Source organism: Coregonus lavaretus (assembly GCF_964263955.1).
Source record: "Coregonus lavaretus genome assembly, chromosome: 5".
Lineage (NCBI taxonomy): Eukaryota > Metazoa > Chordata > Actinopteri > Salmoniformes > Salmonidae > Coregonus > Coregonus lavaretus.
The window spans coordinates 20,270,625-20,342,713 of NC_139992.1; the positions used below are offsets into that span (position 1 = coordinate 20,270,625).

The 72,089-nt window shown below is 44.1% G+C and overlaps 1 pseudogene across 1 annotated transcript; it reads left to right on the forward strand.

Moving 5' to 3' along the window:
• Window positions 1–6,914: 6,914 nt before the first annotated feature.
• Window positions 6,915–44,713, forward strand: LOC311129104 (5-hydroxytryptamine receptor 2A-like; annotated as a pseudogene). Its single transcript has 3 exons — window positions 6,915–7,392; window positions 39,503–39,705; window positions 43,834–44,713. The product of its transcript is annotated as a 5-hydroxytryptamine receptor 2A-like (transcript).
• Window positions 44,714–72,089: the final 27,376 nt, after the last annotated feature.

Below are 72,089 nucleotides of genomic sequence, written 5' to 3' on the forward strand. Positions count from 1 at the left end.
CGCCTGTAGCGTAGCAGCCACTGAACTGCTCCCAGACTTACTTATTGCTGTTCACTGGACCTTATGATCACTCAGCTATACAGCTGATGCCTGTTGGACTGTTCCTTTATACGGTACCCCATCCTGTTGATCTGCCTCAGCTCAAACTTTCATCGCCATTACCAGCTGTTGTCTTAGCTCTCTCGAATAACACCTGTGACTGCTTTATGCCTATCTCCCATGTCAATATGCCTTGCCTATTGCTGTTTCGGTTGGTTCTAACTGTACTTTTTCAATGTAGAGACCCCAGTCCTGCTCAACCTGTCTCAGATAGATCCTTTGTCCCACCCCCCACACACGCGGAGACCGGCTCAATAGGTGCCTTCAGTGATGCTATCTCTTTAATCTTTACCCAATGCTTAGGTTTACCTCCACTGTACTCATATCCTTCCATATCCTTGTCTGTACATAGTCCCTAAATCTGCCTCTAAATCTGCCTTTTTTCTCTGTACCCAACACACTAGAAGACCAGTTCTTAAAGCCTTTAGCCGTATCCTTATTCTACTCCTCCTCTGTTCCTCTGGTGATGTAGAGCTTAACCCAGGCCCTGTAGTCCCCAGTATCACTCCTGCTCCCCAGGCGCTATCATTTGTTGACTTCTGTAATCGCAAAAGCCTTGGTTTCTTGCATGTTAACATCAGAAGCCTCCTCCCTAAATTTGAGTTATTCACTGCGTTAGCACACTCAGCCAACCCTGATGTTCTAGCAGTGTCTGAATCCTGGCTTAGGAAGGCCACCAAAGATTCTGAAATGTCCATTCCCGACTACAACATTTTCCATCTAGATAGAACTGCCAAAGGGGGCGGAGTTGCAATCTACTGTAGAGATAGCCTGCAGAGCTCTATCATACTATCCAGGTCTGTGCCCAAACATTTTGAGCTTCTACTTCTAAAAATCCACCTTTCCAGAAATAAGTCTCTCACTGTTGCCACTTGCTACAGACCCCTCTCAGCCCCCAGCTGTGCCCTGAACACCATATGTGAATTGATGCCATACAACACTCCTTCCGTGGCCTCCAACTGCTCTTAAACGTTAGTAAAACTAAATGCATGCTCTTCAATCGAATGCTGCTTGCACCCGCCTGCCCGACTAGAATCACTACTCTTGGCGGGTCTGACTTAGAATATGTGGACAACTACAAATACCTAGGTGTCTGGTTAGACTGTAAACTCTCTTTACAGACTCAAATTAAGCATCTCCAATCCAAAGTTAAATCTAGAATTGGCTTCCTACTTCGCAACAAAGCCTCCTTCACTCATGCTGCTAAACATGCCCTTGTAAAACGGCCTATCCTACCGATCCTTGACTTCGGCGATGTCATTTACAAAATAGCTTCCAACACTCTACTCAGCGAATTGGATTTAGCCTATCACAGTGCCATCCGTTTTGTCACCAAAGCCCCATATACTACCCACCATTGTGACCTGTACGCTCTTGTTGTCTGGCCCTCACTACATATTCGTCGCCAAACTCCAGGTCATCTATAATTCCCTTCTAGGCAAATCCCCGCCTTATCTTAGCTCATTGGTCACCATAGCAACACCCACCCGTAGTATGTGTTCCAGCAGGTATATCTCACTGGTCATCCCCAAAGCCAACACCTCCTTTGGTCACCATTCCTTCCAGTTCTCTGCTGCAAATGACTGGAACAAACTGCAAAAATCTCTGAAGCTGGAGACACATCTCCCTCACTATCTTTTTATTTTGCTCATTTGCACCCTAGTATCTCTATTTGCACATCATCTTCTGCACATCTATCACTCCAGTGTTAATACTAAATTATAATTGTAATTATTTTGCACTATGGCCTATTTATTGCCTTACATCCATAACTTACTACATTTGCACACACTGTATATAGATGTTCTATTGTGTTATTGACTGTACGTTTTGTTTATTCCATATGTAACTCTGTGTTGTTGTTGTTTTTCCCGCACTGCTTTGCTTTATCTTGGCCAGGTCGCAGTTGTAAATGAGAACTTGTTCTCAACTGGCTTACCTGGTTAAATAAAGGTGAAGAAAATATATACAAAAATATTATGATAGACTTCTGTTATGATAGACTTCTATTATGATAGACTTCTGTTATGATAGACTTCTGTTATGATAGACTTCTGTTGTGATAGACTTCTGTTGTGATAGACTTCTATTATGATAGACTTCTGTTATGATAGATTTATGTTGGCAAAGACCAGCAGCTGTGTATGAGTTGTATGATTTATGCTCTCCCTGCAGAAATATTCAATAGTCTTGTTATGTTAACAGTGCTTTGAGTGTGTGTCTGACGGTCTGAGTGGTAATATAGTGAATTTGTCTGTGACTGCATCGTTTTAGCACTACAGTATGTGTTTGTGTGTATGGGGATGTCTATGTTCATGTATGTCCGTGGTCATTCGTTCTATTGGTTTGGTTGCCAGAGACACGACCCAGTCGTTCGTTCTAAATGTTCCATTGCCATACTGGCTGGCAACATTCTTATCCCTTGCTTGCTAGCTAGCCAACTACAGCTAACTTACAGTCACGTCAAACAGTGCAGACAGAATAACAACAGTAGCTACGTTTGTTTAAGATGTTTTCTAGTGACATTTATTTGGATACATCCATAACAATGAGCTAATGAGGCACGATTTCGCCTGGCCTAGAAAATGTGCTCTCTCGTTAGGACACTGTTGTTCAGGGGAGCTAGCCAACAACACAGCTAACACAATCACTTCAAAATGAAGCTGGAAAGACTGCAAACTAGCTGCGCTTCGTTTCGTTTTAAATTTTTTCAATTGACAATTCTTTGTATATATCCAAAAAAATGATGCCAACTGATTCATGATTTCGACTGGCTGAGAAACGCTGCCGGTCTCTCTCTTTCGTCCCGACTCCCGACCACTACATGTTCATTACTATGGGACAGTTGGAGATCGAATTTGAATATTGAAACAATGTTGCACATGTCGGAGATACAGACATTAAGGTTTATACAAATCTCCGCTATTGAAAACTAAATGTTAGTCTAAAAGAAATGTGAGATAATGTCTAGATGCTTTTTAGAGTGGAGATCAAGTTTATCACTTCCCTGCCTGGGCTGATGAGACAGTGGATTGAGCAGTCAGATGGAACAGAGTATATAGGCATTTTGACGTCATAGATTTAGCCGGTGGTAATTTGTGGAATAGACACCGGCTGGAATGCACTTTTAACCAATCAGCATTCAGGATTAGACCCACCCGTTGTACAAAACAATACAACATTTTATTTATTCACTACTCCACTAATGAGTGAGAGAATGAATCTCCAGTACAGTGAGGGGATAAGACATATCACACTCTTGGCATTCTCTCAACCAGCTTCATGAGGAAGTCACCTGGAATGCATTTCAATTAACAGGTGTGCCTTCTTAAAAGTTAATTTGTGGAATTTATTTCCTTCTTAATGCGTTTGAGCCAATCAGTTGTGTTGTGACAAGGTAGGGGGGGTATACAGAAGATAGCCCTATTTGGTAAAAGACCAAGTCCATATTATGGCAAGAACAGCTCAAATAAGCAAAGAGAAACGACAGTCCATCATTACTTTAAGACATGAAGGTCAGTCAATACGGAACATTTCAAGAACTTTGAAAGTTTCTTCAAGAGCAGTTGCAAAAACCCTCAAGCGCTATAATGAAACAGGCTCTCATGAGGACCGCCACAGATTGGAAGACCCAGAGTTACCTCTGCTGCAGAGGATAAGTTCATTAGAGTTAACTGCACCTCAGAAATTGCAGCCAAATAAATGCTTCACTTACAGACACATCTCAACATGAACTGTTCAGAAGGGACTGTCTGAATCAGGCCTTCATGGTCGAATTGCTGCAAAGAAACCACTACTAAAGGACACCAATAAGAAGAAGAGACCTGCTTGGGCCAAGAAACACGAGCAATGGACATTAGACTGGTGGAAATTTGTCCTTCGGTCTAGTGCTCAGACTGGTCCTTCGGTGTGTAAAGCGGGGAGGGGGGGGGTTACTGTGCTCAGACTGGTCCTTCGGTGTGTACAGCGGGGGGGTTTATTGTGCTCAACTGGTCCTTCGGTGTGCAGCGGGGGGGTTTATTGTGCTCAGACTCGTCTTTCAGTGTGTACAGTCATAGTCAAAAGTTTTAAGAATGACACAAATATTAATTTTCACAAAGTCTGCTGCCTCAGTTTTTATGATGGCAATTTGCATGTACTCCAGAATGTTATGAAGAGTGATCAGATGAATTGCAATTAATTGCAAAGTCCCTCTTTGCCATGAAAATGAACTTAATCCCCAAAAAACATTTCCACTGCATTTCAGCCCTGCCACAAAAGGACCAGCTGACATCATGTCAGTGATTCTCTCGTTAACACAGGTGAAAGTGTTGACGAGGACAAGGCTGGAGATCACTCTGTCATGCTGATTGAGTTAGAATAACAGACTGGAAGCTTTAAAAGGAGGGTGGTGCTTGAAATCATTGTTCCTCCTCTGTTAACCATGGTTACCTGCAAGGAAACACGTGCCGTCATCATTGCTTTCCACAAAAAGGGCTTCACAGGCAAGGATATTGCTGCTAGTAAGATTGCACCTAAATCAACCATTTATCGGATCATCAAGAACTTCAAGGAGAGAGGTTCAATTGTTGTGAAGAAGGCTTCAGTGTGTTGATTCAGCTGCGGGATCGGGGCACCACCAGTGCAGAGCTTGCTCAGGAATGGCAGCAGGCAGGTGTGAGTGCATCTGCACGCACAGTGAGGCAAAGACTTTTGGAGGATGGCCTGGAGTCAAGAAGGGCAGCGAGGAAGCCACTTCTCTCCAGGAAAAACATCAGGGACAGACTGATATTCTGCAAAAGTTACAGGGATTGGACTGCTGAGGACTGGGGTAAAGTCATTTTCTCTGATGAATCCCCTTTCCGATTGTTTGGGGCATCCGGAAAAAAGCTTGTCCGGAGAAGACAAGGTGAGCGCTACCATCAGTCCTGTGTCATGCCAACAGTAAAGCATCCTGAGACCATTCATGTGTGGGGTTGCTTCTCAGCCAAGGGAGTGGGCTCACTCACAATTTTGCCTAAGAACACAGCCATGAATAAAGAATGGTACCAACACATCCTCCGAGAGCAACTTCTCCCAACCATCCAAGAACAGTTTGGTGACGAACATAAGGCAAAAGTGATAATTAAGTGGCTCTGGGAACAAAACATCGGAATTTTGGGTCCATGGCCAGAAAACTCCCCAGACTTGAATCCCATTGAGAACTTGTGGTCAATCCTCAAGAGGCGGGTGGACAAACAAAAACCCACAAATCCTAACAAACTCCAAGCATTGATTATGCAAGAATGGGCTGCCATAAGTCAGGATGTGGCCCAGAAGTTAATTGACAGCATGCCAGGGCGGATTGCAGAGGTCTTGAAAAAGAAGGGTCAACACTGCAAATATTGACTCTTTGCATAAACTTAATGTAATTGTCAATAAAAGCCTTTGACACTTATGGAATGCTTGTAATTATACTTCAGTATACCATAGTAACATCTGAAAATATCTAAAAACACTGAAGCAGCAAACTTTGTAAAGACCAATACTTGTGTCATTCTCTAAAGTTCTGACCACGACTGTAGAACAGGGGGGGGTTATTACGCTCAGACTGGTCCTTCAGTGTGTACAGCAGGGGGGTTTATTGTGCTCAGGCAGCACTCAGAAGGACCCCTGTTTGCACACTATGCTCCCTGGATTCAGCTTATTTATCACTGCAAAGCAGAACAACTTCTAAAGCTACTGTGTGTACACCGAAGACCTACACTGAACTGGACTGTGTCGAGAGAGAGAGAGAGAGAGAGAGTGTGTGCAAATTGAGTGAAAGAGGGGAGGGGAGGGGCAGCGAAAGAGGGGAGGGGCAGTGACAGAGGGAGTGAGAGAGAGGCTGTGAAACAGGGAAGGAGAGAAAGGTGCATGGAGAGGGGAACAGAACAGAGAAAGTGTGTGAGAGAGCGAGAGAGAGAGAGAGTGTGAGGCACGGAGAGCTTATGTGAGTGTGTGTGAGAAAGCAGAAACAGCACACAGTGGAATGCTGCTCTGTAACTGACGGCTGAGGTGGGGACTTCCTAATAATCAGGGGACCTGGAGAACCTTTCACTTGTCAAATAGGAAAGAAAACAATGTAGGAATAAGGAAGAAAAAATGAAAAATTGAAGAAAAGTAGAGGAATGTTTTTAGGACTGTAATTCCCAAACCAGGATTTTCCATCCATCACATCTGGCAAAACTCGCCTCCCTCCCAGCTTAGAGGACGGACCTGGCTGGAAGTGTGTGTGTGTATGTGTGTGAATGTGTGTGTGTGACAGTGAGAAAGATAGAGAGAGTGTGTGTGATACCTGTCGTCACTCATCATGCTTCTGATCCATCTACATAGCACTCACACACACAGCTCTACACCCTAGCAGGAGCAGCAAAGACACCTGAGGATTCTCTGACACACACACATCTCATCGTTAAGACGACGTCAGGATTAAACCAAGCAATCGGTGCCATCTGACAGTGTGGATACCTTTCTCACCAAACTGACACGCTGGAGTTGAGCACATTCTAATGATTCTACTTTCCTTATTTCAAATGGATTCAACCTCTGATCAAAAGGTGATAATGTGGACCTGAGAAAAGGTTTGAATGTGAGAATAGAGTTTAGGGTAATTGCTCTCTGGTTTGGAATACTTGCAACAGACCGAAAGTCATAGACCTCTCTATTGTTCTGTGGCGTTTTTTGACACGTTGCTCTGAGCACGATGATGGAGACCATGTGGAGACTCTTAAGGACCAGATGTATCCCTTTTGCTCCTCTCTTGTAAGAGACCTGTAGGAGTAAGTGTGTTGTTGTAAGGAACGTGCTGGAGGTGTATGGGAACTGACATAATGAACCTGCATGGGAACGTATCGGAGTTGATCTCTTCTGCCGTCAAAGCTGTAACGCTTCCACCCTTTGACCCTGAACCTTGGCCTCCCGGGTCAGAAGGACTTCTGGGAAATGGAGGCAGGAATTTTTCAAATGGGTGTAGCAGGAATGTAGGTGCCGATGTGAATTACTTTCCGTCAGGCAATTGGACTCATGGCGGTGTGGGTTACGGTGAGGAAGGGAGGATCCTGGCATCATCGCGGTGTGCAACGGGGATGATGGCGGTAGACAAGAACTGGGCAGCATTGCTGATCCTGGCGGTCATTGCCATTACGGTGACGGGTAACATCCTGGTCATCATGGCTGTGTCTCTGGAGAAGAAGCTCCAGAACGCCACCAACTATTTCCTGATGTCGCTGGCCGTCGCCGACATGCTTCTGGGCATCCTGGTCATGCCCGTCTCCATGGTGACCATTCTCTATGGTGAGTGAGTTCCAGCTCAAGTTCAAAAAAACGTAATTGTCCCATCATTTGGTTAACAATGGAAATGTGTCTTTGGCTTGCAGACATACAGGCTCAGACACAGCATGCAGACATGCAGAAAACACAAAACAGAGCATGATATCATAATAAATACAAATTCTATAAACAAGACTGTGTTTTGTATATTTATGCTGGGGATGACACATTCATTGTTGTGTTGTACAGAATTACTTGGTAGTTTTACATTATTATTAAAATTGTTTGAATGATTAAGTCATGCATGGAAACTCCAGCTGTTTGGTTTCATGTGTGACTGGACAAGAGCCAGGAAAATATTTGGAGTATTTGAACTGTAATAATTAAATGCATATTTTTTCCATTGTATTGCTATTTTGGTTAGATTTAAATGTTGCCTATATACAGTACATACACTGCTCAAAAAAATAAAGGGAACACTTAAACAACACAATGTAACTCCAAGTCAATCACACTTCTGTGAAATCAAACTGTCCACTTAGGAAGCAACACTGATTGACAATACATTTCACATGCTGTTGTGCAAATGGAATAGACAACAGGTGGAAATTATAGGCAATTAGCAAGACACCCCCAATAAAGGACTGGTTTTGCAGGTGGTGACCACAGACCACTTCTCAGTTCCTATGCTTCCTGGCTGATGTTTTGGTCACTTTTGAATGCTGGCGGTGCTTTCACTCTAGTGGTAGCATGAGACGGAGTCTACAACCCACACAAGTGGCTCAGGTAGTGCAGCTCATCCAGGATGGCACATCAATGCGAGCTGTGGCAAGAAGGTTTGCTGTGTCTGTCAGCGTAGTGTCCAGAGCATGGAGGCGCTACCAGGAGACAGGCCAGTACATCAGGAGACGTGGAGGAGGCCGTAGGAGGGCAACAACCCAGCAGCAAGACTGCTACCTCCGCCTTTGTGCAAGGAGGAGCAGGAGGAGCACTGCCAGAGCCCTGCAAAATGACCTCCAGCAGGCCACAAATGTGCATGTGTCTGCTCAAATGGTCAGAAACAGACTCCATGAGGGTGGTATGAGGCCCCAACGTCCACAGGTGGGGGTTGTGCTTACAGCCCAACACTGCGCAGTTTGTTTGGCATTTGCCAGAGAACACCAAGATTGGCAAATTCGCCACTGGCGCCCTGTGCTCTTCACAGATGAAAGCAGGTTCACACTGAGCACATGTGACAGACGTGACAGAGTCTGGAGACGCCGTGGAGAACGTTCTGCTGCCTGCAACATCCTCCAGCATGACCGGTTTGGCGGTGGGTCTGTCATGGTGTGGGGTGGCATTTCTTTGGGGGGCCGCACAGCCCTCCATGTGCTCGCCAGAGGTAGCCTGACTGCCATTAGGTACCGAGATGAGATCCTCAGACCCCTTGTGAGACCATATGCTGGTGCGGTTGGCCCTGGGTTCCTCCTAATGCAAGACAATGCTAGACCTCATGTGGCTGGAGTGTGTCAGCAGTTCCTGCAAGAGGAAGGCATTTATGCTATGGACTGGCCTGCCCGTTCCCCAGACCTGAATCCAATTGAGCACATCTGGGACATCATGTCTCGCTCCATCCACCAACGCCACGTTGCACCACAGACTGTCCAGGAGTTGGCGGATGCTTTAGTCCAGCTCTGGGAGGAGATCCCTCAGGAGACCATCCGCCACCTCATCAGGAGCATGCCCAGGCGTTGTAGGGAGGTCATACAGGCACGTGGAGGCCACACACACTACTGAGCCTCATTTTGACTTGTTTTAAGGACATTACATCAAAGTTGGATCAGCCTGTAGTGTGGTTTTCCACTTTAATTTTGAGGGTGACTCCAAATCCAGACCTCCATGGGTTGATACATTTGATTTCCATTGATAATTTTTGTGTGATTTTGTTGTCAGCACATTCAACTATGTAAAGAAAAAAGTATTTAATAAGATTATTTCATTCATTCAGATCTAGGATGTGTTATTTGAGTGTTCCCTTAATTTTTTTGAGCAGTGTATTATACAGATTGATCATGGTTTACTCATATAAAGTATTTTTGGGAATACCATTGAACCGTACCAATTACTGGAATTGTTATTGACTATGGGCTATATTGAGAGCATCCCTTCGAGAGAGAGATCTTTATTCTGAAGCTGCATAGACACATACAGTCATACTATGAAAGCTGTCAGATGTGTGCCTATATGGCTTTAGATTTTGATTTATGGCCCGCCCCCATCTGGTCTAGTACCCACAATGCTTTGTGCTAGTAATACATTCACGAATTTCAGGCATGTCACCATCCTTTTTGTAACCTGAAGTTGTAGTAAAATGTTATAAATGTCGACAGATAATTTGTTTGTTCGACATGGTGGGACATTTTTGTGTCGTTAAAAGTAATTATCGAGAAATGGCAGTGGAAACTCCTTTATGCGCAAATATTTACATAATAACCATCATATTGAAATAAACTGTCACACGATGACATGGTGTGTGTTCCTCCTACTATGTGTTCCTCCCACTACGACTCGGGAAACCATGCAGTTTATTAGGCTACAGATGAAATAAGTTATGATGAACTTCACAGTGTGGTGAAAGTGCATGGTTTGAGCTTAATGCTTCTTTCCAATAAATATTGAGGGTCTTATTCTGGTGACATGATGATCGATGCTTGACTACCATTTTGACAAATAAAAACATTCTCGCTCTTATCCATAATCTTATCTTGTAGACTAGCCTACCCACAGAGACTACCTGCACTGTATCTGCGAGCTGTTGGCTAGCGCGCACGTGCCAAGACCAGAGTAGGCACAGTTGCTATTTAAAGCAACCGTTTTTGTGAAAAAACTATCCGTAGAGTTGAAAATGCGATGGAAACACATTGAACATTAGATTTATATGCAGTACATGAAAACTTAAGCGAAAAAGTACATGTCATCATGCACTGATGTTTATCTGCAACAAGTCAGTTTGGTGGAAACACCACTGGTTGGAAAATGCGTATTGTCTTTATGCAGATTTTTGAATATTCGGATGAAAATATGTCGCCAATTGGATAGAAACCTATCTACAGCTCTAGTTTCTTGGTTTTGCTTAGATCATGAGATGGAGAACATACAGCCGTCTTATGACAACTGCTAAACTAGGGGACGATGTGTTTCATACAATCCCCTTAAATCCTCAGACACTCACTATTTAGACTGTCTTTATGAGAGAAGAAGATTGCCCCCTTGAACTAATCCCCTGGGTTTTGGACTAGAGACATGTAAAGAGAGAGAGAGAGAGAGAGAGAGAGAGAGAGAGAGAGAGAGAGAGAGAGAGAGAGAGAGAGAGAGAGAGAGAGAGAGAGAGAGAGAGAGAGAGAGAGAGAGAGAGAGAGAGAGAGAGAGATAGAGATAGAGACAGAGGGAGCACGACAGAAAGAGAAGGAGAGAAAGAGACAGATACAGTAGGCAGAGAGAGAGGGGAGAGAGAGCGACACACAGACAGAGACAAAGAGAGAGAGCGAACGAGGGGGGGTGGACTGTGTGGAGGGGTTGTGCGGTTAGGGTCAGAAACGTGGTTTGTGCTCAGCTGTTTAGCCAGACGGGTAGATTTCATGTCAATCCAGCAGCAGAAAAACAAGTCAGCCGGCATGAGAATGAGCCTCAGCAGCTTCCTCTCAGACACGACCACACACAGAACAAAACAAAGCCATGTCATTATCTGCTGTCAGAGAACCACATGTGCGATAGCAGGGCAACAGGTCATTCACAGACGGAGAGAGACAAGAGGAGGAAAATAAACAAGTGGTTTCGAGAGGCAAAAGACAAGAGATGGGAATGACAGAGTTCCTGATGCTTCAATCAAGGGAGGGACTGGGAGAGAAACATCAGAGAGAGAGGCAGAGAGAAGAGAGGGAAGAGACATGGTGAAGAGAGGGACGAAACCTCGTTTATTTTTTTTTTTTATTTTTTTTTTTTTAGTCATTTAGCAGACGCTCTTATCCAGAGCGACTTACAGGAGCAATTAGGGTTAAGTGCCTTGCTCAAGGGCACATCGACAGATTTTTCACCTAGTTGGCTCGGGGATTAGAACCAGCGACCTTTCGGTTACTGGCACAACGCTCTTACCCACTAAGCTACCTGCCGCCCTGCAAAAATACCTGGCGCCAACAAGCGTCCTGTGTCCTGATCTTTTATACATTCAGATTGTGCCCAAAGTTTAAGAAGTGCATCTACACATGGTATGAAAATGTATCTCTTATCTGTCCACTGTGTCCGCATTGTGACCAGATTTCCTGGTCGCCCCCTGTATGCAAATTATTTGACCGATATTCTTTCAAAATAATGTTTATTTTATTGAATTCACATATTGATGCCATAAGTCAATGGTGCCACCTGTCAATGATTTAGAGAGGGGATAATTATGGTTTAAATGGTTTCACTGTCCAGATCGGTCAGCACAATGCGTGCCTGACTACCTGCTGAGGTGGGCAGGAAGATCTGATCACAATCAGATCACAATGTGTCTTTTGATTGTCTACACCGGTCTAAAAATGTGGGCACAATCAGAATGTGGACAAGATCAGGACAAAGGATGCATGTTAGAACCAGGTTTAAATGGGGCTAGAGAGAAGAGTGGCACGAGACAGGGGGGCAGTTTGAAAAAAAGATTTAGAAAACGGACAGATACTTTTGATTACGTGATTTTATGTGAAGTTAATGTGATAACGTGCCACATGTGATAACAGGAATCTACACATGACATTTAAGCACGTGGAAACATGATCTCATGTGAAATAAATGTGACAACATGGGGATGCACATTTTTTATATGTGATTCCATGGAACTACACGTGACAAAATGTTTGTACATGTGAAGACCCAGGTGTCAAAATGTAATTTAGAATATTTTACCTTAAAAGGCATAATTGACATTAATTCAATTTAAACAGTCATGGTCCCCTGAAGTTTTTGTCTTGTTCCCGGTTGGTTCCAGGAATGTCCCAAAGATCATTTTTATAATGTTCTTTGAACGTTGTGTCATGGTCCCTTGGAGGTTTTTGTCTAGTTGCAATGAAAATACAGTAAGTCTACAACAAGTTCTGTATTTTTACAGTTAAATTGAGGTGTTAATGTTAAAGGACAGTATGGTTAGTTAGTGTTGTTCCCTAGGGTAAAAAAAAAGTCAAAAGGTACACTTCACAGGTACACATACACTATATATACAAAAGTATTTGGACACTCATTCAAATTAGTGGATTCCACTATTTCAGCCATACCCGTTGCTGACAGGTGTATAAAATCGAGCACACAGCCATGTAATCTCCATAGACAAACATTGGCAGTAGAATGGCCTTTCTGAAGAGCTCAGAGTCTTTCAATGTGGAAGCATCACAGGATGCCACCTTTCCTATAAGTCAGTTCGTCAAATGTTTGCCCTGCTAGAGCTGCCCCGGTCAACTGTAAGTGCTGTTATTGTGAAGTGGAAAGGTCTAGGAGCAACAACGGCTCAGCCGTGAAGTGGTAGGCCACACAAGCTCATAGAACGGGACTGCCGAGTGCTGAAGCGTGCAGCGCGTAGCGTGTAAAAATCATCTGTCCTCAGTTGCAACACTCACTACCGAGTTCTAAACTGCCTCTGGAAGCAACGTCAGCACAATAACTGTTCCTCTGGATTTTCATGAAATGGGTTTCCATGGCCGAGTAGCTGCACACAAGCCTAAGAACACCATGCGCAATACCAAGCGTTGGCTGGAGTTGTGTAAATCTTGCCGCTATTGAACTCTGGAGCAGTGGAAACGCGTTCTCTGGAGTGATGAATCATACTTCACCATCTGGCAGTCCGACAGAGGTCCGTACAGAAATGGTTTTTTCGAGATTGGTGTGGAAGAACTTGACTGGCCCGCAAAGAACCCTGACCTCAACCCCATCGAACACCTTTGGGATGAATTGGAACACTGACTGCGAGCCAGGCCTAATCGCCTAGCATCAGTGTCCGACCTCACTAATGCTCTTGTGGCTGAATGGAAACAAGTCCCCGCAGCAATGTTCCAACATCTAGTGGAAAGCCTTCCCAGAAGAGTGGAGGCTGTTATAGCAGCAAAGGGGGGACTAACTCCATATGAATGCCCATGATTTTGGAATGAGATGTTCGACGAGTAGGTGTCCACATACTTTTGGTCATGTAGTGTATGAACTCACATGGTACAGTTCGGTACCTTGAAGGTATAATGGGACATTTTTCTGCCCAATATTTGTAATATAAGGTACGATCATCACAGCGCTTTGATGGGTGGGGGCAATGTACTCGTGGGATATTTGTGCCAACCGTATGTATATTTGTGCCAACCATCAGTGAAAGTGTTTGATGGTTATGCAAATGAAAGTTCAGCTCCTCCTTTGACACTGTCTGTTCTGCAAACTTTGTAAGAGCATGTGTCTCTAATGAGTTGCACTGTAAAGAGGTTATTGTGCATTTTCCAGTAACTCAATGGCAACTTGTTACCAGAAGTTAGTGTGAATTTGTAATTTCTTAACTGAAAACCATTTGTCAGTAAGTTATTGGAAAATTCACAATAACTTACTGACAAAATGTTAACAGTAACCTACAGGCAACTTGCTGTCACAAGCAATACATGCCAGTAACCTACTGTGCCTTCACTGACTCTTCTGTTGATAACATGCAACATTACTTGCTGATTGGCAGCATACTGTAGCAGCGGCAGCCTATCAGAATATTGCAGGTGTTGCTTATTGGAGGCATCACTTTCAGTTAGCTCTTTTTGGTCATTAGAGGGAATGTCATCCTAGTTAATGTGCTCTGTTGTACTCTGTTCATAAACATGAAGCTTGAAAGTAGTGCTCATGAGCCAAAAGCGGTCCCTGAAAATTGCGTACTATGTCACATTTGTGCAGATTTGTGCACCACGTCATTGCTCTTGCTCTGCTGTGGGTGCAAGATGTGCCGCTTGCTAACTGTCACTCATATGGCGAGGGGCTGAAGCTCAAAGGTTGAACTCGACTGGCACTGGCCCACGTAGGGGGAAAACAGTTGCTTTCAAACTAGGGATTTCGTGGCTAATTGAGGTAGGACAGTAATTCTGCTCATAGATTATGCATGTATGAACTACACATTTACACATCCAGCCCAAAGTGGGAGGTTTAAAAAATACTTATTAGTCGCTAAAAGTTCAGGAGCATGTCTTTAAAGCCTGACATAGGTGCATGTGATACCAAAGAGCCATACAATATTTCATTTATAGGAAGTCAGCATGTCATTGTACTCACTTCCCTGCTACACCATCAGGTCAGAGAGTGTGACAGATTAGCCACAGTAAATTACTGTGAATTGTACAATAACCCTCTTGCAGCTAGTTGAAAGTAAGTTAATGAAAATTAAACATGAACTTTCTGTGAGCCAGCTGGAATTAAGCTACTGAAAAATGCACAGTAAGCTCATAAAGGTGACGCACGTGATACTCACAAGACTTACACAGATTGCAGCACTGACCGTGACAAAAGAGGTGCTCAATTACTTCAACATTACAATAAACCCCTTAAACTGGTGCTACATTTCCACTGACGGTTGGCACAAATACAACATATTTTCGATCATTCTCCCAAATATGCTAATGAGTCCCCGCCAATACATTGCTCCCACCTACATTTGAAATTGCAGTAATGATTGTAACTTAAATTGAATATACTGTGTAGAAAAACATTCCATTATACTACATTATCCTCACAGTCACATGTACCCTAAAAGATACCGACCAGTAAGATGTGAGTTCCTATGTGTACCTCTGAAGGTACCTTATGTGCACCTTTGACCTTTTTGTAAACCAGGGAGCAATATTGTACCCTAACCGTACTCTTATTTTTGAGAGTATGTGAACATACAGTGCCTTGCAAAAGTATTCATCCGCCTTGGCGTTTTTCCTATTTTGTTGCATTACAACCTGTAATTTTAATTTATTTTAATTTGGATTTCATGTAATGGACACACACAAAATAGTCAAAATTGGTGAAGTGAAATGAAAACAATAACTTGTTTCAAAAAATTCTAAAAAATACATAACGGAAAAGCGGTGGGTGCATATGTATTCACCCCTTTGCTATGAAGCCCCTAAATAAGATCTGGTGCAACCAATTACCTTCAGAAGTCACATAATTAGTTAAATAAAGTCCACCTGTGTGCAATCTAAGTGTCACATGATCTGTCACATGATCTCACCTGTTCTGAAAGGCCCCAGAGTCTGCAACACCACTAAGCAAGGGGCACCACCAACCAAGCGGCCCCATGAAGACCAAGGAGCTCTCCAAACAGGTCAGGGACAAAGTTGTGGAGAAGTACAGATCAGGGTTGGGTTATAAAACAATATCCGAAACTTTGAACATCCCACGGAGCACCATTAAATCCATTATTTAAAAATTGAAAGAATATGACACCACAACAAACCTGCCAAGAGAGGACTGCCCACCAAAACTCATGGACCAGGCAAGGAGGGCATTAATCAGAGAGGCAACAAAGAGACCAAATATAACCCTGAAGGAGCTGCAAAGCTCCACAGCGGAGATTGGAGTATCTGTCCATAGGACCCCTTTAAGCCATACACTCCACAGAGATGGGCTTTACAGAAGAGTGGCCAGAAAAAAGCCATTGCTTAAAGAAAAAAATAAGCAAACACATTTGGTGTTTGCCAAAAGGCATGTGGTAGACTCCCCAAACATATGGAAGAAGGTACTCTGGTCAAGGAAAACACTATGTCTGGCGCAAACCCAACACCTCTCATCACCCCGAGAACACCATCCCCACAGTGAAGCATGGTGGTGGCAGCATCATGCTGTGGGGATGTTTTTCATCGGCAGGGACTGGGAAACTGGTCAGAATTGAAGGAATGATGGATGGCGCTAAATACAGGGAAATTCTTGAGGGAAGCCTGTTTCAGTCTTCCAGAGATTTGAAACTGGGACAGAGGTTCACCTTCCAGCAGGACAATGACCCTAAGCATACTGCTAAAACAACACTTGAGTGGTTTAAGGGGAAACATTTAAATGTTTTGGAATGGCCTAGTCAAAGCCCAGACCTCAATCCAATTGAGAATCTGTTGTATGACTTAAAGAATGCTGTACAACAGCGGAACCCATCCAACTTGAAGGAGCTGGAGCAGTTTTGCCTTGAAGAATGAGCAAAAATCCCAGTGGCTAGATGTGCCAAGCTTATACAGACATACAGTTGAAGTCGGAAGTTTACATACACCTTAGCCAAATACATTTATACTCAGTTTTTCACAATTCCTGACATTTAATCCTAGTAAAAATTCCCTGTCTTAGGTCAGTTAGGATCACCACTTTATTTTAAGAATGTGACATTTTTCGAATAATAGTAGAGAATTATTTATTTCAGCTTTTATTTCTTTCATCACATTCCCAGTGGGTCAGAAGTTTACATACACTCAATTAGTAGTATTGACTTCCACAAGCTTCCCACAATAAGTTGGGTGAATTTTGGCCCATTCCTCCTGACAGAGCTGGTGTAACTGAGTCAGGTTTGTAGGCCTCCTTGCTCGCACACGCTTTTTCAGTTCTGCCCACACATTTTTCTATAGCATTGAGGTCAGGGCTTTGTGATGGCCACTCCAATACCTTGACTTTGTTGTCCTTAAGCCCTTTTGCCACAACTTTGGAAGTATGTTTGGGGTCATTGTCCATTTGGAAGACACATTTGCGACCAAGCTTTAACTTCCTGACTGATGTGTTGAGATGTTGCCAATATATCCACATAATTTTCCTTCCTCATGATGTCATCTATTTTGTGCAGTGCACCAGTCCCTCCTGCAGCAAAGCACCCCCACAGCATGATGCTGCCACCCCCGTGCTTCACGGTTGGGATGGTGTTCTTCACCTTGCAAGCGTCTCCCTTTCTCCTTCAAACATAACGATGGTCATTATGGCCAAACAGTTCAATTTTTGTTTAATCAGACCAGAGGACATTTCTCCAAAAAGTACGATCTTTGTCCCCATGTGCAGTTGCAAACCGTAGTCTGGCTTTTTTATGGCGGTTTTGGAGCAGTGGCTTCTTCCTTGCTGAGCGGCCTTTCAGGTTATGTCGATATAGGACTAGTTTTTACTGTGGATATAGATACTTTTGTACCTGTTTCCTCCAGCATCTTCACAAGGTCCTTTGCTGTTGTTCTGGGATTGATTTGCACTTTTCGGACCAAAGTACGTTCATCTCTAGGAGACAGAACGCGTCTCCTTCCTGAGCGGTATGACGGCTGCGTGGTCCCATGGTGTTTATACTTGCGTACTATTGTTTGTACAGATGAACGTGGTACCTTCAGTCGTTTGGAAATTGCTCCCAAGGATGAACCAGACTTGTGGAGGTCTACAAATTATTTTCTGAGGTCTTGGCTGATTTCTTTTGATTTTCCCATGATGTCAAGCAAAGAGGCACTGAGTTTGAAGGTAGGCCTTGAAATACATCCACAGGTACACCTCCAATTGACTCAAATGATGTCATTTAGCCTATCAGAAGCTTCTAAAGCCATGACATCATTTTCTGGAATTTTCCAAGCTGTTTAAAGGTACAGTCAACTTAGTGCATGTCAACTTCTGACCCACTGGAATTGTGATACAGTGAATTATAAGTGAAATAATCTGTCTGTAAACAATTGTTGGAAAAAATACTTGTGTCATGCACATAGTAGATGTCCTAACCGACTTGCCAAAACTATAGTTTGTTAAAAATAAATGTGTTGAGTGGTTGAAAAACGAGTTTTAATGATTCCAACCTAAGTGTATGTAAACTTCCGACTTCAACTATTTTAATACAGATCTCAGTAATAAACTACTTTTTAAAACTATTTGAATACAGATCTGAGAAACCAACTACTTTCTTTTTAAACATTTGAATACAAAATCTCAGGAAGTGACTACTTTTCTGAAACTATTGGATTGGAATGCTTTCAACTAATGGCAGGGCTGTATCTGGAACTGCATGTTGACTATAGAAATAGAATGAATAAAGCACACACAATCTTCTATACTATTCCAATCTATCTGACAGACATCTACACAATACATTTCTATCTGAACATTCTGCAAATGCACAGCAAAGTGTTAATATTTGAATAAGGCTTAACACTAAGCAGTGTGTTAATTTAACACTGTTCCGGTGTCTATATAGGTCCACAGACTCAACACTGAAAGTGTTGAGTCTGTGGACCTATATAGACACCGGAACAGTGTTAAATTAACACACTGCTTAGTGTTAAGCCTTATTCAAATATTTCCCAGAGAGCCTTGCCTTTTCGAGTAAATTGTAGAGTTACCACCCATGACTGTATTTGTTAGTTAGAGACATGGTTGTTTCATTCATCAATTGTTGGTCCTATTGAGTTCACCAAGTGAGCTCCTAAGCTAATATATTATCAACAAACCAAAATAAAAATATATATACAGTAACAGTCAATATGTTGGACACACCTACTCATTCAAGGGTTTTTCTTTATTTTTTTACTATTTTCTACATTGTAGAATAATAGTGAAGACATCAAAACTATGAAATAACACATATGGAATCATATAGTAACCAAGAAAGTGTTAAACAAATCAAAACATATTTTATATTTGAGATTCTTCAAATAGCCACCCTTTGCCTTTATGACAGCTTTGCACACTCTTTGCATTCTCTCAACCAGCTTCACCTGGAATGCATTTCCAACAGTCTTGAAGGAGTTCCCACATATGCTGAGCACATGTTGGCTGCTTTTCCTTCACTCTGCCGTCCGACTCATCCCAAACCATCTCAATTGGGTTGAGGTCGGGGGAATGTGGAGGCCAGGTCATCTGATGCAGCACTCCATCACTCTCCTTCTTGGTAAAATAGCCCTTACAAAGCCTAGAGGTGTGTTGGGTCATTGTCCTGTTGAAAAACAAATGATAATCCCACTAAGCCCAAACCAGATGGGATGGCGTTTCACTGCAGAATGCTGTGGTAGCCATGCTGGTTAAGTGTGTCTTGAATTCTAAATAAATCACAGACAGTGTCACCAGCAGAGCACCCCCACACCATAACACCTCCTCCATGCTTTACGGTGGGAACTACACATGTCTGGTTAGTATGCAGGCCATGGAAGAACTGGGACATTTTCAGCTTTCAGGAATTGTGTACAGATCCTTGCAACATGGGGTCGTGCATTATCATGCTGAAACATAAGGTGATGGCGGCGGATGAATGGCACGACAATGGGCCTCAGGATCTCATCACAGTATCTCTGTGCATTAAAATTGCCATCGATAAAATGTACACTTTATATGTTGCGTTTATATTTTTGTTCAGTGGATATAATCAGAGTTAGCTACATGCACTGAACTGTCGATGAAGATCATAAAATAGATTGTCTGATACAAGGTGTGGGAAGAGATGGTTTGATTTTTCACCCCATCAGACCTCATGTTCATCATTTAAATAAAATGAAATCCACGTGGGTACAGTAACTTAATTTGCATCTGAGTTATGCCCACACATCTCAAGTTTGGATTCAGACCATAGAAAATATATTTTTTTCATAGGATCTCATAAGAAATACTAGAGTATATGGTTTTATTATAGTATCTCATACAGGCAGTATGAGGTTGAGTTATTGGATAGACAGCAGACGTGTTCCCATGGCGCCAGACGTCTGAGGGTCAAATGGACCGTCACTCATCAGACAGGTGAGAGACGAGAGAACCCAACCAACTAGAGAGGACAACGTGAGGTATGAGTTACTGTACCTCTATGCTCTAACTCTCCCTCCCCACTCACTGTCTCCGGTCTCTCGCCTGGGTGTATTCATTATCGAAAAAGTTTACAGTTTAAGAACCAAACAGAAGCCAATAGAGCAAAACCAGCGTTTCCAGTTGGAGAAATTTAGGTACAGTGCATTCGGAAAGTATTCAGACCCGTCACTTTTTTTTTTACGTTACAGCCTTATTCTAAAATGGATTAAATTAATTTTTTCTTCATCAATCTACACACAATACCCCGTAATTAAAAAGCCAAAACAGGTTTAGACATTTTTTTTTTATAGATATTTTTTTTAACAACATAAATACTTTATTTACATAATTATTCAGACCCTTTGCTATGATACTCGAAATTGAGTTCAGGTTTATCCTATTTCCATTGATCATCCTTGAGATGTTTCTACAACTTGATTGGCGTCCACCTGTGGTAAATTCAATTGATTGGACATGATTTGGAAAGGCACACACCTGTCTATATAAGGTCCCACAGTTGACAGTGCATGTCAGAGCAAAAACCAAGCCATGAGGTCGAAGGAATTGTCCGTTGAGCGCCGAGACAGGATTGTGTCGAGGCACAGATCTGGGGAGGGGTACAAAAACATTTCTGCAGCATTGAAAGTCTCCAAGAACACAGTGGCCTCCATCATTTCTTAAATGGAAGAAGTTTGGAACCACCAAGACTCTTCCTAGAGCTGGCCGCCCGGCCAAACTGAGCAATCAGGGGAGAAGGGCCTTGGTCAGGGAGGTGACCAAGAACCCAATGGTCACTCTGACAAAGCTCCTCTGTGGAGATGGGAGAACCTTCCAGAAGGACAACCTGCAGCACTCCACCAATCAGGCCTTTATGGTAGAGTGGTGTCATGACTCTCCCTGGGTGCCGGTCTTGACACCTTAATACTGCCATAATTTAGAGATAGCTTCTCCTATCTCTGGCCCTCTAGTATTGTGAAAGGAATGTCCTTTGTTTCAGAGACTTTTGCCGCCAAAAACTTCATCATCCAACAATGAACATTGGGACAATATATTTCAACATCCAAACGTTGGGAATGATGAGAAATGGAATATGGAAAATTAATGTATATTTTGATGAATTGTAAAAATGCGTTATAACGAAAACATTGTAACTTGAAGAGCTTTTACACTGTGTATATCAGGTTTCCATCCTTTACGTTGTGTAGAAAATATCAAGGAGGAAGACAATGTTTTCGTGAAGACAGGAATGTGATTTTAGCTTTCTAACAAAATCATAGTGATAATAATACTTTTGCCTCGTAACTAGCCACGCCCGAGGGAGCTCAGAGAGCGTGTCAGTATGACGGAAACGCCCCTCTCTACCAGAGTGCATAAAAGACTGAGATAAGAATGATCAGATCAGACGGACCTCAAGCTGCAGCTGTTGTCCATATTGGAGCCCCCGTGCGAGGAGTCTAAGATAGAACTAGGCCTTACTGTTGAATTCAGTCTATAGGAATTGTGTAGCAAGATACATTGTACACCAACAGCGCTGTAGGCAGGATTGTTGTTGAGAGTGGTGTGTGTGTGGTCCCTTTTCATCCAGATACTAGTCAATTAAAGACATTTGAGAAGATATAGTTATTGGCCGAAGCAAAGCATTGTCTCTCTGTCTATCACGCTTCAGTAGCGTTAGTAAGACCAACGGCAAAAACATGTATTTTATGTTTTTGTGTGTTCCGGTAAAACATTGCTAGCAAAATAATCACTGAAAGGGTTAACGTGAGACGTAATTTATAAACCCCTTCCCTTGTTAAAGGGGACCCTATGTAAAAAAAAATTAAAAACGTGTGCGTGGAAATTAGATTCCCTGTAGGGTAGCTTTGCACTAGATGCTAAGCTAACAAAGGGAGAGCAGCCATTTTTATTTATCCCTTCGTTCCAATGGAAGTTCCGCCCCTTGGGACTCCCGTTTGATTTCAGCTTTCTACGATCAGCGATCTCTGGTAGTGAAGCGACCTCGCCAGTAATTATTTTTGAAACAATTAATGTGAGGGCACACTCTTAACCCACTGTTACAGCGGGTTACACTGTATGATATCAATCCAATCTCAACTGGTTGGATATCATTGTCTCATTCGATTTAACAGCGAAGGCGAATTGCCAAACAAACCTTTTTCAGGGTTGGTCATTTGGATAAGGTCAAAATGTATTTCTTCAAACCAATGAGACATTTTAAACTTTCTCCACATTAACCTAGATACAGCAACACTTTTCGGGTTAATTAAAGTTTAATTCCCAGATAGCCTATACAGGTATGATTGATCATGATCATTGATTAATCCATTCAATTTCCTTTTGCAAAGCTTATTGAGCCAACTCCAACAGCACTGGTCCAGTATTGACGGAAGTCCCGCCTTCACAGGAATCCCACGTTGTTCCAGCCCTTAGGAAAAAGTACCCCGGTGGTGAATCTATACTCACATTTGAACTACTGGTTACACTTAGGATATCCAGCAAATCTCAAATGATTGGATATCATTGTCTCATTCAATTTAATAAGTTAAATTGCCGAACATACCTTTTCAGGTTGAGCATCTGGCAAACACTTATGACGAAGAACGAGCACAAACTCTCAAACAAATCCGTTTTCTACAAGAACAACTCAATTTAGCCAAAAGTAAATACGACGAGGTCCACGCAAAACTAGATGAATCTGACGAACTAGCTAAAAACAAGGGCGACTAACTTGATGCCCTGCAAGCAGTTTTAAATGACACCACTCAAAGTAATAATTTTTTATTCCAAAAGCTGCAGACCTAAGAAGATCAGTTAATGAACACCTTGACCAAATTGGATGACAAAACAGCGGAACTCATTGAAGTCGCTGACCGAATGAACGATGAGAGAACCCAGGTGAGGAAGTTGGAAAACTTGACCTCTAAGCAAGCGGAGGACATCTCATCACTGAATCTCTCGCTCCGTACTCGAGACCTCTCCCTGAAAACCATGACAGATAAGTATGAGGCCGAACGGAGCAACTGCGACACTCACGCGTCTAAAATAAATACCCTCAGCTCCCAAGTGGACTTTGTGATGCAGCAGAACACCACCCTTAGGTACCATCTGGAGGAACTCCAAAACAGCCATGCGCTACAGTGTGACTACCCAACCGAGCAACCAAGCTCGCAACCGGAGCCTGGGGAATGAAGGAGTGTAGACGACAGACTCTCTTAGGGGTCCCTCAGTCTTTTCATCTTGGTCATTCGGCCCAGAGTAAAATGGCGCCTCTTCGCCAACAACATTTCAATTTGGCTCTTCCTCTTGGCTCTTCGGTCAAAAACTCCCCACGGAAGGAAGCAGACGCTCCTTCGCACTTGGCGCAGAACGCCTTGACAAAATCGTCAAAAACCTCTGCATCTTTGACCCTGTTCCAGGTAAGCCAAACGACACTGAGACGTTCTTAGCAGACATAGAGGACGCCTTAGATGGCTACCCGAACGCTACGAATACTGACAGGCTTTACCTGTTGAAGCGAACGTCCAACAGACACCTGACATGGTTCATCCGTCTACAACAGCAACACGTGCAAAACGACTACGCTAAACTTGCCACAGCTTTGAAAATATAATTCAGTGGTTCTGCGACTCGCAAACACGACAACTCGCTGGCTAACACTGTCAAAAAAGCTCGGAATGAACACCCACAAGCCTACTATCATAGGCTTCGTTCAGCTTACTTTGGCATGCTCACTGAAACAGAAATGGAAGAGCTATTACCATTCAAACAAATGTTTCTGTCAAACATGTATCCCAACTTCATTAACCACTTGGGCCCTACTGCCCACATTGGTTTGCCAATCTCTGCACTCCGAGAGCTTGCGAGCACAACTTTTGATGCATCCAAAGTGGGCCGGGCTAAGAGCCCGGACATCTCGGTTTTCAAGATTGGGGTGGTGCAATCACTCCAGTTGGAGGTTGTGGCATCAGGGACAGGAGCGGAAAAATATGACACACCAGGTATGCGGCTACCACGTACATACCACACTGATGACCACCGCAGTAACGATAGCTACAAAGAACGTCCCCAACCAAACAGGACCCGCAGAGGTCGATCTGGCTGCCATGTTCCTGCATCTAACCCTCACAAATGGTCAGGGAACAAGGGTAACAAGCGTAACAAAGGGTTTGATGATGACCAAAACGTAACCCAAAGCTCTCTAGAAGCACTGATAAGAGATGTACTTCAGCAAAAAAAAAAATTGAGAAAGAGGGAAAAGATAAGTCACCATGACTAGGCGTGAAATTGACGGAGAATGTGTCCCCCAAAATTAACACCATTTGCCAGGTCGGAAACGTTCACCTTAACCCCGCCCTCACTCAAATCCCAGTCCAGGACCCGCTCGATCTAGACACAAGCCATGGGCTTTGTCTAGAGACCATGATATAGAAGTCCGATAGAGGACCCACTGGGTCACGAAGTACAGCAATCTGTCTTAAAAATCGACAACAGATAACTCACCACTCCGTTCTGCCAACCCACTCCACTTTGTTGGCGATATGACAAGAAAAAACTACTCAAACAGGCCATACCTCAAAGCAGTCTTAGAGGACTGTTTGACCTGTGAGGCACTGATAGATTTGGGTTCAATTATTTCCCTTATATCTCAGACTTTGCTGGATTAACTCAAAAGGGCAGTGGACCCAGCGAAACATTGGTTAAAAACAGAACGATGCGACACTAAACTTTTAGGTTTCACTCAGGCTACCTCGCCCCTTACCAAGCGTATCCTACTTAAACTGAACTTCGAAAGCGTGTCACTTGTCCACCCTGTGTACGTGACTAGCATTGACACTGAGCAGATGCTGATTGGAATGGATTTAATAGACCGTTTGGTACCACTGATGGATTGGAAATCCAACCAAATCTGGTCACAAATCGCAATAACTCCACTGACACCACCAACTTCATCGAAGGCTACATGCAATACGTTATGCGACGACGACGGTTCGGTGTCATCAACTGACATACCCCCAGTGAACTTGGTAATGAGTCAGCAACTTGTGGCAGATGACAGGGTGATTAGTTCAACTCGGAAACTAACCGAACATAAGGTTTTCCTATGTAGCTTGGGTGAATCACCAGCCGATACATACCGCCCTCCACTGATAGGCGGCGTGTGCCTAAAAAGCACAATGGTTGAGGATGCCATACTGGCAACCTGGTCCGAAAAATCTGCAATCAGATTCCGAAAACGTTCAGATTCCCACTGGGAACGACTCCCCAGACGACACTCACCGCTTTAGGAGTATGTGCGCTATCGATCCGCATTGGAAACAAGGTAGTATTTCACTTCTTACTGGTTGTAGCGAACCTCCCGCATACAGTCTATGTGGGAGCGGACATTTTGGTGAGATTGGGTGTTAAACTCGATACATTTACATTTAAGTCATTTAGCAGACGCTCTTATCCAGAGCGACTTACAAATTGGATACCATACACCAAGTTCTTTGTTCTTTGGCGCAGCCAGCTCAACATGCCTTGTCTTTTGACCCTGTGCGAATGGCATCCGGGCAGACTATTCCAGAAGCTTGCAACATGATAACTGAGTCCGCCGTGGTGATACCGGTAAGAACCACAGAGGTTTCTATTGGACTGAACCTGGCGCCCGGCTACCAGATGGAAGGCACCACTGCGTTCTTCCAACCCTTGCCGCAATTATTCGAATTGGGGCTAACTATCAGTGGTAACCCACTGTTGGAGCTAAATGCCAGATCCACTTACCTCTTGGTGCAGAATCTGACTCAAGCGGATATCTCCATTGATTGATTTCTCATTCCATGATTTTGAACTTGTTGTTCCCGTGATTGGGCCTCTTCCTTCCTCCCTAGACCTATGTGGTGAGGAAGGGACGCTTTTTATTTGTCTGTCAAAGGCAATCGCAATAACTCCCGTATTGCCACTGGACGACACATCAACGTTCAGGCTGGATGTTGATTCTGACAACGACCTGTTGATATACTCCATCGTCACGGAGGATGATACCGCATCTTCTTCTGCACGTGAAGTACACACTGATGACATAACAGCTAATGATTCCCCCACCATTGACAAGCCGTCACCACCTGATGAAGACCTGTACAATGCTGCTGAACCATATCCGGGTTTCCGTGGTCAGGTACTATAGCTACTGACGGAGGCAGACGCACTTGTCAGTAACACTGAAAGACATCAGTTGCGGGACTTATTTAACAAACACAGAGAGATTTGGTCGAAAGACTCGCTGGATTGCAGGGTTACGGGTATTCATGTGGTGCGAATTCCTATGCCACCCAGAGCAGCTCCTACATTTGTGAGACAATACAAAATTCCGCTTGCAGCGTACTCGGCGGTACAAGAGATTATCGACTCCCTATTAGCTAAACAGATAATCAGGGAATGTAACAGTACGTACAGCGCTCCCGTGTGGCCTGTTTTGAAACCAACGGGTAAATGGCATCTTACCATTGACTATAGACAACTCAACAAGCTGGTTCCGTTGTCTTGTTGGCCTATGACACAGCTCGACCAAGAGTTGCCAAAGGTGACAAACGCAAAATACTTCTCCACTGTCGACGTGGCGAATGGTTTCTGGACCATGACAGTCGACCCTTGCGACCAACACAGGTTGGCTTTCTCTTTCTCGAACAAGCTCTTCACGTTCAATCGTTTCCTGTTCGGGTATTCGAACTCCCCCGCAGAGTTCAACATCTTCCTGCACAAGGCATTGCCAGATGCAGCCACCAGGGGAACGATAATCTATGTGGACGATTTTCTCATTAGGAGTGAGACTTGGTCACATTACTTCAATGAGATGGACCACGTTCTTAACCAACTAGGAATGGCAGGGGCTAAGCTGGCTATCATGAAAGGACAATGGTGCAGGACCAAGGTCAACTATGTTGGACCTCTGGTGGGTGCTGAGGGCATCCTGCCACAATCTAGCAGAATCCAAGCAGTCCGCAACATCAAAACGCCTGCAAACCTTCATGAGGTACGCAGCTTCTTGGGAGTATGTAATTACTCCCGTCAATTCATTGAAAATTATGCCGACTTGTCAAAACCTTTGACCCGTCTTCTTCAGAAAGACACCCTGTTCGTTTGGGATGCCACTCATGTGCTGCACCCTGCCTGGTCTACCCCAACAAAGACAAGACGTTATTTTTGGAAGTAGGGTTCTCAGAGCACTGCCTTAGTGCTGGGTTGTACCCAAAATATGACCAAGACAGACGTGCGGTTGCTTACGCGAGCAAAACACTCAACCCTACTGAACACAAGTACTCAGACTGCGAATAAGTGCTGCTGTCTTTAGTCTGGCGATCAAGCATTTCACCTCTTATGTCGACGGACAAAAGGTGATCATAGAAACATGTCACCAGCCGGTGACTTTTCTGAAAAGCCAAAGGATCTGTGAGGGTGCTGTACACAACAGCAGGATAGCGGCTTGGCTCATGACGCTACAAAGCCATGATGTGGTTGTCAACTACGCAAAAGTGAAAAACCTGCCTTTGGGTGGGGCTTTGGCGGTGTGTCAACGCTGCGGTGAAGAAGAAACCGACTTCAAACCAACCCCATGTGACGTAGCTCTGCCGTTGCCATCGAACCATCACTACTTCACAGACAACGTGTGTCTTGGCATGCCGATGGCATTTGTAGATGGCTGTTCTTACTGTCAGCTACACCACTTGCAAGCTGGTGTGGGATTGGTATGGCATAACAACATTCCATGCAAACCGCTTCAATTTCAGCTAGGCAACAAGACCAGCCAGTTCGCAGAAGTAGCTGGTGTACTTATCACACTGCAAACTGCAGTAAAACACGACTTGTCAGAACTGGCAATCTGCACTGACTCAAACTATGCCTGACTCACCTTCTTATTCCACTTGCCATTTTGGAAACAAAAGCACATGACTACTTCAAGTGGCAAAGAAGTGAAAAACAAAGAGCTCATTCTAGCTTGCGATGACCTCATAACCAAACACGACATACAGGTGTATTGGAAAAAAGTCAAGGGACACTCCAAATCACCTGGTCGTGACAAACTTGGCAGCGAACATGCTACAGCGTGGCAAAATCTGGTGCAATTCACAGCACCCCTTGGGTGTTCGATGCTTGAGACGCAATGATCACTGAGGCGCCCATGGTGTCTGCAGTAACGCATAGCCATGTAGCTCCACGGGAATCATCTTCGCACGAACATAATGTGTTGCTAACTCATTCCTTCTTGAATGGTGACCTGGTAGCAATGCAACACCAAGATGAGTCCCTCGCCACTGTCATGGCTTTTTTGTCTGATCCTATCAAACACCCAGTGTCCGAGCTGGCTTTGGCAGGCTCACACGACTTGCGTTCGCTGTACGCAACTAAACAGCACCTCACAATTTTAGATGACCTACTGGTTTATGTTTCAGAAACCGACACCACACAAAGGTGGGTGGTTCCTAAAACACAGAGGGGGATAATGATAGCTCATGCCTACGACGAGCCATGTGTGGGCCATAGGGGGGTCAAGGCTACATGTGAAACTTTGCGACAGGTGGCCCACTGGCCTCACATGGAACAAGACGTGGCAAAATATGTGAGGGGGTGTCTAGTTTGCTGCCAGTTTTAACCCTCCAAGCCACTTCACAGAGCACCCTTGCAAGGGTGTCTCTTACCCTTGGAGCTCGAACAGATCGACTGGGTCGGCCCAGTTGCCAGGTCGGCAAGAGGCAACAAGTATCTCCTCACAGTGACAAAGTGGGTGGAGTGTCTGCAGAAACCACTGCCGTTATTTTGCTCAACCACGTTTTCAGTCATTTCGGCCTACCAGGAGAAACCGTGGACAGCGACTGAGGAACCCATTTTTCGGCTGCTGTAATGACCGAACTGTGGCGGCTCCTGGGAGTCAAAGCTAAACTCCACATCGCGTACCACCCTAGGAGCTCCGGCAAGGTAGAAAGGAGCAACCAAACAATCGTCACAATCTTGAGGAAATATGTGGCAGCCAACCACAAAGATTGGGACCTCAAACTCCCACTGGTGTTGATGCCGATCAGAGCCACATGCAACAGGTCTACGGGAATAACACCATTTGAGATGATGATGGGCCGGCAAATGACACTTCCACTGCATCTCCTGTACCAACTGGGAGATGTCGCCGCGGCCACCGCGTACATGGCCCATCAATACGTGATGGACTTGCGAACCCACCTCCAGACTACCTTTGCGTACGCTCAAGGAAAGTTGGAAAGAACTGCAGAAGGTGACAAGACCCATTACGAAAAAAAGGCCTCACACTAGGAGTTTGAGGTCAGGGATACGGTGTGGTACTACGTATACACCAAACCCGTAGGCGTTGCGAAAAGGTTCCTGACCCAGTGGACAGGGCCACATGAGATTGTGTTAAAGCTGTCACCTGTTGCTTATCAAATCAGAATCAGCAAAGGTCGACAGAACATCACGTTCAAGTGGGTCCCCAGGAACCAAATCAAGTTGTACACTCCCCCCATGGGAATAGAAGGGGTGCAAGCCAGCCCCAAATAGATAGAAACCTAGCCAATCAGAGGTACTAACAACATTCTTAAGTATCCTCAGCTGATCCCTTCCGGGAGGTCAGTACATTGCACATAACATATTTTCTTCTCTTCCCAGCTACAAGACACACATTTCATTGTCATTGTTGATATTGTCCTGCGTGTGCTGTTCAAAACAGGAAAATCTGCTAAATTTGTTGTCAAAACGTTTTTCTTTCAAACAAAAAACAAAACAAAACACAACTGAAATAATCAAACAATATCTCTAATTATGCGAGTTCCTTTGGATGATCCTGACACTCTGTGCCCTGGTCAAAACCAATCCAGCAGATGTACACACAAGTGGACCCCCTACGGGAATCGTTCTCCGTGATGATCCAGGACTCCTTATAACCAACTGCAGAGTACACACGCAGAGGGTGTACGTCCACCTAGATGCAGAGAACGTGTACCGCCAACACATTTCCCCTGCGGCACATATGAGTTGGGCTGGGGCTGACTGGACCACCCAGGCAGTTAAGCACGCTCAGCTAGACACTGCCCACATGTTGGCCCAACTCCAAAAGTTCACAGTCACCTAGTCACTAGAACTAGCAGAGCCCAGGCGAGAAAAACAATTCCTCTGGGCGCTACTCTCAATAGGTGCAGCCGTAGGGTCACTATTTGCTCTAGGTACCACTGCCGTCAATGCAGTCAGTCTAGCCACGTTCAAAATAAATGTTAGGGAGATTACTGAAGAGATGCCACCTATCCACCAACAAATGCAATCACAGGCACTCAGGTTGCAGCATGTGGGAAGGTCTCTCCAGGACACTATTCAAAGTACTGAGGAAAGGGTCTGAACCATGACTATGCCCATGTCCAATTGGTTTGATTGTTGTTGGAGGATTTTCTCTGTGAAGTTAGCCCTTCGATGGACCACTTGGCCATGAATAGAATCCCCTAATATCTAGTGCCCCTCTCAATGGTGCACAACATATTGACCTCAGCTACCACAACCATGATAAAGCCATTACAGTCACACCTGGCATATAATCTGGGGTATGCAATTCCAATACACGTTGATGTTAATCGAAATGAAGTGGGATTTTTACTGACGCTGCCGGTTGTTGAACTGGAGAATATCTATAGGTTGAGAACAGTTATAAACGTAGGATTTTGGCACAACGACGTGAAAATCATCACACCTCCAGTCATAGCTTATCAGGAACACAATCCAGATTTCTATCTCACCCCTAACCTGTTAATGTGTACTCTAACCAAATACTTTTGCGTTTGTGGCCTTAAGCCTATCACCAGTGAAGAACGCTGTAGAGCCAAACTAACAGCAAGAGGTGGAGTCACCACCACGCAAGTGGAAGTGGTAGGGGATCAATGGCTGATTAGCACCCCATTCACGTCCGCCACTATGACTTACGAACGCCATGACTCAACCACCCAACTGAATCTCCCCAATCAGACAATTTTTGTTAAGGTCCCAGAGGGGGCGATTATCCACATTGACGACCTAGCCCTATACCAACTTCCTGACGACAGGATAGACTCAGATATTGAAATACCAGACGCTTTTGCTAAACGTTCCCTTGAGTTACCACCAGCTATTCAAAAACAAATTCAGTACGAGGGACCGATGACTGTTGATCTTAGCGTACTGAATGAGGCACTTTTAGTTGACCCGATTGACTATAAGCCAAAAGATTGGTCTGTCACCCGCTCTTGGATGGTGCCGGACAGTATCCTGACTGTTACCATGATCCTTGGTCTTATTGCCCTTGACGTGTGCACCTACTATGTACACAGGTGCACATGCACAATGGAAGACCTAATGAGATCTTATGCTAGGATCACATGTGGGACGCAATCCCGATTTTCGGAAAACTGGCAATAGATTCCGAAACCCCATCAAGTGACCCATCCACAGCATCCCCAGCTTCTTCCCCAGAGTTCGCTAGGTCAGCCCTGTAGTGCCACCAATGGAAGCTTTGTCATTCAGGGCGCCAATTTAGAGTGTGCCTTAACTACCACCTTCAAGTAGGATCACCCTAGATATGACATTAGACAAACGTCATGATAGAGTCATTTAGCCAAGACCATGGACGTACATAGAATAGAGTCCAAGTAGATGATTAAGGTGGGGGAACTATATTTTGTATATCTTTTGTTGTGTTTTTATTCTTTACATTTTTATTTCCTTTGACTCTAAGGAAGTGATGTTGCCACAAACGAGTTCCCCATACGACCACCAGTTAGTGCCACAGCGCCGGCCCTTTAGGGAGGAAATGTAATGATGTATTGCCTGAGTGTTGTGCGTTGTTCACGTCTGTGTAAGTTACTGCCTAGATCTACCAGCCTGGACAACCGGACGACGGGCCTGCAACGATGATCCACAACCAGGACATCCCGTGGTAATTTTTTTTAATGGTGGGTTGCAAACTTGCAGAATCCTTCCAAGGTTGAACCACTAGAGGGGGACTGTCATGACTCTCCCTGGGTGAGGATCAAAGGCCAAACCAGACCCTCTTACCTACGGGGGGGGGGGGGTGTCTTGACACCTTAATACTGCCAGAAATTAGAGATAGGATAAGCTATCTCTGGCCCTCTAGTATGGTGAAAGGAATCTCCTTTGTTTCAGAGACTTTTGCCGCCAAAGACTTCAACATCCAACAATGAACATTGGGACAATATATTTCAACATCCAAATGTTGGGAATGATGAGAAATGGAATATGGAAAATTCATGTATATTTTGTGATGTCATTAAAAATGGTATAAAGGCGTTATAACGAAAACATTGTAACTTGAAGAGCTTTTACACTGTCTATATCAGGAAAATATCTAGGAGGAAGACAATGTTTTCGTGAAGACAGGAATGTGATTTTAGCTTTCTAACAAAATCATAGTGATAATAATACTTTTGCCTTGTAACTAGCCACGCCCGAGGGAGCTCAGAGAGTGTGTCAGTATGACGGAAACACCCCTCTCTACCAGAGTGCATAAAAGACTGAGATAAGAATGATCAGATCAGACTAGACGGACATCAAGCTGCAGCGGTTGTCCATATTGGTCCCGACCCTGAAAATCAACACGAGGTGAAGATGACAAAGTTGCCTCCACTAACAATCAATGTTATGGCTGAGTAGCTGTTCTAAGTACTGTATCTAAGAAGGTGAATTTAAGTGGGACCATCCTGTTACTCTCTTCAAACCATCGTCTACTACACTGCTCTCATCACCCCACAGGGGATCATCGACACGGCTGATTAGCCATCCTCAGAAGACCACTTCCAGAACGAGTGAAAGTAAACAGACGGCTAAGAAGAAGGACATTGTGAACTCTTGTGGACAATCTGAGCCTTACATCTGAACCTTAAATCTAAAAGGCCATCCATAAAGAGAAGGCCCAATCGACCCTTCCCACGAAGGCCTGGGTCCAACAGAGACGACGAAGACAAACACGTAAATACATGCATTACTTCTTACCAAACGGGTGGCAGTGCTTGGCAAATTATTAGGATTACTATGAGTATAGGTCCATGTGTATCCAAGTGTTTTCTCTCGCTCTCTCTCTCTTTTTAAATCGCCATCTTTTGTAACAAGTGTCATATTGTGTTAGTCCGCTAGGGACCCGTTTTCATTGTATTAAGTTTCTAATCCCTACCTATACCGTGTATGTGTTTGTTTCTTGTGTTATCATTTTTAATTAGGAATGATCAGTAAGACACGACATTCAGAATGAGACTGATATGAGGTAAATTATTAATAAATGACTGTTAAATGATAAGCGATATCAAGATATCTTTAGAGTTAATTCGGGAAACGGTAACTCGTTAAACTACTTTTCCCGTGGTGCCCCAAATTCCTAATAAGTTAATTGTTACATGATTAATTTAATCTAGTAACAATTAAACATAGTAGGTAATTATTCAATAAATAATGGTCATCACAATAATGAAAGGCACGTCACGACAGTGGCTAACGGAAGCCACTCCTCAGTAAAAGGCACATGACTGTCACGTCTCCTCCCGTTGCTCCCCTCCGGCACTCTGATTCGCCGGTCTACTGAGCCACCGGTCTGAGCGCACCACCTCGGCAACACCGGAATGGAAACCCAATGCACCCTAATCACCTCCAGCACACCTGCACCTCATCATCTCATCACCACCCCTATATAGCCCTGGACTGTTCAGTGTTGTGTTGTGTGTAATTGTTAGTGTCATGTCGTGTACTCGCTCTTTGTTGTTCTCTTGCTCAGTGTTAAGTAAACTTTTACATTGTTGATTCCTGCGTCTGCATCCTGCCTCTTCGTATCCTCAGTACTCGTCACGATGACAGCCCGCTTGGAGTTTGCCAAAAGGCACCTTAAGACTCTCAGACCATGAGAAACAATATTCTCTGGTGTGATGAAACCAAGATTGAACTCTATGGCCTGAATGCCAAGTGTCACGTCTGGAGGAAACCTGGCACCATCCCTATGGTGAAGCATGGTGGTGGCAGTATCATGCTGTGGGGATGTTTTTCAGCGGCAGGGACTGGGAGACTAGTCAGGATCGATGGAAAGATTAATGGAGCAAAGTACAGAGAGATCCTTGATGAAAACCTTCTCCAGAGCGATCAGGACCTCAGACTGGGGCGAAGGTTCACCCTCCAACAGGACAATGACCCTAAGCAAACAGCCAAGACAACGCAGGAGTGGCTTCGGGACAAGTCTCTGAATGTCCTTGAGTGGCCCAGCCAGAGCCTGGACTTGAACTCGATCGAACATATTTGGAGAGACCTGAAAATAGCTGTGCAGCAACGCTCCCCATCCAACCTGACAGAGCTTGAGAGGATCTGCAGAGAAGAATGGGAGAAACCCCTCAAATACAGGTGTGCCAAGCTTGTAGCGTCATACCCAAGAAGACTCGAGGCTGTAATCGCTGCCAAATGTGCTTCAACAAAGTACTGAGGAAAGGGTCTGAATACTTATGTAAATATAATATTTCCAGGGGGGTTTTGGGATACATTTTTCACAAATTTTTCACAAACTTTGTCATTATGGGGTATTGTGTGTTGATTGATGAGAATAAGAAAAAAACGATTTAATCCATTTTAGAATAATGCTGTAACATAACAAAATGTGGAAAAAGTCAAGGGGTCTGAATACTTTCTGAATGCACTGTAGGTCTCTCCCAGCTTCGTTCCGTTTGCTTCCGTTTATGAAACATTTTGCAACAGAATTGGCGGAATGAATTCCCCCCTGCTCTCCCTCTTTCTCGCTTACTCTCTCTCTCCTCGCCTGCTCTGGCCTTCACATCTCTCTCTCAGGCAACTTGTTCGTTTGGGCTGTATTGTTCCTGTCATTGTGCCATCAGAGCTGACTCTCTTTGAGCCGTAAGATGACACATTGGCAAATTGCCTTCTACTCTCCTCTATTCTATCTCAGAGCTTACCTTATTCACCCACTCTCTCATCTCCAATTCTCTCCAGCTCTCCTTCTAAAGACACACCTGAATTAAAGCGTAGCATTATCATTACAAACGTATTTCCTGGCTGTTTCAACATACACACACTCTCATGGTCCAACGGTGTGTTTCTAGGTTCTGAACCGAATGTATTAACTGTGATTCTAGTCTTTTCATAGGAGCAGGCCTCTTGATGTTCTGAATCAGAATCACAATCTAAATGCCTTCCAGCCATTATACAGGATTGTTTTTGTCAGAACACAGACATATTGTTGAAATAACCTGTCATTGTTTCACGTTTTTTACCCATTGTATTGGCCCTGGTGGATTAGAGTTCTGTGAGCTTTCATGTCAATGAGTTGACTTCACATGTTCGTGGAGAGATAGGCTTTATTAAGTTGGATTAATTATGTATGGTAATGACCGTGTCGAGCACCTTTTTGAATTTCTACAGATGGTCTTTTCCAAGTGGATTTAAGTGGAATGCGACCAAATGAAGTGTCAAACATTCGGCCCGCGTTTCTATTTTTATTTTGGTGGGGAACAAACTCAATATACTTTAAAATGACTAAAACAAAATCTAAACTGTCTAGAAATGATATTTGGACCTACATTCATACAGTTTCTTGACTGTGTCCAGCTCGCTAATAATCACCGAAATGAAAGCTAGACAGTCAGGGAGCATCGGAAATTCCCAAAACGATGGATTTTTTGCAGCTTCTGACGGCGAGGAAATATAACACATTTTCAGTGTTGAAGACCAAATGCGGCCCCCGGTGCAAAATGAGTTTGACACCCCTGATCTAGACCTACAGAGGCAGAGAGGGAGAGGAGGAGGGGGAGAAAGGGAGAGAGAGAAATAGAGTAAAGAGAAACAAGTTAGAAATACACTATTCACCACTGACATAAGGCAGCATTGAGGAAGTACTAAACCAGATAAAGTCAGAAAAACCCAGTTCAGAATACTTTATGCCGGTTGGGTCCACATAACTGAACAAATCCTTTAGCGGTCTCTGGAGAGACTCTTTGTGTCTGAGTCGTTGATGATCATGATGACTGTGTGGTCATGCAGGTCTCTAGCTCTCCATGTCTCTTTTTTCTCTCAGTCTATTCCCCTCTCCTCTCACTTTATCTTTCACTGGTCCTCTTTCGTTCCCTTTCTCTACCACTCTCTCGCTCTCTTTCTCTCTCTCCATTTCTCACTCTGTTTGGTAGGAAATACAAATGCAGCTTTGGTCAGGGGGAAGGCAAACAAGCCTGAAGCTGTCAGCAAGTTTGAGGAGAAAAGCTCTTTCATTTGTCTCCAGTGCCCAGATTGATGCCCCTGCCAATATCTGCACGGAAATATACAGTCTCCCTCTGTGGATAAAGGCTGCTTCCCTGGATTCCCTTCCTCTGAAGTCTCTGCTCTGCTTCCGTCAGTCAATATGGTTTTGTTCCCCATTTTTACCTCCCTGGGTACAGCAGGCGGACAAGTGTAAAAAATAAGAACTTAACCGAACTTGTCCTCTTTCTTAGGGTGTTCAGATGAGCGTGTGCACTTCTCTGCCTGAGCTGTGGAATGCTGCAGTGTCAAGTGCTTTAGGGTTTCTGAAAAGTAGGAGTGAAAAGACGTTACTTTTCACTGGGGTTATTGGTCGCTCTGCGAAAAGCACTGAAGGGTAATTCACTGTGGCTGCTCTGCCTGGCCTTAAACCAGCATCAATAGGTTCTCTCTGCTTCTCTGGCTGCAGGTCAGAAATACTAATTTAAATCCTACAGAGTGGGATGGAGACAACTCAGGCAGACTCTGCTTAGAGATAAGGGTGACACATCATCATTATAAGATCCTAATCTACAAACATGGACTGCCTACATTTTATCCCCCCTACCCTATTCCCTCTATCTGCCCTCCATCCATTTCAACATTCAGATGGGCAGACCAAAATATCTTACCACAGAGAGGTGCATGCTGAGAAAGCTGGATGTCTAATGACTTTCTACCTCAGAAAGGTGACGAGGGGGAGAAAGAGAGAGAGAGAGGGAGATGAAGGAAGGAAGGAAGGAAGGAAGGAAGGAAGGGAGATAGAGGGAAGAAGAGAAAGAGACACACATAGTCAGTCCGTGACCATGGTGATGACAATGAGTCATAGAGTTCAAATAAACAGGCTTTATGTAAGGTTCTCCTTCACCTGGAGGAGAGGGGCGAGGGAGTCTGTGACTTCCCCATGGAGAGAGAGAAATAGAGGAGGATAAAATGGAGAAACAGTGTAACTGCCACATCTGACTGTGGATGTCAAAGTAGAATTCCCTATCTCCAGGCTATTACCCAGGCAGTGTGTTTGTGTTGGCCTTGTGTGGGAATGTGTCCCATACTATCAGATTCTGCTGCCTGGTCTTTATTCAGCACATTACTGTGTAACGTTTTAATTTGGAGGTTGTATTATGTTTTGTCTTTGTGGGGGATGTAGTTACAGTTTCTCAAGAGTAATATTTTATTATAAAAAGGCCTTCTACATTCTGTGAAAGGCTGCGTTGCGCTGTGTGTGTTAACCTCAGTGTGTAGGTGTTTTAAAGTAGCTTAAGTCTATGTTTTAGAGGGTTTGTTCCCACATGTCTGAGTCTTTCTATTTTACAGTGGGGAAAAAAAGTATTTAGTCAGCCACCAATTGTGCAAGTTCTCCCACTTAAAAAGATGAGAGAGGCCTGTAATTTTCATCATAGGTACACGTCAACTATGACAGACAAAATGAGAAAATAAATCCAGAAAATCACATTGTAGGATTTTTAATGAATTTATTTGCAAATTATGGTGGAAAATAAGTATTTGGTCAATAACAAAAGTTTCTCAATACTTTGTTATATACCCTTTGTTGGCAATGACACAGGTCAAACGTTTTCTGTAAGTCTTCACAAGGTTTTCACACACTGTTGCTGGTATTTTGGCCCATTCCTCCATGCAGATCTCCTCTAGAGCAGTGATGTTTTGGGGCTGTAGCTGGGCAACACGGACTTTCAACTCCCTCCAAAGATTTTCTATGGGGTTGAGATCTGGAGACTGGCTAGGCCACTCCAGGACCTTGAAATGCTTCTTACGAAGCCACTCCTTCGTTGCCCGGGCGGTGTGTTTGGGATCATTGTCATGCTGAAAGTCCCAGCAAAGTTTCATCTTCAATGCCCTTGCTGATGGAAGGAGGTTTTCACTCAAAATCTCACGATACATGGCCCCATTAATTCTTTCCTTTACACGGATCAGTCGTCCTGGTCCCTTTGCAGAAAAACAGCCCAAAGCATGATGTTTCCACCCCCATGCTTCACAGTAGGTATGGTGTTCTTTGGATGCAACTCAGCATTCTTTGTCCTCCAAACACGACGAGTTGAGTTTTTACCAAAACTTTATATTTTGGTTTCATCTGACCATTTGACATTCTCCCAATCCTCTTCTGGATCATCCAAATGCACTCTAGCAAACTTCAGACGGGCTTGGACATGTACTGGCTTAAGCAGGGGGACACGTCTGGCACTGCAGGATTTGAGTCCCTGGCGGCGTAGTGTGTTACTGATGGTAGGCTTTGTTACTTTGGTCCCAGCTCTCTGCAGATCATTCACTAGGTCCCCCCGTGTGGTTCTGGGATTGTTGCTCACCGTTCTTGTGATCATTTTGACCCCACGGGGTGAGATCTTGCGTGGAGCCCCAGATCGAGGGAGATTATCAGTGGTCTTGTATGTCTTCCATTTCCTAATAATTGCTCCCACAGTTGATTTCTTCAAACCAAGTTGCTTACCTATTGCAAATTCAGTCTTCCCAGCCTGGTGCAGGTCTACAATTTTGTTTCTGGTGTCCTTTGACAGCTCTTTGGTCTTGGCCATAGTGGAGTTTGGAGTGTGACTGTTTGAGGTTGTGGACAGGTGTCTTTTATACTGATAACAAGTTCAAACAGGTGCCATTAATACAGGTAACGAGTGGAGGACAGAGGAGCCTCTTAAAGAAGAAGTTACAGGTCTGTGAGAGCCAGAAATCTTGCTTGTTTGTAGGTGACCAAATACTTATTTTCCACCATAATTTGCAAATAAATTCATAAAAAATCCTACTTGCACAATTGGTGGCTGACTAAATACTTTTTTTCCCCACTGTATGTGTTTTGGTCACCTCATAAGAAGCCTTTAGTGGATATCATTACCGAACAATTCTGTTAAAAACTTCACAATGCCACTGCAAATGCATTTTACAACCAATACCAATTCCATAAAAACTAATCTGTGTTAAAAGTCTCACATACTGTATATTGTGTAACTGGTATTCCCATTACAAGACAGGCTTGTGTAATCAGTGTTTAATTCCCCTGTAAAAAACAACAACAACAAAAAACTATTTTTTCCAGAGTTCATAGTTCTCTCTGTATCCCCCCCTACAGACTACTGGTGGCCCCTGCCCTCTGACCTGTGCCCTATCTGGATCTACCTGGATGTGCTGTTCTCCACAGCCTCTCCATCATGCCACTTGTGTGCCATCTCTCTGGACCGCTACATCGCCATCAGGAACCCCCTCCACCACAGCCGCTTCAACTCCCAAACAAGGCCCGCCTCAAGATCATGGCTGTCTGGACCATCTCTGTGGGTAAGGGGCAGGAAGAAAAGCCTGCACAAGTATATGCTACTCCCTTGAGAGAGGAGAGAGAGAGGAGAGAGAGGAGAGAGAGAGAGAGAGAGAGAGAGAGAGAGAGAGAGAGAGAAGGAGAGAGAGAGAGAGAGAGAGAGAGAGAGAGAGAGAGAGAGAGAGAGAGAGAGAGAGAGAGAGAGATCATATGCGAGAGAGAAGAGATCATATGCGAGAGAAAGAGAGATCATATGAAAGAGAGAAAGAGATCATGAGAGAAAGAGAGATCATATGAAGAGATCATGAGAGAGAGAGATCATGAATATGAGAGAGAGGTCATATGAGAGATAGATAATGAGAGAGATCACGAGAGAGATCATGAGAGAAAGAAAGATCATATGAGAGAGATCATGAGAGAGATCATGAGAGAAAGAGAGATCATATGAGAGAGGTCATATGCGAGAGAGAAAGAGATCATGAGAGAGAGAGAGAGAGAGAGAGAGAGAGAGAGAGAGAGAGAGAGAGAGAGAGATCATATGCGAGAGAGAAAGAGATCATGAGAGAAAGAGAGATCATATGAAAGAGATCATGAGAGAGAGAGATCATGAATATGAGAGAGAGTCAATGAGAGATAGATAATGAGAGAGATCGACGAGAGAGATCATGAGAGAAAGAAAGATCATATGAGAGAGATAATGAGAGAGATCATGAGAGAAGAGAGATCATATGAGAGAGGTCATATGCGAGAGAGAAAGAGATCATGAGAGAGTGAGAGAGAGAGAGAGATCATGAGAGAGAGAGAGAGAGAGAGAGAGAGAGAGAGAGAGAGAGAGAGAGAGAGAGAGAGAGAGAGAGAGAGGAGAGAGAGAGAGAGAGAGAGAGAGAGAGAGAGAGAGAGAGAGAGAGAGAGAGAGAGAGAGAGAGAGAGAGAGAGAGAGAGAGAGAGAGAGAGACCATGTGTGTGTATTTGTTATTATAAAGTGTGGTCATGGGGGGGGGGGTATATTTAGAAACGAGTCTTTGTAAAAATGCCAGAAACAAGTCTTTGTAAAACGCCCCCACATTGTACCGTTGGATAGGGCAAGGCACAGGCGCCATGGGAGAGAGCGAAAGAGGGAGGGAGGCAGTGAATGAGGAATGAAAGAAGGAGAATGACTCGTAAGCAGCTGTCATTTCAGTTTCATGGTCTATATTATTTAGTGTAAAAGCCAAGGCACTGAACAATCAGAAACTTTATAATGGCCTAGTTTATATCCAGCTGATCAAGTAAATGGCCTAGCATGAAAAGGAAATGATTGCGCCACTAATGCAGTCTGGTACATCAAGCCGTCAGACAGCTCCATACAGAACAGTACATGTGTCATTTATGCTGAGTGAGAGCCAGCACACCCAACTATTTATGTCTCGAAGTTGAAGCTGCTGCTAAAATGAGACATGCCCTGCTGTAGGCAAATAACCAGACGTAAATGTGTTTATAATTTAAGATTATTAGAGGGTCGATCAGATCTCATCATAAAAACAGCCTGTCAGACTTGTGTGGCTCCTTTCATTGCTTCAAACCAATGTCTCAATACCACCACCAATGATCCAGTCATGCTAGTTAATACCACCACTAATGATCCAGTCATGCTGTGTAGAGACCCAGGTATGCAGGAGAGACATTGTCATATAGAACCAGGGAAGCAGAAAGAGACATCACACAACTTGGGGAGGAATTAACTCCTGATATGACTCACCAATCCACAGGTTCCAGGCCCTAGGCGTAAAGCTAGCATATGATACGCTGCTGCCTGCAAATTAAATAAGATTATGTCACTAGTGCTTATCTTCATGTTATGTATCATCCCCCTCTCCTCTCATCCTCATCCCCCTCTCCTCTCATCCATCTGTACACGAGAGAGAGAGAGAGCGAGAGAGAGAGAGAGAAGCTTAAGTTTAGCTGATGGTACACAGAACTGAGATGATGTATGCTGTTAAACAAACCTTGGAACACAGTGCTGCTACTGCCCAGCCTATTGTACAAGACTCCTACCACAGGGAGAGATCGCTGAAGACCATACAAAATCCCACCCATACATAGAACACATGTACACACCTCATCCTGTACAATGAATGTGTGCACTCATGTACACACATTGTTAGTGCGCAAAGTCACACACTCACACCGACACACACCTCAAACCGCCATGACCAAGGAAAGTTCCTGGGCCATGACCAGGATGTAATAAACATTTCATATCAACCAATAATTTTTGTAAGACCGCAAAGCTCAATTAAATAATAATACTCTTTGGTTTTTGTAACCAGCAGTCTTCTCTTTCCATTAAATCATTGAATCCTACATCTTCCTGTATTTCTGTCATGTTGTGATGTGTCTCAGTGCTGACAGACAGAGGATGGAGGTCTTCCCCAGAGCTATATCTCTCTCTTCAGAAACACTGGGGAATAGTTTCCTAGAGCAAAGAAACACACAATTACCAAAGACGTAACAATGTACACGTTGGCATCAGCAGTTCAATGTCAATGTAACTGCCTCAGAAAGATTTTGTGCAAACATGGAGGGATAATTAGCTGAGCTGTGTTTATTGGAGTACGAGCAAATTGCTCCTACAGAGCAGAGATACTTACCTAAGGTCAGTTTAGCATTTCCTCTTCCTGAGGTTAAGCGCAAGTTTTGGGAAGGATGAACTGATCCTAGGTCTGTGTCTAGTGTGATCTCCAACCCGGAGCTCTGTGTATCTGTGGCTCTGGTGTTGATGTGTTAGTGTGGAAACATGGCAGAGATGGTTGAGATGTCTGGATCAGGTATGTGTTCTTTGGCCTGTCTCCAACTGCTGGGCCAGGGGGTGCTGCTGCTGCTCTGCTTTACAGAAACCACTGAACACACACCCAGGGCAACGTGAAGCTAGTCCAAACAACCTATAATACTAAGGAAGAATGAAGTAAAGATACAGGAACATAAACAAAGGATTACATGAAGAAATGTTGGACTTGAGTCATATGATTGATTCAGGGTTCCATGGCCATCTGGATAGCAAAAGATTGTCTTGACTATTTCAACTGCTTTCACATCCCAACCCACACACAAGAAGAAATCTCTTTCTGAACTTGCTAATGCTCTTGACGAAATTGCATTTCAAGTTTCAAGTTGGTCTTGGTTCAACCTTTAAAGCTGCCCTGGATTTCAACAAAACCAGTAGATACAGACAAACAAACTATTTTTCTAAGCCAGCCAAATATAGTGGTTAAGAAAATATCAACTCAAAGAAAAACTCCACCTTTCTCTCTCCAAGCCCCTCTATCTTTAGAGGAAGGAGATTGTCAGGGGGAAGAGAAACAGACAAAACGTATATTTAATTTCTGAATTCTGCAGGCGTGTTGATTGATGTTTGATTGACAGTTCTGTAGTAAAATGTTGATAAAACGAGGGACTATTTAATTCCTTCAGATCAAGATGCCAGACCAGACAGAACTGGGGAAATAGGCTAATGTCCTTGCAAATGTGAGGTCATAAATCATTGAATCTGTACCCAAGCCTAAAGTGATGTGATCTTAATTGGAGCTGGTTCTGGCAACCTTCCCCGTCTATTTTCCTGCTCTAAGCCCCAAAATGGCCGACAGTGTCAGGCCAGTTGCACTCCCTCCCTGAGGTTATTAGTCTTTGCCTCTCACTGTGTTGCAATGGGGATGAAACCCATAGTGAATGGCTCCAGATGCTTCTGTCCCTCTCCCTCACAAATCCAGTTATTGGCCACTAATGACACTAATGCTGGGTCTGTGAGGGGAAATGGCAGGGTTTATCTGTCCTGGTGGGCACACAATATTGATATGAGGACTATTGCATTATTGATGCAAGAGGATCCTGCCCTGGTGGATTGATTTACGGTGGGAATGAGCAACAGGTGTGCTATGCCTGTAGAACGATGTGTACATTATAGATGTGTACATTATAGAGCCAGACATTTTGATATTACTGGCACAATCTTGAAGCACCACAGTGCTATTTACCGTTTAGGCAGAGACAAGCTGTACAAAATTGCTTTTACTTTTTCAATTTGAAATCTTAAATAAGAGGTGACACACACACGCATGCACCCACCCACCCACACACACACTAAACTAACCTCTCTCTCCTCTGTCTTTCTGTAGGTATCTCCATGCCCATCCCCGTCCTAGGCCTGCGGGACCACACCAAGGTGTTTAAAGATGGCAGCTGCCTGCTGACAGATGACAGTTTTGTCCTGGTGGGCTCCTTCGTGGCCTTCTTCATCCCCCTCACCATCATGGTGGTCACCTACTTCCTCACCATCAGCGCCCTGCAGAACGAGGCTACCCTCTGTCTGGACCAGCTGGTGCCCCGGCCCAAGAGGATCGCCACCCTGACCCTGGGCTTCCTCCCGCAGGGCTCACTCTCCTCAGAGAAGCTCTTCTTCAGGCGTTCGCTCAGCCGTGACACGGGAGGGGTAGGAGGAGGGGTCGGCGGGGCCGGGGTGGACCCGCGGTACGGGCGTCGCACCATGCAGTCAATCAGCAACGAGCAGAAGGCCTCCAAGGTCCTGGGCATGGTCTTCTTCCTGTTCGTGGTCATGTGGTGTCCCTTCTTCATCACCAATGTTCTGGCGGTGGTGTGCGACCCTGTGAACTGTGATCCGGGGGTGATGGGGGGGCTGCTGAATGTGTTTGTGTGGGTGGGATACCTCTCCTCAGCCGTCAATCCTCTGGTGTACACTCTGTTCAACAAGACGTACCGTGCAGCCTTCTCCCGCTACATACGCTGCCAGTACAGCCCTACATACGCTGCCAGTACAGCCCGGAGAGGAAGCCTCTGCAGCTCATACTGGTTAACACCATCCCTCCGCTGGCCTACAACTCCACCCACCTGCACCTGGAGGAAATGGGGTCCCTCAGGAATGGGGTCCACAGCAGTGGAGGACCCAGGGACTCCCTACGAAATCTTGTGAAGACCAAATCAAACTCAGACAAAGACAAGGCAACCAGGGACAAAGATGAGAGCATCAGCTGTGTGTGAGGCTGTGATCCTGTAAGGTCTCAATCTCCCATAATCCTAGTGGAATGTGCTGGTTTTTATTAGATTTCCCATCTTGATCTCGTTTTGGGAGGAAAACACTGGGAACAGGTGTTCCTATGCTGGAGCATGCCCAGTAGCTCCATGGTGAGACTCATGTTGCCAGGAAACAGGGAAATAGGAAACAGGAAGTACCGAGAGAGGAGGGACAATACCTGCCTCACAAACACTTAAACTAGTAACACCAGAATAGAACAACTGAGCTAATGCTATATTATCAGCAACAGCCAGGGGGCACGAGGAGATGAGTCCCCCCCCCCCCAGAAAACATACATCATATACAAATCTATATTTGTGTATACATTGTGCACATACGTAAATTAATACCTGTATGTTCTGTTTTTGTTGTCATTAACCAAAGAGACAGAGCTATCTTGTGATCTTGTGTTTTCCTTGACGCAGTATTAAAATACAGAAATGTGTAATGGTGGGATGTAGGCTAATAAAGATATGTTGAGGGATTCCTAGGCATAGCACAATGGACTAAACGACCTTACTTTTAAAGGCATGGGACTCATTTGAACTAAGTGTTGTTGTACCTACAGTATGATTGATGTGATCTGTTGTTATAACCCCTCCCTCTTATTCATGGAGAACCCACCATCGCCACTTTACTACGAGGTCCTCTGAACTCAACCCTACTCAAGCCTTGTTTTTTTTTTAAACTTACAAAAAAATATATCTTCAATATAATGTTGATGTTGCCTGGGTAATTACTTCTAACTCCAGCGGAAAGAGTTTTGTGTTATTTGATGGAGTCTATTGTGGCATCTAAATTACCATGGTGACAGCCAACATACCATTTTTTTCTTGACACAAATGAAATTATTTCTGTTTTTGATCAAAGTAAAATTGAAGCCTTTATGAGTGTGTGGTAGTCATTTTCTTAGTGCGTATGTCTGACTGGTAAAAGCAGACCTATTTTTTAACTGCAGACCAAGGAGAAGCAAAGTTTTTAAGTGTTAGGGCAAAGTTAATTTTCTTCACATAAAAACTAACGGTAACACTTTTAATAATAAACCATTTATAAGGCATTTATAAACCATTTATAAGGCATTACAAACCATTTAAGGCATTTACAAAAAGTATGCTCACCATTTATTAATCATTACACCCACATTTGTCAATCTTAGTAAGCTAATTGTTCACAAATGTATATATATTTCCTTAAACATCCTGTGTTGTGTGTTTATTCTTTTACCAGGTACTGCAGGAATGTCTACCAATGGCATGCCCATCTTTTTGTGAGAAGCTTTAACCTGATCTCATAGTTTCAATTACACTGGTCACTCAAAACATGTATAACGTATTTATCAAGCATAAATAGCGCTCACTTTAGATTAGGGGCTGCAACAATACTTTACTGATGATTAGTAAATGGCGTAAATGTAAATGTAAATGACGTAAATGTAAATGTTTATAAACGTGGGAGTAATGATTAATAAATGGTGAACACACACTTAATAAATGGTTTATTACAGAACCTTAATATAAAGTGTCACCAAACTAACATCTCATTTAGGATGTACCCGTACCCTTACCCTAACCCTAACCTTAAACTGAAAACCTAACCTTAACCCTAAACCTAACTCCTAACCCTAAAACTAACCCTAGCTCCTAACCCTAAACCCCCTAGAAATATAATTTGACCTTGTGGGGACTAGCATAATGTCCCCAGTTGGTCAAATTTTTGTTAGTTCTCTATTCTTGAGGGGACTTCTGGTCCCCACAAGTATAGTTAAATACGTTCACACACACACACACACACACACACCCACACACTCACAATTACCCATCTCTTAACCCACCTTTCATGCTCCCCGATCCTTCTTCATTGAAGTTACCCCACTCACCACTACATTATTCACAAAGGCTGTCATCCTGATCATTATAACTTCTTCACCATTTAACAACATACAGTACCTGGATGATTCACCAACAAGACGTAAGAACAGGTCATTCGCCATCAAGAAAATAGCAAATGTCCCAAATGTCACTGGGATCATTAGTATATTCTCACAGGGACATAAAAAGCCAAAAAATTGCCCAATCAGCATAACTTAAAACCCAACATAAGTACATAATAGATACATTATAGTTACAACATAAAGACCATTCCCAGCCTGGAGACTGTGGTCAGATTCTCCTCCCTCTCTTACATCATAAAATGACAAAGTCACCTATGGTAATGTCATGAGGAATAGAGGATAGAGCTGCAGGGGTTTCATTAAGGTCACATTCATTAAAGAATTCCTCTGGAATCCCTTCAGAGCTGGGTTTGGGAGAAGGGATGAATTAATTCAAAATATGAGGAAAGAGGGAAGGAGGGAGGTAGGAAGGGAGAAGGACAGAGGAGATAGGCACCTATTCCATTCTCCATGGTTTCTTTTAGGGACTGAGCTTGTGTCAGTCTATGAAATTATTAAGTGAGAGATAGAGTGGGACTGAATAATGGGGAGAAAGGAGCGTAGGAGACCCAAAGAAACTGAAAGGGGATAAAAGAGAGGCATAGAGGGAAGAGAGAGAGAGAGAGAGAGAGAGAGAGAGAGAGAGAGAGAGAGAGAGAGAGAGAGAGAGAGAGAGAGAGAGAGAGAGAGAGAGAGAGAGAGAGAGAGAGAGAGAGAGAGGAGAGGGAGAGAGAGACATGCTTTTAAAGTACTGGCTACAGTGACCCTAGTTTCAATCATAAAGGTGAACAGGTGATGGGTTTTTTAACAAGGCTGAGGTGTTTATCCTTTACTTCAACAAGCCTTTGAAAATGTTCTCACAGAAGAGGAATGATTACCGTTTCTATCAAGGGCTTTAATCTCTAATTAATCTCATTCAAGCTGTTTTCCTGAAAACAGTTTTTGTGTATTTGGCTGATTTTCACAGCAGCAGAGCAGTTTAATCGATTCCTTTTAATCGCTCGCTATATACAAATGACTCATATTTGATATCAATTAAAGTGAAAACATAGTAAAATGGAAAATAAATAGGGATATAAAGTGCTTGGAGGGGGGATTCATATTAGAATAGATTTTATACTGAAAAAATATCAATATGCATTTTAATACACATCCATGAACGGTGTTATATCTCAGCAATGAGATACTGTATAACTGAAAAACAGAGTGGGATTTCAAACAGCCTTATTTCAAACAAAACATTTCAGACCAGATTCATAGTTGTGACATTTACATTATCGGTAGGAATTTCAATCACCTGGTACTCTCTATATTCACTTCGCACTCTCTACGCACGGCACATCTAGTATCTTGAGTTCCACGGCTGTCATAATAAGAACAATTTAATACCCACTTCACTCTCTGGCCTATCGCAGTCATTGACCGGCAGTCAAACATCATGAAGTGGTTATGAGGCACAAAGTGAGGTACATAGTGAGGCACACAGTGGTTATGAGGCACAAGTGTGTGCCTTCATTCGGAGAAACTATCTGGCTCTGTAAATACTATATGACTGAGCTGTCTTAAATCTGATGGTTCGCAGATAAAGGCACAGCATCTCAATGTGGCAACAACCAATGAAGTCATTGTCAGTGGAGTGTATTCATGGAGGGCAAAGGAAGCCAGTCTTCCCCAATAAATGTACCAATAATTTTTTTGAAATAATGTATCTTTCGTCTCTCTGTGGTTTCATAATTTTCCTTCAATTCACAAAAGGCTGAATGTATCTCACCGGAGAAGTAATCCGATCGAGTGAAACAGTCCCTCGACTTCTTGGCGCTGACAGAAACATGGATTACCACTGAAAACACTGCTACTCCTACTGCTCTCTCCTCGTCTGACCATGTGTTCTCGCATACCCCGAGAGCATCTGGTCAGCGGGGTGGTGGCACAGGAATCCTCATCTCTCCCAAGTGGACATTCCCTCTTTTTCCCCTGACCCATCTGTCTATCTCCTTATTTTAATTCCATGCTGTCACAGTCACTAGCCCATTCAAGCTTAACATCCTTGTCATTTATCGCCCTCCAGGTTCCCTTGGAGAGTTCATCAATGAGCTTGACGCCTTGATGTCACGATCGTCGTAATAAGTGGACCAAGGCGCAGCGTGATATGCGTACATACTTTTAATAGTACTTAATACACGATACAACAAAACAACAAAACGAAACGTGAAGTCCTCGGTTAACAAACACAAACCTACACGGAACAAGATCCCACAAATGACAAGTGCACAACAGGCTGCCTAAGTATGGTTCCCAATCAGAGACAACAAGACACAGCTGCCTCCGTTTGGGAACCACCCCGGCCAACACAGAAACACACGATCTAGAAAAGAACACATAGAAAACAAAACATAGACACTACACATATAAACTAACACCCTGGCTCAACATATAAGAGTCCCCAGAGCCAGGGCGTGACAGTACCCCCCCCCCCCCCAAAGGCGCGGACTGCGACCGCGGCAACTAAACCCAACAGGGGAGGGGCCGGGTGGGCATTCCGCCTCGGAGGCGGATCCGGCTCCGGGCGTGACCACCACTCTCTAACTACCCCCCCGTAGCGCCCCTGGTCTGGTCCCGCTGGCTGGAGCTGGACTGGACATCGGTGGAGCGGATTGCTTAGGCTCCGGTGTGGAGCAGCTGACCGGTACCTGATAAGGCACTGGTGAAACAGGCACGGGCTGTGCCGGACTGATGCTTGGTGCGAGGGGCAGGGCCGGGCCGGGCTGGCGACGCGCACCACAGGCTTGGTGCGGGGAGCAGAAACAGGCCGGGCCGGGCTGGCGACGCGCACCACAGGCTAGGTGCGGGGAGCAGGAACAGGCCGGGCCGGGCTGGGCTGGCGACGCGAACCACAGGCTTGGTGCGAGTGCAGGAACAGGCCGGACCGGGCTGTGGAGACGGACTGGAGGTCTGGAGCGAAGAGCTGACACAACCCGTCCTGGCTGAATGCCTATTTTTACACACTCTGTGTGAGGCATCAGCACAGGACGTACAGGGCTGTGTACTCGTACTGGCACTTCAGCACGTGGCACTGGCGCAGGATATCCGGGACCGAGGAGGGGTACTGGAGGCCACGAGCGTTGAGCCGGCACACTCCGTCCTGGCTTTATGCCCACCTTAGCATGACACGTACGTAGTGATAGCACAGGACGTACAGGACTGTGCCGGACCACTCGCGGCACAGTACGCAGCTCCGCATACCTCGGAACCTGCCCAGTCTCACGCTGCCTAGCCTGAGTACGGGGAGTTGGCTCTGCTCTACCTCTAGGCTCCGCCAACCTCCCTTCCAGCCCCCCAAACCCGGTGGCCTCCTCTCCTAATCCACAAACTCGCCCTGTAGTTGCCTCCAGCAGCCCCGTCGTCCATGCCGTGTGCCCCCCCCCCAAAAAATTATTGGGGTTGCCTCTTAGGTGCCCGACGTCGGCATGGTTGGCGCCGCTGCTCCTCTCTATGGCGCGCCTCCACCGTCTCCTCCCACGGACGGCGATCCATTCGCAGCCCGTCTGGTGTTCAACCTTCCGAAGTTCTCTCACGTCACCCCGCTCCTCCGCACACTCCACTGGCTTCCAGTTGAAGCTCGCATCTGCTACAAGACCATGGTGCTTGCCTACGGAGCTGTGAGGGGAACGGCACCTCCGTACCTTCAGGCTCTCATCAGTCCCTACACCCAAACGAGGGCATTGCGTTCATCCACCTCTGGCCTGCTGGCCCCCCTACCTCTGCGGAAGCACAGTTCCCGCTCAGCCCAGTCAAAACTGTTCGCTGCTCTGGCACCCCAATGGTGGAACAAGCTCCCTCACGACGCCATGACAGCGGAGTCACTCACCACCTTCCGGAGACACTTGAAACCCCACCTCTTTAAGGAATACCTGGGATAGGATAAAGTAATCCTTCTACCCCACCTTACCCCACCCCCCCAAAAAAATAAAAAAATAACACTGGCTATAAGGTGAATGCACCAATTTGTAAGTTGCTCTGGATAAGAGTGTCTGCTAAATGACGTAAATGTAATCAATGCCCCTCTGTCTCAGTATGTGTAGCCCATTTATCTGATGATGTCTAGTCAAAAAGAGTATGATATTTTTGCCGCCCGTAGCGTTGAATGCAAGGGAAGCCAGCGAGCATTTGGCCTCTGTTGATAATATATATATATATATATATATATATATACAGTGAAAGAAAAAAGTATTTGATCTCCTGCTGATTTTGTACGTTTGCCAACTGACAAAGAAATGATCAGTCTATAATTTTAATGGTAGGTTTATTTGAACAATGAGAGACAGAATAACAACAAAAAAATCCAGAAAAACGCATGTCAAAAATTTTATAAATTGATTTGCATTTTAATGAGGGAAATAAGTACAGTTGGGATTTTATTTTTTTATGATGAATTTATTTGCAAATTATGGTGGAAAATAAGTATTTGGTCACCTACAAACAAGCAAGATTTCTGGCTCTCACAGACCTGTAACTTCTTCTTTAAGAGGCTCCTCTGTCCTCCACTCGTTACCTGTATTAATGGCACCTGTTTGAACTTGTTATCAGTATAAAAGACACCTGTCCACAACCTCAAACAGTCACACTCCAAACTCCACTATGGCCAAGACCAAAGAGCTGTCAAAGGACACCAGAAACAAAATTGTAGACCTGCACCAGGCTGGGAAGACTGAATCTGCAATAGGTAAGCAGCTTGGTTTGAAGAAATCAACTGTGGGAGCAATTATTAGGAAATGGAAGACATACAAGACCACTGATAATCTCCCTCGATCTGGGGCTCCACGCAAGATCTCACCCCGTGGGGTCAAAATGATCACAAGAACGGTGAGCAAAAATCCCAGAACCACACGGGGGGACCTAGTGAATGACCTGCAGAGAGCTGGGACCAAAGTAACAAAGCCTACCATCAGTAACACACTACGCTGCCAGGGACTCAAATCCTGCAGTGCCAGACGTGTCCCCCTGCTTAAGCCAGTACATGTCCAGGCCCGTCTGAAGTTAGCTAGAGTGCATTTGGATGATCCAGAAGAGGATTGGGAGAATGTCATATGGTCAGATGAAACCAAAATAGAACTTTTTGGTAAAAACTCAACTCGTCGTGTTTGGAGGACAAAGAATGCTGAGTTGCATCCAAAGAACACCATACCTACTGTGAAGCATGGGGGTGGAAACATCATGCTTTGGGGCTGTTTTTCTGCAAAGGGACCAGGACGACTGATCCGTGTAAAGGAAAGAATGAATGGGGCCATGTATCGTGAGATTTTGAGTGAAAACCTCCTTCCATCAGCAAGGGCATTGAAGATATAACGTGGCTGGGACTTTCAGCATGACAATGATCCCAAACACACCGCCCGGGCAACGAAGGAGTGGCTTCGTAAGAAGCATTTCAAGGTCCTGGAGTGGCCTAGCCAGTCTCCAGATCTCAACCCCATAGAAAATCTTTGGAGGGAGTTGAAAGTCCGTGTTGCCCAGCGACAGCCCCAAAACATCACTGCTCTAGAGGAGATCTGCATGGAGGAATGGGCCAAAATACCAGCAACAGTGTGTGAAAACCTTGTGAAGACTTACAGAAAACGTTTGACCCGTGTCATTGCCAACAAAGGGTATATAACAAAGTATTGAGAAACTTTTGTTATTGACCAAATACTTATTTTCCACCATAATTTGCAAATAAATTCATTAAAAATCCTACAATGTGATTTTCTGGATTTTTTTTCTCATTTTGTCTGTCATAGTTGACGTGTACCTATGATGAAAATTACAGGCCTCTCTCATCTTTTTAAGTGGGAGAACTTGCACAATTGGTGGCTGACTAAATACTTTTTTCCCCCACTGTATTTGACCCCCTCGCAATCAGAAAGATTTCTGGCTCCAAGGTGTCTTTTATACAGGTAACGAGCTGAGATTAGGAGCAAACTCTTAAAGGGAGTGCTCCTAATCTCAGCTTGTTACCTGTATAAAAAAGACACCTGTCCACAGAAGCAATCAATCAGATTCCAAACTCTCCACCATGCCCAATAACAAAGAGCTCTCCAGGGATGTCAGGGACAAGATTGTAGACCTACACAAGGCTGGAATGAGCTACAAGACCATCGCCAAGCAGCTTGGTGAGAAGGTGACAACAGTTGGTGTGATTATTCGCAAATGGAAGAAACACAAAATAACTGTCAATCTCCCTCGGCCTGGGGCTCCATGCAAGATCTCACCTCGTGGAGTTGCAATGATCATGAGAACGGTGAGGAATCAGCCCAGAACTACATGGGAGGATCTTGTCAATGATCTCAAGGCAGCTGGGACCACAGTCACCAAGAAAACAATTGGTAACACACTACGCCGTGAAGGACTGAAATCCTACAGCGCCCACAAGGTCCCCCTGCTCAAGAAAGCACATATACAGGCCCGTCTGAAGTTTGCCAATGAACATCTGAATGATTCAGAGGAGAACTGGGTGAAAGTGTTTTGGTCAGATAAGACCAAAGTCAAGCACTTTGGCATCAACTCAACTCGCCGTGTTTGGAGGAGTAGGAATTCTGCCTATGACCCCAAGAACACCATCCCCACCGACAAAAATGGAGGTGGAAACATTATGCTTTGGGGTGTTTTTCTGCTAAGGGGACAGGACAACATCACCGCATCAAAGGGACGATGGACGGGGCCATGTACCGTCAAATCTTGTGTGAGAACCTCCTTCCCTCAGCCAGGGCATTGAAAATGGGTCGTGGATGGGTATTCCAGCATGACAATGACCCAAAACACATGGCCAAGGCAACAAAGGAGTGGCTCAAGAAGAAGCACATTAAGGTCCTGGAGTGGCCTACCCAGTCTCCAGACCTTAATCCCATAAAAAATCTGTGGAGGGAGCTGAAGGTTCGAGTTGCCAAACGTCAGCCTCGAAACCTTAATGACTTGGAGAAGATCTGCAGAGGAGTGAAACAGAATCCCTCCTGAGATGTGTGCAAACCTGGTGGCCAACTACAAGAAACGTCTGACCTCTGTGATCGCCACAAGGGTTTTGACCTTGTTGGCAAAACAGTCATGTCAAGTCATGTTTTGAAGAGAGGTCAAATACTTATTTCCCTCATTAAAATGCAAATCAATTGATAACATTTTTGACATGCTTTTTTCTGGATTTTTTTGTTGTTATTCTGTCTCTCACTGTTCAAATAAACCTACCATTAAAATTATAGACTGATCATGTCTTTGTCAGTGGGCAAACGTACTAAATCAGCAGGGGATCAAATACTTTTTTCCCTCATTGTATATATACAGTGGGGAAAAAAAGTATTTAGTCAGCCACCAATTGTGCAAGTTCTCCCACTTAAAAAGATGAGAGAGGCCTGTAATTTTCATCATAGGTACACGTCAACTATGACAGACAAATTGAGGAAAAAAAATCCAGAAAATCACATTGTAGGATTTTTTATGAATTTATTTGCAAATTATGGTGGAAAATAAGTATTTGGTCACCTACAAACAAGCAAGATTTCTGGCTCTCAAAGACCTGTAACTTCTTCTTTAAGAGGCTCCTCTGTCCTCCGCTCGTTACCTGTATTAATGGCACCTGTTTGAACTTGTTATCAGTATAAAAGACACCTGTCCACAACCTCAAACAGTCACACTCCAAACTCCACTATGGCCAAGACCAAAGAGCTTTCAAAGGACACCAGAAACAAAATTGTAGACCTGCACCAGGCTGGGAAGACTGCATCTGCAATAGGTAAGCAGCTTGGTTTGAAAAATCAACTGTGGGAGCAATTATTAGGAAATGGAAGACATACAAGACCACTGATAATCTCCCTCGATCTGGGGCTCCACGCAAGATCTCACCCTGTGGGGTCAAAATAATCACAAGAACGGTGAGCAAAAATCCCAGAACCACACGGGGGGACCTAGTGAATGACCTGCAGAGAGCTGGGACCAAAGTAACAAAGCCTACCATCAGTAACACACTACGCCGCCAGGGACTCAAATCCTGCAGTGCCAGACGTGTCCCCCTGCTTAAGCCAGTACATGTCCAGGCCCATCTGAAGTTTGCTAGAGTGCATTTTGATGATCCAGAAGAGGATTGGGAGAATGTCATATGGTCAGATGAAACCAAAATAGAACTTTTTGGTAAAAACTCAACTCGTCGTGTTTGGAGGACAAAGAATGCTGAGTTGCATCCAAAGAACACCATACCTACTGTGAAGCATGGGGGTAGAAACATCATGCTTTTGGGCTGTTTTTCTGCAAAGGGACCAGGACGACTGATCCGTGTAAAGGTAAGAATGAATGGGGCCATGTATCGTGAGATTTTGAGTGAAAACCTCCTTCCATCAGCAAGGGCATTGAAGATTAAACGTGGCTGGGTCTTTCAGCATGACAATGATCCCAAACACACCGCCCGGGCAACGAAGGAGTGGCTTCGTAAGAAGCATTTCAAGGTCCTGGAGTGGCCTAGCCAGTCTCCAGATCTCAACCCCATAGAAAATATTTGGAGGGAGTTGAAAGTCCGTGTTGCCCAGCGACAGCCCCAAAACATCACTGCTCTAGAGGAGATCTGCATGGAGGAATGGGCCAAAATACCAGCAACAGTGTGTGAAAACCTTGTGAAGACTTACAGAAAACGTTTGACCTGTGTCATTGCCAACAAAGGGTATATAACAAAGTATTGAGAAACTTTTGTTATTGACCAAATACTTATTTTCAACCATAATTTGCAAATAAATTCATTAAAAATCCTACAATGTGATTTTCTGGTTCCGTGAAATGGAACTGTTAAATGATATGTGATGGCTTCTCTACGGCCTCTGCATGATGAATCATCAACACTCAGGGTGGGGACAGACATTCCATCTCAATATGTAGACCTATCATCTCATCATGGTAACATTTTTTCTTGTGACAGGTAGGCCTATATAGTCTATGCTACAGTAATATAAAGACCGAATGTGTGTCTAATTTACCCATCTCCATCTGGCTTTCAGGGGTCACCTTATTTTTTTATTGTAAATTTCAGTTGCAGAGTTTTAAAACAGCCTATCCCTCGAATATAGTTGCATTAAATCAGTGCACGCGCGAGCACTCTCTCGCAGTCTTTCTCTCTCCATCAACTCCATTAAAATTGCATCCAAAATAGATAATAATGTTCTAGATTGATAAATATAGCCCTATATAGAGTTGACCTAGACTACCTCTTTCAGGTAATACATTCAATTCAGTATTAGCCTTATATTTAGCTAATTAATAATGGGTTATGCATAATAAGCGTTTAACTTATAGCCTCTGTCTCTAGCGCAATATGCACGCACCTGTGCTCCGCTGGCCTCTCCTTAAAAAATGCTCCTTAGCTTGGAGTGCCATGCAGGAAAAACTAGACTAGAATAGTGTAGTGTCGAGTCAATGTTGCTAATTATGCTGTAACAAAGGAGTCCGCTTATACTGAGCTTTGATCATAAGTTTTATTCATATCACAAGATTTCAGCATAAGTTTACAGATGTCATGATCACCCGGAGAGCAGTGTCCCAAAATAATATGTCTGCTCTAATGTTCTTTGTTCAAACCCAGTACTTATAATATTCTCCAAAATATGGGTGGCTCCCTCTACTGTCCAATCCCCTGTCTACAACACACACTCCCTCTCTTCTATGGGGCTTCACTCTAAAACCGTCTCCCTCTGAAACTAAATAAACATCCTCTCAGGTTCCACTTGAAAACATTAGCAAAGTCATAATCTTAATACACTACAATAGCTTGCTGGAAATTATTTTTTGTAGCATTTGTTATACCAATAGACTATTCGAAGAGGGACGCAAGCTCTTGTTTGCTGAATGTTAAATACAGCAGCCAATAAAACTCACGGGTAGTTTGAAAGATGAGCGAATGGCGGTAGGCTATAGCAGTTATTTTTTCAGACAATTACAGTAACCGTTCAATCTTCGTGAAGAGAAGTGAAAAGCATTCTGCATCTAATTCTAGTGCTACATTATTCAATGATGTCATTAGAATGATGAAGATAAGGACAACGAAACGTATTTCATTTAACTGTTGAAGGCGAGGAAGGAATGAAGCAACAATAGAGAGAGAAAGAGGAGGTAGCCTAATAACATTAGGGGAAATATTATGAACGGTATATATGCGTCAGTCTACTAATTATACAAATAGGCCCTATTATATTTCAAAATTAAAATCAAATGTGCTACCCTATACTGCACCAGAATCGACGTTCGCTCCCTGCTTTATCATGGTTTGAACGATGTGCGTAGTTCCAGTCCATATAATACAGTATAATACAATACAGTACAGTAATACAGTTCACACTCAAAAATATGTATTTACCCAAGAGATCATATAGCTAGCTATGTTTTTCTGTCGTGCGTAATGTGAAGTAGCCTATATCATATACAGTATGTATTAGATAAAGGCACAATCATTAGTTTTTTTGGGGGGCTGGGCTCATTAAATGTCTTTAATGTAGGGCTCATAAAATGTATTTAATGTATGGCTCATCAGGCTCAGGTAGAATCGGCCTTGGAATTTTCGATCAAAGCTCTAATCAAATCCAGACATAGGCCTATTTACATGCTTTATAATGCTTTTGAATTACACTTACGGTTTTGGCGGGAAATACCAGGTTACCCGGGAGAAAAATGATTTATTCTCGGGATGGAACATTTGTAAAATACCGGGAAAATATTCAACCCAAACACACACACACACACACACTTTGTGGACTTCACCAGACAGATGTTGCTCTCCGGTTTTGTGATGAAACAAAGGTGTAGTTGAATTTATTCTGCCACTGTGTCTTCTTATTGTCTCGGCCTTAGTCCGTCAAGGCATGTGAACTACCAGGTTATATGGCAAACAACGCAATTATCAAAACACATAGGTTGTAATATGGCTTTTTTTTCCTGGCTTGGCTTCCCGGGTGATTTTACCCGTGCACCACTATTGTCAGCAGTGGGCAGTTTGATTGTTTGGTTACAACTTCAAGGGAGTGCATGCGAGTTTGCGGACACACATCTCAGGACACACACACACACACACACACACACAGGTGCTAATGTAACATATCACACACGCATGTCAGTCCAGTTATTAGGTCATTGGTGTGTTTGCCTGGGAAGTAATGAACACAAACCTTTAATCAGGACAGGGTTTTCCTCTCTAATGTCTTCAGTGCTCAACCGTTAGAAGAGAAGAAAAATAGTAAAAATTTACTCTGGGCCCAGATTCAAGGATCTACTGGATGCTTTTCAGAAAGCAAAACAGGATAATAATTCCAATGTGCTTACATGGATAATGCTTTTACTCCTTCACAAACACAATTTATATATGGTATCCAGTAAACCCAGTATAAACAGTATGTACAGTATATCCAGTTAAACATCTAGGGAGCCATTTGACATGTTATAAATCATGCACTTTGGCTAAGCAGTAGTGGAGGTTATACAGAATTACTGGTATAACCGTTAAGGTAGAGCAGAGCTGGGGAGAGTTTACAATGCTGTCTTTGCTCCAAGGTCCCTCGGTACAGCCTATTGAGGAGCCCAGCACCATTCCAGTGACAGTCTTAAATGTCAAGAGGTTTATGAGCCCAGAGGCTATCATCAGAGATCTGACTGGTTATTCGCTGCCGTATATGTTCAATAAGCTTTGATTCTCTGAATGCTCTCTTCAAAGCAGTGTTACACAACCGGTGGGTCACAGCTAGTTCCAGCATCTGTCACACAGCTCAATTCTGGGGGATATATTCCTAGAAATATTGTTTTCTTTATCAGTAAATTTTAAAGTAATTGAGAAGGATGGTTGCAGCTTCAAAGGTTTAGGAGACCCTGCTTTAGGGGTGTCTCTTAACCAAGGTCGGTGGTTCAGGAGGACTCAGCCCGTTTCATTTGTGAATCTTTTACTTGTGTGCAATCACTATGGTAATTTAAGGGATAGTTCACCCAAATTACAAAATGACACATTGGTTTCCTTACCCTGTAAGCAGTCTATGGACACGGTATGACAGCAATCCATGCTTTGGTTTAGTTTCCCTGGCACTGTTTCCACATGCTAACACTAAACTAAACCAATTCATGGATTGCTGTCATATTTTGTCCATAGACTGCTTAAAGGGTAAGGAAACCAATGTGTAATTTTGTAATTTGGGTGAACTATCCCTTTAAAGAGTCTCAAATGTTCCACCCTAAACCTTCAAATCAACATTTCTTTAAGTCTTAAATAGTTAATCAAAAAGGAATATGTTCACATATAATTATTTGATCCAAGGAGAGGATGGTTAACCATAATGAGAGTTTACCACAGCTGCGGCCCATCAAAAGCTACAACAACTGAACCAAACAGACACCTACATCACAAGGACCAATAGTACTGAGTGGGGAGTCCTAAGTGGTTTAAAAGTGTAAACAGGCTTCCTCTGTCATTGTCTCCTTTCCTCCATTTTCACTGACCTGAAAACCCAGCCTCAGTTAAAGCAATATGGAGGCTGATGCTTGTTAAAAGGAAACTATTTGGGGTGTTTTTCCAGTCTGCCTACATAATTGTGTGATGATAGGGTGTTTCAGGCATAATTATGCATTATAGTTGTATTTTAGAATTTTCACGCCGGGAGAGTTTAGCTAGCTAGCTGTGTTTGCTATTCCTAAAATGTACTGTAGTCTAACGTTATAGCTAGCTAGCTAACTTTCCTGGCTAGCCTCAGTGCCTCTCATTAGGAGCAAAACTGGATAAACTGTTTGATGATGATTACATAAAGGAATGGCTTTGGCTTGATGACTCATATTAGTCTTGGAGTAACTATACCTGTATGTTGTAGCTAGCTAGTTAACGTGTGTCTGTGAGATGTCTCATATTCTACACCATGCTGCTACAGTAGGAATAAAGACAGTGCACAACGTTTGCCCATGAATGTGTAATAGCGTTTTTGTCTTCCTCTCAGAGACAATATCGCTTAAGTACAAAGAAGGTGATGACTCTCAAGAGGAGATGTAAAAGGTCCCATAACAACAATCTCCCCTTGTATCAAAGTGACTCCGAACACCTCACTGCACCATCCAAACACACCATATGCAAGCATTCCCTTATAGAACTGTAGTATTTATTATAAGCGTTAGCAGTATATTTTTATTCTACTGTATACAGTGGGGGAAAAAAGTATTTAGTCAGCCACCAATTGTGCAAGTTCTCCCACTTAAAAAGATGAGAGAGGCCTGTAATTTTCATCATAGGTACACGTCAACTATAACAGACAAAATGAGAAAGAAAAATCCAGAAAATCACATTGTAGGATTTTTAATGAATTTATTTGCAAATGATGGTGGAAAATAAGTATTTGGTCAATAACAAAAATTTCTCAATACTTTGTTATATACCCTTTGTTGGCAATGACACAGGTCAAACGTTTTCTGTAAGTCTTCACAAGGTTTTCACACACTGTTGCTGGTATTTTGGCCCATTCCTCCATGCAGATCTCCTCTAGAGCAGTGATGTTTTGGGGCTGTCGCTGGGCAACACGGACTTTCAACTCCCTCCAAAAATGTTCTATGGGGTTGAGATCTGGAGACTGGCTAGGCCACTCCAAGACCTTGAAATGCTTCTTACGAAGCCACTCCTTCGTTGCCCGGGCGGTGTGTTTGGGATCATTGTCATGCTGAAAGACCCAGCCACGTTTCATCTTCAATGCCCTTGCTGATGGAAGGAGGTTTTCACTCAAAATCTCACGATACATGGCCCCATTCATTCTTTCCTTTACACGGATCAGTCGTCCTGGTCCCTTTGCAGAAAAACAGCCCCAAAGCATGATGTTTCCACCCCCATGCTTCACAGTAGGTATGGTGTTCTTTGGATGCAACTCAGCATTCTTTGTCCTCCAAACACGACAAGTTGAGTTTTTACCAAAAAGTTCTATTTTGGTTTCATCTGACATTCTCCCAATCCTCTTCTGGATCATCCAAATGCACTCTAGCAAACTTCAGACGGGCCTGAACATGTACTGGCTTAAGCAGGGGGACACGTCTGGCACTGCAGGATTTGAGTCCCTGGCGGCGTAGTGTGTTACTGATGGTAGGCTTTGTTACTTTGGTCCCAGCTCTCTGCAGGTCATTCACTAGGTCCCCCCGTGTGGTTCTGGGATTTTTGCTTGTGATCATTTTGACCCCACGGGGTGAGATCTTGCGTGGAGCCCCAGATCGAGGGAGATTATCAGTGGTCTTGTATGTCTTCCATTTCCTAATAATTGCTCCCACAGTTGATTTCTTCAAACCAAGCTGCTTACCTATTGCAGATTCAGTCTTCCCAGCCTGGTGCAGGTCTACAATTTTGTTTCTGGTGTCCTTTGACAGCTCTTTGGTATTGGCCATAGTGGAGTTTGGAGTGTGACTGTTTGAGGTTGTGGACAGGTGTATTTTATACTGATAACAAGTTCAAACAGGTGCCATTAATACAGGTAACGAGTGGAGGACAGAGGAGCCTCTTAAAGAAGAAGTTACAGGTCTGTGAGAGCCAGAAATCTTGCTTGTTTGTAGGTGACCAAATACTTATTTTCCACCATAATTTGCAAATAAATTCATTAAAAATCCTACAATGTGATTTTCTGGAGAAAAAAAATCTCAATTTGTCTGTCATAGTTGACGTGTACCTATGATGAAAATTACAGGCCTCTCTCATCTTTTTAAGTGGGAGAACTTGCACAATTGGTGGATGACTAAATACTTTTTTCCCCCCACTGTATATACTCACCGGCCATTTTATTAGGTATACACATCTGTTCTGGAGGCAAAGGTCTGACCCCCCTTTGCCTCCAGAACAACCTGAATTATTCAGGGAATTCTGAAAGTGTTGGAAACGTTCCACAGGGATGTTGGTCCATGCTGACACGATGGCATCACAGTTGCTGCAGGTTGGACGGAGGTACAATCATGCTGCGAACAGCCCATTCCATCTCATCCCAAAGACGCTCTTTTGGGTTGAGGTCTGGGGACTGTGCAGGCCACTCAAGTAAACTGAACTCACTGTCATGTTCCAGGCGATGTTTTCCACTCCTCAATTGTCCAGAGTTGGTGATCGCATGCCGACTGGAGCCACTTCTTCTTGTTTTTAGCTGATAGGAGTGGAACCCGGTGTGGTCGTCTACTGCAATAGCAATAGCCCATCTGTGATAAGGATCGGCAAGTTGTGCATTCCAAGATGCCGTTTTGCACACCACTGTTGAGCATTATTCAGCATCCACAGCAGCGAGACGGCTGATGGCTTCTTCAAACTAGACTGCACCCGAGCAAGGTTTATTTTGAGCTGATTAGCGTTTCCATTTTGATTAGGCTGCAACAACACTGTAAAACATTTTCTGTAAAATGTACAGTAATTTACTGGCAGCAATTGGCCAGTCAATTACTCTAACTTATTTTACAGTACAGTTACTGTAATTAATTTTACAGTAATCCTTTTTAAAGTACCAAAAATGTTACTGTAATCTAATGTACAGTATATTATTGGAATTGCCCATGCAGCAACATATTATCTAGTGTTCTTTGCACATTTTCATTTTTACATTTTGGTAATCTAGCAGGCGCTCTTGTCCTTAGCAATTTACAGTCAGTGCATTCAACCAAGGTTGATTAAAAAAACGCACATTTCTGTAACCATTACTGAAAATGCTGTTGTAGTTAAGGATACATTGGTCTTCAAAATAATCGTAATTACAAGAGATCTTATATGTCTCTGACTATCTCTGGATAGTGCCACTACAATACTAAGATATTCACGGTAACTTGATGAAACACAGTACAATACAGCAAAAGTGACTATTAAACTGTATGAACATTATTTCACTGTAATTACAAAGGATTAGAGAAAGCAGGTTGGCTGTGTGCATTTGCATATTAAAGATTACTACAGTGAGGGAAAAAAGTATTTGATCCCCTGCTGATTTTGTACGTTTGCCCACTGACAAAGACATGATCAGTCTAGAATTTTAATGGTAGGTTTATTTGAACAGTGAGAGACAGAATAACAACAAAAAAATCCAGAAAAACGCATGTCAAAAATGTTATAAATTGATTTGCATTTTAATGAGGGAAATAAGTATTTGGTGGCAAAACCCTTGGTGGCAATCACAGAGGTCAGACGTTTCTTGTAGTTGGCCACCAGGTTTGCACACATCTCAGGAGGGATTTTGTCCCACTCCTCTTTGCAGATCTTCTCCAAGTCATTAAGGTTTCGAGGCGGACGTTTGGCAACTCGAACCTTCAGCTCCCTCCACAGATTTTTTATGGGATTAAGGTCTGGAGACTGGCTAGGCCACTCCAGGACCTTAATGTGCGTCTTCTTGAGCCACTCCTTTGTTGCCTTGGCCGTGTGTTTTGGGTCATTGTCATGCTGGAATACCCATCCACGACGCATTTTCAATGCCCTGGCTGAGGGAAGGAGGTTCTCACCCAAGATTTGAAGGTACATGGCCCCGTCCATCGTCCCTTTGATGCGGTGAAGTTGTCCTGTCCCCTTAGCAGAAAAACACCCCCAAAGCATAATGTTTCCACCTCCATGTTTGACAGTGGGGATGGTGTTCTTGGGGTCATAGGCAGCATTCCTCCTCCTCCAAACACGGCGAGTTGAGTTGATGCCAAAGAGCTCGATTTTGGTCTCATCTGACCACAACACTTTCACCCAGTTCTCCTCTGAATCATTCAGATGTTCATTGGCAAACTTCAGACGGGCCTGTATATGTGCTTTCTTGAGCAGGGGGACCTTGCGGGCGCTGCAGGATTTCAGTCCTTCACGGAGTAGTGTGTTACCAATTGTTTTCTTGGTGACTATGGTCCCAGCTGCCTTGAGATCATTGACAAGATCCTCCCGTGTAGTTCTGGGCTGATTCCTCACGTTCTCATGATCATTGCAACTCCACGAGGTGAGATCTTGCGTGGAGCCCCAGGCCGAGGGAGATTGACAGTTCTTTTGTGTTTCTTCCATTTGCGAATATTCACACCAACTGTTGTCACCTTCTCACCAAGCTGCTTGGCGATGGTCTTGTAGCCCATTCCAGCCTTGTGTAGGTCTAGAATCTTGTCCCTGACATCCTTGGAGAGCTCTTTGGTCTTGGCCATGGTGGAGAGTTTGGAATCTGATTGATTGATTGCTTCTGTGGACAGGTGTCTTTTATACAGGTAACAAACTGAGATTAGGAGCACTCCCTTTAAGAGTGTGCTCCTAATCTCAGCTCGTTACCTGTATAAAAGACACCTGGGAGCCAGAAATCTTTCTGATTGAGAGGGGGTCAAATACTTATTTCCCTCATTAAAATGCAAATCAATTTATAACATTTTTGACATGCGATTTTCTGGATTTTTGTTGTTGTTATTCTGTCTCTCACTGTTCAAATAAACCTACCATTAAAATTATAGACTGATCATTTCTTTGTCAGTGGGCAAACATACAAAATCAGCAGGGGATCAAATACTTTTTTCCCTCACTGTAGCCTCTTACAAGATAAGCCTCAATATGTTAATAAGTGAGAAGCAACAATACCATGCGCATATGGCAAAATATGGTGTAATTGCAGACCGCAATTGGGGGTGTTTCTTGATGTGGGTGTTACCTGATATCAGGAAATACCCATTGATACCTGCAAGTTTGGTCAGTTCCGGTGTTATGAGACTGATGGTTTCTCGACACAGATGATTTGTTTACATAGCAGGTTAGGATAACTAACTAGGCAGGTTCAATTCAAATCAAATTTTATTTGTCACATGCGCCGAATACACCTTACCGTGAAATGCTTACTTACAAGCCCTTAACCAACAATGCAGTTCAAGAAATAGAGTTAAGAAAATATTTACTAAATAAACTAAGGTAAAAAATAAAAAATAAAAGTAACACAATAAAATAACAATAACGAGGCTATATCCAGGGGTACCGGTACCAAGTCAATGTGCGGGGGTACAGGTTAGTCGAGGTAATTTGTACATGTAGGTAGGGGTAAAGTGACTATGCATAGATAATAAACAGCGAATAGCAGCAGTTTAAAAACAAAAGGAGGGGGGGGGGGGGGGGGGGGGGGGTCAATGTAAATAGTCCGGGTGGCCATTTGATAATTGTTCAGCAGTCTTATGGCTTGGCGGTAGAAGCTGTTAAGGAGCCTTTTGGACCTAGACTTGGCGCTCCAGTACCGCTTGCCATGCGGTAGCAGAGAGAACAGTCTATGACTTGGGTGACTGGAGTCTTTGACAATTTTTGGGGCCTTCATCTGACACCGCCTAGTATATAGGTCCTGGATGGCAGGAAGCTTGACCCCAGTGATGTACTGGGCCGTACCCACTACCCTCTGTAGTGCCTTATGGTCGGATGCCGAGCAGTTGCCTTACCAGGTGGTGATGCAACCGGTCAGGATGCTCTCAATGGGGTGGCTGTAGAACTTTTTGAGGATCTGGGGACCCATGACAAATCTTTTCAGTCTCCTGAGGGGGAAAAGGTGTTGTCATGCCCTCTTCACAACTGTCTTGGTGTGTTTGGACCATGATAGTTTGTTGGTGATGTGGACACCAAGGAACTTGAAACTCTCGACCCGCTCCACTACAGCCCCTTTGATGTGAAGGGAGGGGACTAAGCACCTACCCCTGAGGGGCCCCCGTGTTGAGGATCAGTGTGGCAGATGTGTTGTTGCCTACCCTTACCACCTGGGGGCGGCCCATCAGGAAGTCCAGGATCCAGTTGCAGAGGGCGGTGTTTAGTCCCAGGGTCCTTAGCTTAGTGATGAGCTTTGTGGGCACTATGGTGTTTAACGCTGAGCTGTAGTCACATAGGTGTTCCTTTTGTCCAGGTGGGAAAGGGCAGTTTTGAGTGCGATTGAGATTGCATCACCAGTTGGTCCGCGCATGCTCTGAGTACACGTCCTGGTAATCCGTCTGGCCCCACAGCTTTGTGAATGTTGACCTGTTTAAAGGTCTTGCACACATCGGCTATGGAGAGCGTGATCACACAGTCGTCCGGAACAGCTGGTGCGCTCATGCATGCTTCAGTGTTGCTTGCCTCGAAGTGAGCATAAAAGGCATTTTGCTCGTCTGGTAGGCTCGCGTCACTGGGCAGCTCGTGGCAGGGTTTCCCTTTGTAGTCCATAATAGTTTGCAAGCTCTGCCACATCTGACAAGCGTCACTGAATCACTGGACCTTAACACCGGATCATCGCAACTAGCTAGCTGCAACCAAATGGCTGTTGTTGGCTAATTCACCACTTTCCCGATGCACCAGTTAGCCTTGAGCTTACCTCGAGCCAGGCCCATCTCCCGGCTATCTACATCTCTGTCAACCGAACGGGACCTCCTAGTATCGACACGGAGCCCCGCCGATCCATCACGACTGGTCTGCCTACGTAATCATCTGATGAAGTTTCAACAGGCTTCCCGTTGCGACGACCACGAAGATCCATCTGCTAGCCCCGGCCCGCTAGCACGCGCAATCAACAGCCGTGCCTCCTGCTCGCCTATGCTGTAGCAGCCTACAAACTGCTCCTGGACTTAGCTATTGCTGTTCACTGGAACTTATGATCACTCAGCTACACAGCTGATGCCTGCTGGACTGTACCTTTACACGGTACCCTATCCTGTTTATCTGTTTAGCCTCAGCCCAAAATTTCATCGCCATTACCAGTTGTTGTCTTAGCCCTCTCGAATAACACCTGTGATTGCGTTATGCCTCTCTCCCATGTCAATATGCCTAGCCTATTGCTGTTTGGGCTAGTTCTTATTGTACTATTTCACTGTAGAACCTCCAGTCCCACTCAACCAGCCTCAGAGAGCTCCTTTGTCCCACCCCCCTATACGCGGAGACCGGCTCAATCGGTATCTCCAGTGATGCTACCTCTTTCATCGTTACCCAATGCTTAGGTGTACCTCCACTGTACTCATATCCTTCCATATCCTTGTCTGTACATAATGCCCTGAATCTATTCTACAAAGCCCGGAAATCTGCCCCTTTTATTCTCTGTACCCAACGCACTAGAAGACCAGTTCTTAAAGCCTTTAGCCGTATCCTTATTCTATTCCTCCTCTGTTCCTCTGGTGATGTAGAGGTTAACCCAGGCCCTGTAGCCCCCAGTATCACTCCTACTCCCCAGGCGCTATCATTTATTGTAATCCTGAGTGGCACAGTGGTCTAAGGCACTGCATCGCAGTGCTAACTGTGCCACTAGAGATCCTGGTTCGAATCCATGCTCTGTCGCAGCCGGCCGCGACCAGGAGACTCATGGGCGGCGCACAATTGGCCCAGCGTCGTCTAGGGTAGGGGAGGGAATGGCCGGCAGGGATGTAGCTCAGTTGATAGAGCATGGCGTTTGCAACGCCAGGGTTGTGGGTTCGATTCCCACGGGGGGCCAGTATAAAAAATAAAAAATGTAATCACTAACTGTAAGTCGCTCTGGATAAGAGCGTCTGCTAAATGACTGTAAATTTAAATTTCTTGACTTCTGTAACCGTAAAAGCCTTGGATTTTGTATGTCAACATCAGAAGCCTCCTACCCAAGTTTGAGTTATTCACTGCGTTAGCACACTCTGCCAACCCTGATGTTCTAGCAGTGTCTGAATCCTGGCTTAGGAAGGCCACCAAAAATTCAGAAATATCCATCCCGAATTACAACATTTACCGTCTAGATAGAACTGCCAAAGGGGGCGGAGTTGCAATCTACTGTAGAGATAGACTGCAGAGCTCTTTCATACTATCCAGGTCTGTGCCCAAACAGTTTGAGCTTCTACTTCTAAAAATCCACCTTTCCAGAAATAAGTCTCTCACTGTTACCGCTTGCCACAGCCCCCCCCCCCCCCCAGCCCCCAGTTGTGCCCTGGACACCATATGTGAATTGCTTGCCCCCCATCTATCCTCAGAGATCGTACTGCTTGGTGACCTAAACTGGGATATGCTTAACACCCCAGCCGTCCTACAATCTAAACTAGATGCCCTCAATCTCACACAAATTATCAAGGAACCTACCAGGTACAACCCTAAATTCGTTAACATGAGCACCCTCATAGATATCATCCTGACTAATTTACCCTCTAAATACACCTCCGCTGTCTTCAACCAGGATCTCAGCGATCACTGCCTCATTGCCTGCGTCCATAATGGGTCCGTGGTCAAGCGACCACCCCTCATCACTGTCAAACGCTCCCTAAAACACGACAGCGAGCAGGCCTTTCTAATTGACCTGGCCCGGGTATCCTGGATGGATATTGACCTCATTCCGTCAGTAGAGGATGCCTGGATGTTCTTCAAAAGTGCTTTCCTCTCTATCTTAAATAAGCATGCCCCATTCAAAAAATGCAGAACTAAGAACAGATATAGCCCCTGGTTCACCCCAGACTTGACTGCCCTTGACCAGCACAAAAACATCCTGTGGCGTACTGCATTAGTTTTGAACAGCCCCCTCGATATGCAACTTTTCAGGGAAGTCAGGAACCAAATATACACAATCAGTTAGGAAAGCAAAGGCAAGCTTTTTTAAACAGAAATTTGCATCCTGTAGCACTAACTCCAAAAAGTTTTGGGACACTGTAAAGTCCATGGAGAATAAGAGCACCTCCTCCCAGCTACCCACTGCACTGAGGCTAGGAAACACTGTCACCACCGATAAATCTACGATAATCGAGAATTTCATTAAGTATTTTGCTACGGCTGGCCATGCTTTCCACCTGGCTACCCCTACCTCGGCCACCAGCTCTGCACCCTCCGCTGCAACTTGCCCATCACCGCATTCTTATTGGCAGACTAAATAGCCTTGGTTTCTCATATGACTGCCTCGCCTGGATCACCAACTACTTCTCAGATAGAGTTCAATGTGTCAAATCGGAGGGCCTGTTGTCTGGACCTCTGGCAGTCTCTATGGGGGTGCCACAGGGTTCAATTCTCGGGCCGACTCTATTCTCTGTGTATATCAATGATGTCGCTCTTGCTGCTGGTGACTCTCAGATCCACCTCTACGCAGACGACACCATTTTGTATACATCTGGCCCTTCATTGGACACTGTGTTAACAAACCTCCAAACGAGCTTCAATGCCATACAACACTCCTTCCGTGGCCTCCAACTGCTCTTAAACGCTAGTAAAACTAAATGCATGCTCTTCAATCGAACGCTGCTTGCACCCGCCCGCCCGACTAGAATCACTACTCTTGGCGGGTCTGACTTAGAATATGTGGACAACTACAAATACCTAGGTGTCTGGTTAGACCGTAAACTCTCCTTCCAGACTCACATTAAGCATCTTCAATCCAAAGTTAAATCTAGAATTGGCTTCCTATTTCGCAACAAAGCCTCCTTCACACATGCTGCTAAACATGCCCACGTAAAACTGACTATCCTACCGATACTTGACTTCGGCGATGTCATTTACAAAATAGCTTCCAATACTCTACTCAGCAAATTGGATGTAGTCTATCACAGTGCCATCCGTTTTGTCCCCAAAGCCCCATATACTACCCACCATTGTGACCTGTACGCACTCGTTGGCTGGCCCTCACTACATATTCGTCGCCAAACCCACTGGCTCCAGGTCATCTATAAATCTCTTCTAGGCAAATCCCCGCCTTATCTTAGCTCATTGGTCACCATAGCAACACCCACCCGTAGTATGCGTTCCAGCAGGTATATCTCACTGGTCATCCCCAAAGCCAACACCTGCTTTGGCCGCCATTCCTTCCAGTTCTCTGCTGCAAATGACTGGAACAAACTGCAAAAATCTCTGAAGCTGGAGACACTTATCTCCCTCACTATCTTTAAGCATCAGTTGTCAGAGCAGCTTACCGATCACTGCACCTGTACACAGCCCATCTGTAATTAGCCCACCCAACTACCTCATCCCCATAATGGTATTTACATTGTTATTTATTTTGCTAATTTGCACCCCAGTATCTCTATTTGCACATAATCTTCTGCAAATCTATCACTCCAGTGTTAATACTAAATTATAATTGTAATTATTTGCACTATGGCCTATTTATTGCATTACCTCCATAACTTACTACATTTGCACACACTGCATATAGATTTTCTATTGTGTTATTGACTGTACGTTGTGTTTATTCCATATGTAACTCTGTGTTTGTTGTTTTTAATCGCACTGCTTTGCTTTATCTTGGCCAGGTCGCAGTTGTAAATGAGAACTTGTTCTCAACTGGCTTACCTGGTTAAATAAAGGTGAAATAAATAAATTAAATAAAAGAGCCAGGGTGTAGTAGGATTCAATCTTAGTCCTGTATTGGCTTTGCCTGTTTGATGGTTCGTCTGAGGGCATAGCGGGATTTTTTATAAGCGTCCGGATTAGTGTCCCGCTCATTTAATGCGGCAGCTCTTGCATTTAGCTCGGTGTGGATGTTGCCTGTAATCCATGGCTTCTGTTTGGGATATGTACGTACGGTCACTGTGGGGACAACGTCGTCGATGCACTTATTGATGAAGCCGGTGACTGAGGTGGTATATTCCTCAATGCCATTGGATGAATCCCGGAACATATTCCAGTCTGTGCTAGCAAAACAGTCCTGTAGCGTAGCATCCGCGTCATCTGACTACTTGTTAAGATAATTAACATGTCAGGTTAGGTGAACTAGCGTGGCAGGTTTGGAGATTGAGGTTAGGAAAAGAGTTAGGGTTAGTTACAGTTGTCAACAACTCATGTTTGTCCCCGACGTGATAGAAACGGCCACGGACCAATGGCGAGCATCAATGGGTGTAACTTGATATCAAGAAACGCCTTTATCAGAAAACGACCCTCTCCAAAAATGCGTTATGATACTGTATTCTGAATTAAAGTAAATTACTGGCAGCAATTGGCCAGTAAGCTACTGTAGAGTTTTAGGACAAAGTTTGTAGAATTCCTAAAATACAGTATATTACCATATTCTGTGGGGGTACAGCATTCTCATTCAGGGTTGCAACAAATATAGCTTCTTACAAGACACTCCTTAAAATATGTTAATGTCCAGAGAGCCTTTCCCCACCCACAACATTTCCCCTCAAGGCACCATAATTAGTACTGTAAAACACAATATTTTACATTTGAAATTACAGAAGGGACTTACTGTGTGCTTTAAAACAAATGTACAGTATTTTACTGTGTATTCTATGATAATCTACTGTATTCAGTTTATACAGTATCATACTGTTGATTAATACAGTAAGTTACTGATAAAATTCAAAAACCGGCTAATAGTGAACCTAAATGACCTCAGGTCTGTAAGATATTTACATTTTAGTCATTTAGCAGACGCTCTTATCCAGAGCGACTTACAGTTAGTGCATTCATCTTAAGATACAGTGGGGAGAAAAAAGTATTTAGTCAGCCACCAATTGTGCAAGTTCTCCCACTTAAAAAGATGAGAGAGGCCTGTAATTTTCATCATAGGTACACGTCAACTATGACAGACAAATTGAGAAGAAAAAAAATCCAGAAAATCACATTGTAGGATTTTTAATGAATTTATTTGCAAATTATGGTGGAAAATAAGTATTTGGTCACCTACAAACAAGCAAGATTTCTGGCTCTCACAGACCTGTAACTTCTTCTTTAAGAGGCTCCTCTGTCCTCCACTCGTTACCTGTATTAATGGCACCTGTTTGAACTTGTTATCAGTATAAAAGACACCTGTCCACAACCACAAACAGTCACACTCCAAACTCCACTATGGCCAAGACCAAAGAGCTGTCAAAGGACACCAGAAACAAAATTGTAGACCTGCACCAGGCTGGGAAGACTGAATCTGCAATAGGTAAGCAGCTTGGTTTGAAGAAATCAACTGTGGGAGCAATTATTAGGAAATGGAAGACATACAAGATCACTGATATTCTCCCTTGATCTGGGGCTCCACGCAAGATCTCACCCTGTGGGGTCAAAATGATCACAAGAACGGTGAGCAAAAATCCCAGAACAACACGGGGGGACCTAGTGAATGACCTGCTGAGAGCTGGGACCAAAGTAACAAAGCCTACCATCAGTAACACACTACGCCGCCAGGGACTCAAATCCTGCAGTGCAAGACGTGTCCCCCTGCTTAAGCCAGTACATGTCCAGGCCCGTCTGAAGTTTGCTAGAGTGCATTTGGATGATCCAGAAGAGGATTGGGAGAATGTCATATGGTCAGATGAAACCAAAATATAACTTTTTGGTAAAAACTCAACTCGTCGTGTTTGGAGGACAAAGAATGCTGAGTTGCATCCAAAGAACACCATACCTACTGTGAAGCATGGGAGTGGAAACATCATGCTTTGGGGCTGTTTTTCTGCAAAGGGACCAGGACGACTGATCCGTGTAAAGCAAAGAATGAATGGGGCCATGTATCGTGAGATTTTGAGTGAAAACCTCCTTCCATCAGCAAGGGCATTGAAGATGAAACGTGGCTGGGTCTTTCAGCATG